This window comes from Schistocerca nitens, chromosome 7 (assembly GCF_023898315.1).
Source record: "Schistocerca nitens isolate TAMUIC-IGC-003100 chromosome 7, iqSchNite1.1, whole genome shotgun sequence".
NCBI classification, from domain to species: Eukaryota; Metazoa; Arthropoda; class Insecta; order Orthoptera; family Acrididae; genus Schistocerca; species Schistocerca nitens.
This window is the reverse complement of record NC_064620.1, coordinates 205,943,804-206,015,892: the sequence shown is the minus strand read 5'-3', so window position 1 is coordinate 206,015,892 and position 72,089 is coordinate 205,943,804.

Sequence of the window (72,089 nt, the reverse complement as noted above, 5' to 3'; positions counted from 1 at the left end):
GAGTCGAAACAGTAAAACGAATCCGCGTTTTTCATAATATACGATACCCAGTGGGTACCGGGGCCTCCAGCAACATCTAAATTCACAATGCCACATTCACAAGTTTTCCACACAGTCTTCGGTAATGTATCCCGTATAAACAAACCACGGAATCTTGGTATCTTGAATTTGGTTCTAACAATCTGAAGGAGGTCTGTATTTGTGAGTGGTCGACCTGTATTACCACTAAATGTTTGTTTTTAATTTATGAATAGAACAGACCCTTTCCTGCACGGTTTGAAGTATAATCTTTTTCCGATGGCTGCGGCTTCCGTCATGCGGCTACAACTTCTTGCCTCTTCTAACTGCGTTTGAGAGTTTTACGCGTTCTTGATCGCTCGAGCAATAGCTGCAGCACCACCTGGTTGGAACCTACCGCCGAGAGCGCGGAGAGGGACTGGATGAGAAATGAAAGAAAACCTCCACACGTCTTGGGTATTGGTAGAACTCGAGGTGCTTTAACCGACCGTCTTCTTCTCTTCCCGCACCTTTCTGCTTCAGTGCATTTTTACCTGCATACATCGGTGTCAGGGTACAGTTCTTCAAACATCTCTGCTTCCCGCCCTTGTCCTTCTTGTTTAGTGAGCAACATGCACCGTTCATAACTCACTTGAAATTCGTCACTCCTAAACCCAGCTTAATTTTTCATTGGATGGTCTTATCAACTGCAAATGCTGCGTTGCGCTGACCTATATCAATATCCTTACCTCTCCGTATCGCCTTAGCCTTATTTGCAACGTATGCAATGTCATGTTCCATACACGCTTCGTCGAGGAAATTAACCCCCTTATCGCCTTATGCCAAGCGTTTCTGAAGCTTTGTCCCAGGTCCACACTAGTTATATCCAGCGACGTGTAACTCTACTGGCAGTTTGTCTAGAATATCACCACCCCCTCTGATGCGTCTCCTAGCACTCATGTTGTGTTACTGCAGCGGTTGTGGACTGTGTGCCCCCATTATATAGCAAGTCGTCAACATCAATCCAATTGTTTTGTGCAGCAGGAAAACAAAGCCATTCGACTAGTGCTTTATTTACCCGACGTCTTATGACTCTCTCCATGAGAAACACATCCGGTTCTGAGCTTTTCTGCAACTCTTCGGTGCAGAATTAGCCTGCAACTTCTTCACCTTTACTGTCCTTCGAGATATAAGTTCTAGGATTCGTTCTTTCCACATTTGACAATGTCAATATCCCTGTTGACCAGTTGGGTAGGTATGATTTCTCAAATGCTGTAGTGTTTTGAGATACATAGGAAAAATACCCACATTAAATATCTGTTTGCGTGGATCCAGCATCCAGAGACCATTAGCACGAACGTCGATTGGCCTCATTTTGCTATGTTTGGTTCGATTACACTGAGCTACTATTTCTGGGAGGATATCTGTCCATTTGAATGAGCCGCGAAGGTTAAAACGCACACAAATTGGATCTTTTATTGTTCTGTTCAAACGCTCCACGATACTTGCCTTCAGGTGAGTGAATGTTGAGTAGTGATGTATTCCATACCGCTGCATCACAGTCTTGAAATGCCTATTGTAAAACTCTCCTCCGTGATCGGTCTGGAGGTTTTCTGGGCATCGATTCGTCCCTGTCTGTAGCAAACGCTCAAAAGTTTACGCGACATTTCTACTCGTTTTTATTTTAAAAGGTAATGCCCAGGTAAATTTGCAATATGTGTCAATAAACATTAAAATATATTTGAATCCATTATTCTCATCTGAATATTCCCTATCTACAAGATCAGCTTGCCACAAGTCATCCAAACTTTTAATCATAACATGCCTACGAGGGTATCTTTTGCGTGCATGTTTGTGCAGTTCTCAAACTACTGTCTCCATACTTATTCGATGATACCTCTCTGTCTAAGCTCAGAGATTATTGAAACAGCCTCATTCAAATGAACTGCATTACTTGCAGCGGTTGATACCATGAGCAGCCGTAGTCGATCTATTAGCTCGTTGGGGTCGTCATAATAAATATCTAAGGGATTCGATTGTTCACTGCTTTATGCTCAATGTCAATACCACCACCGCTGCTGCTACTGCTGCTGTTGTTGCTGTTTTCGCCATCAAGTATTGGTTTTATAGTGGTTTTATATTTCTTGTTGCTCAGGCTTTCCTCGATCTTATGTACATCAATCATGTGCAGCATTTCACGGTACGTTCAAATGGTTCAAATGGCTCTGAGCACTATGGGACTCAACTGCTGAGGTCATTAGTCCCCTAGAACTTAGAACTAGTTAAACCTAACTAACCTAAGGACATCACAAACATCCATGCCCGAGGCAGGATTCGAACCTGCGACCGTAGCGGTCTTGCGGTTCCAGGCTGCAGCGCCTTTAACCGCACGGCCACTTCGGCCGGCTCACGGTACGTTTCCCTATCATTAACTGAATAATTTATTTTTTCGTAGGTCTTAGGAAAATAAGATTCATTAAGCCAGGTGTTCTCCCAAACCACCTATCAAAATTCTGTATTGTGTTATTCCCAACAAGCAGGGTCCTGCCCCGCTAACACCGAATGTTCTATCTATCTGGCGAGGAGCGTGAGGTAACAGCCTCGTTATCGCTGTTTTTGTTTTTTCTGAGAGCTACGTGAGAGATCCAGTAACCGGCTTAAAGGTCTCTCTTAGTGTTTGTTGTCGATCCATATGCCCTAACCTCAGCAAACGTAATTTCTCTCGGACTGCTGTCCCCGCTTGAATCACTTTCTGCTTCGTTGACATCTCGGCGTATACTAATCTGACATCTCCGCAGAGTGAGACTTCATATATACGCTCGTCTTCTTCCTCTTGCTGTCTGCCTGCTCCCCCTTCTCAACAAAAAGGAACTCTACATCTATTTTCTCCTCAACCGCGTCGTTCTTTTCAGTAAAGTCGGTTATTTTCTTACAGACTTCATTAACTAACTCATTTAACACATTCCCCATTCTCAGAAGAGTCTGGTAATACGTCTCTAGTTCTCTGCGAATACCTGCAACTTTATGCGCAATAGCCTGAATTTTTGCATCCATGTATAGGCTAATGTTATGTCTGAAGACACCCATTCTCTCTGGTTGAAAGCTAGACATGTGCGTGAATCTGCTCATGGTGCAGCTTATACTGATTTACTAACCTAACTTTCCGTGCTCTTTATGCAGACACTCTTGAAAGTTTCGCCTGTACCTACAATCAATCAGTTTTCTTGTTTTATGAATAACGAAAAACGCATACTGTGAATGATTGCAGCAATCATCGCATATCTCAACAAAATCATTGAACGACATGTCAGTTCCTACATGTGCCTAGTAAATGTGTTTTACATTCAGATTGTCTTGTTTGAAGGCTATAACGATGTTTGCATTATTTCTAACCGTTTCGGGATTCTGCAATATATTTGGCTTAGAGAAAATACATCAGCACCCATATGAGGACCGAAACAGAAATATTTTCGAATTTGGTCTTGATTTTCCACAGCAATATCGTCAAATATGAAGACTGTGTTGGGCTTTGCTTTTCCAGGTGGAGGGATATCACCGCTTTCACTGAATGTCGTGTATGTAACACCATTTACACCGCGCTATATCTGCTGTAATAGCTGATACTTGGGCTGAAACAGTGTTTTTGAGAATACACACACATGTTCAAATCGTACTCCATCTGCATGTGTTAGCAGCATCATGAGGACATTAGTCTTGCCACAATTGGATGGACCTGCACATATATTATCAGAAAGGAGAATTTATTTCTTCTTCTTCTCAAGTCTTCTTTTGCATCTTCACAGGACCAGTCACCGACAACAAAGTATTTGTTAAGAGGATGTCTCACATACCCTGCCCTGATACAAACTACGCCACGTACTGGCAAGCAGTTGGCATAACACTTGAAGAGACGGTAATAGTATATATATATATATATATATATATATATATATATATATATATATACTGTATATATAACCCATGAAGAGTAGCTTTTATCGTTCATTTTGAGAATAAGCGGTGTAGCAGTGAAAAATAATGATATTAATAAGCGTAATACTTGGACTATAATGAGAGAGGTATGACATAAAACACAAACATGGCTTGAGATTATATATATGTACATTATTTATTTAAATTTCACACATAGGACACAGTATCTCAAAAAATCATCAGACTCTTTCCGTATCTTTTTCTTTGCACCTGTACAATATTTCCCAAACAAAGCTTTTTGACATGCAATGATTTCCGCACTTATCTCCCTCAAGCTTGTGGATGCATCACAGTACTCATGTTTTTCACACAAACATTTAATCTGTTTCTCTTTTGGTTCAGCGTTCATGTGCAAACAAATGTTCTGCTTCAAATCAGCAACATGTACACTATGCACACGTAGGATGTTCATAACATCATTGTACGCAGAGTCTATACTCAGCAACCAACGGTTCAGTATCTCCAATCCAAGATGTAGCGCAGTATCCACATTGTATAAGTTCATAACTGAGGCATGCCTTGGATAATCGCAGTTGTCACCCGATTTCACACATGAAGTTATAATTAAATCAAGACCCTAAGCTGTCGACAGTCGTTGACTTACATCAACAGGTACAACTGAAATTGTGTGCCATGATCGGGACTGGAACCCTGGATCTCCTGCTTACAGAAAACGCTATATCCATCTGAGCCACTGAGGGCACAGAGGATGGTGCGACTGCAGGGATTTATCCCTTGCACGCTCCCCATGATGCCCACATTCCCAGTTTAATATCCACACACTACATTCGTAGTGCCTCTGCCATTACACTCATTACTTGTGGCAGACAATCTTACCAAGTCCTGTAAGAGTTTGGGCAATGCGTGTGCATCCAGCACAGAAGAAGAAGGTCAATGGGTGGTTAGCCGTAACTATATGAAGATGGTATCTGTTCTTCCTTAACAGATACCATCTTCATACGATTTCACACAGAGTGCACAGCCATGTAGTAATAGATAGTGGCACCCCAGTAAGGCGAAGGTCTGGGGGAAAACGAGGTGGATAATACTCTGTATTCATCTTCTGATTGATGTAGCGCTATGCACGACATATTTCATTTCAGTCTACGATGCAAGCCCCAGAAATGATGTGCTTCTATACCAACATAGACACGCTTCGTTCCACTGGGAGTTACATTGTATGTAGAACTGAAAAGCATGGCTACAGTCGATGCCTTCTTATCCACAGCATCTGCACTTTGTGGCTGCACTAGCACAGGGATGTTCTGCTGGGATGGGTCGTATGTTGGCGACCAGTACTATCCTCCATCTTGCTGTTGTTTGGGACCACCAGCAGCGTTCAATGTGTTGGGAGCAGATCGTGTGTCCTCATGACACAAATCGATGAGTGTGATGACAGCAACAGCTCCTTGTCCTGCTCCAGCAAGTGGGCTATGTGCGCTACAGGATCCCACGTGGTCGCAACAGGTTCAGACATAATGGAGGTTGATGCAGCCGCAGGTCCTGGGGTTGGTGCAGGTCTCGACAAGATGGCAGCTGAGATTGCTACAGGTCCGGACATGGCAGAGATCAGCATGTTGGTGCTCGACTCTATGGGCCTGTATACGTCAAGGGCTGCTGAACAAAGATAAGGAAGCATTACATATGGATGGAGAGGTGAAAACAACCAATAATAATAATAATGCTAACCACAGAGGAAGATATGGTATGGGATTCTTACTTTTCTGTTTCTTCCTGTTCTGCAGGGCTGTGTTGGGTTGCGACTGCTGTTGACACTTCATGGTTCTTTTTCTTCTTCTGCTGCTGCTGATGGCTACTGAGCAGGACTGTGGTCTCAGAGCTGCTGAGCCTGCCCTATATCCCCTCCAGTTACATTACTAGATACCGCCATCCTACAGGCTGAAGTCTAACACGTGACTCGATTAAGGGTTCCTATTGGTTCCCATCATTTTCTCGCACCAGACCGCCTTCTTGGATTATGTCATGGGAGGGACAATGGCACCCTCTGGTGGCAGTATTGTGTACTTTGTCAGTTGGACTCGTGGTGAACACATGGGATGTTGGTACTGCCTCAAATTGTTTAAATAAAAACTGTCTGCAAAATAAAGACTCTTATGTCCATCCTATCCAGCACAGGCTGAGTCCTTTTCCCACCAATTCCTAGGAACAGGTGGCGGCCAGATGACTTACGTTACAGGAGATGGCACAAATGACCCATTTTCCCACCATTTTCTTAAGTTACTGGAGTTAGCCGTGGTGTGTTGCATTGTCCTTAGGGAATTTGAACTTTCCGCAATTTTCTGGGGGAGGGGAGGGAAGGGGGTTAGGTTAGTGGAGGTAGCCCAATTGACCTATCTTCACGCCAAAATTTTAACTTCCCACCATGACGTCATTGCACATTTGCCATACCTACCGCGTCATCTTGGACCCGCCATCTTAAATAAATTTGGTCAAAATGGAGGGTGGGGGTGCACCGCCCTTGTTCCACTGCTTTGATGGTTACTTACATGCAATGGCTATTGAAGATCCATAAAAAACGCGTTGTTCTTGGTACAATCTGTTATAACTAAACGTCACTTAACAACCTATCTACTATTAAAGCTTGCAGAACCTTATAAGAAGAGAAGTATGTTAAAGTATTACCAGCGATCGGTTTAGCGTAATGAGTAGAGCTGCAGAATTATACAGTGTTGTAGGTGATGTGCTGCTGGTTTGCGTCTCACTATATCAAAGCAGTTTTTTACTCACCTTCATATATTTCTAATAAGTTTTGATACTTTATTATTAGTTTAGCAGAGCTATATTCAGTAATATCCGAAATTATGCAAACATAATAGAACTCTCTTGAGGAATGAGTTTGTTTGATTGGCTTTACCTACAACACAGCTTCCACTACTTGCAGTAAGATACTCTGCAGTTTACTGTTTCAAGTTTTGTTTTTCCCATGTTGTAAAGATTTTGCTACTGAATTGGAACAGCGATCAACCAAGAATGATCTCAGAGATTTACTAAAAATTGAGAATGATGAAATACTTTTTATCTTATTTGGAGAAGTATTGTAAATTTTTATCGCACTCTCTGTAATGGAGCTTCCATAAGCTGATGTCCTTATTCTCTGGACATGGTACTTTCCTTGTCGTCTTTTAACATATTCACTCCTATTGGAATTGTATTTATGCGTAATAAAGACAGAACAACAGGAGTAACATATGGACAAGAGCGGAAATGTGCGTTTAAATATAGCCAACTTGGGAATTTTACACCTGATCACTTCGTGATTCCGAGCCAGATACAGCCGACAAGTGGCGCTAAAGCGCGGTTCGATCGCGTGTACCACGTTGATGCACACATACGGTGTGCATAAATCGCATCGTTTCTGAAGGTTCAGAAGTACGTTAACCTCGGCATGCTCAACATAGACGTTCGACGGTCATATGTACTCAATGTGCATCTCACTGCGTGGAATAAGATTCCAAATTTTATGTTCACATAGACAGTATATCACACAACAGACATGAACATCATGCGTTGCTCGACAAACATCAAAACAGTATACCATTTCATTCCACACACGACTCAACAGGTCCCTCTCTATTGAATCGACAGTTTCCACAATACGATTTCTCTGCTCTTGAAGAGTAGCTGCCACAGGTGGTACAAGGACTCAGTCCTTTATGCAGCCTCCCCCCCCCCTCCACACACACACACACACACACACACACACAAATTGCAAGTAACCTGGGATGCCAAATGCGATGAACATCTTGTTCTTCACCTTCTCCAGTCCAACGTAGCGGGATGGAGTTATTGAGATAATGCCACATCTCAAGATGAAAATAATGCTGGGGGCCTCATGTGTAAAAAAAATGAAATCATTAGAATCTTCGTGAAGTTTATGGAAGCAACCAATTTTCCAGCATATCCAGATATGACATTCCTGTCACAATTTCCTCCGTAAAAAACGAATGGTCCATAAACTTCGTGAATAGAAACGGCAAAAAACACATTCAGTTTCGGTGAGTCTGCTTCATGTTCGATTATGACGGCACGAGTTTGTGACACCGAATTCTTACATTATGACGGTTTACTTTACCCAATAGATGAAACGTCTTTTTGTCTCAAAAGACAATTGTTCGGATAAAGTATCCTCTAACATATTCTGGTGAACTGGAATACAAAATTCGTATCTTCTGTTATGGTCGCCAGGATGCAATTGCTGCAGTAACCGCAACTTGTTGGACTTCATATGCTGGCGTAATTTTTAGAACACGCCACACCGTTTTTTGAGCAGTTAGGAGTTTTGGCCTTCCCTTCTTATGGACTTCTGGGGTTTCCTGAATGAGGTTTTCACTCTGCAGCGTAGTGTGCGCTGATATGGAACTTCCTGGCAGATCTAAACTGCGTGCCGGACCGAGACTCGAACTCGGGACCATTTCCTTTCGCGGGCAAGTGCTCTAAAAACTCAGCTACCCAAGCACGACTCACGCCCCATCCCCACAACTTTACTTCTGCCAGTATCTCGTCTCCTACCTTCCAAACAGGAGAGCTTCTGTAAAGTTTGGAAGGTATGAGACGAGATACTGGCTGAAGTAAAACTGTGAGGACGGGGCGTGAGTCGTGCTTGGGTAACTCAGTTGGAAGAGCACTTGCCCGCGAAAGGCAAGGGTCCCGAGTTCGAGTCTCGGTCCGGCACACAGTTTTAATCTGCCATGAAGTTTCGACTTCTGAGGTCTACGTGTGAACGCGTCTCGGATACGCTCGACATTTTCACCAGACGTGCGTGGCCGTCCAATGCTCTTCCCTCAGCAGTTTCAACCAATTTCCTAGAATTTTGTACATGTCATTCCGTTTGTGCAGAAGGGGCTTCTTGCTCAGTCGACGGCCGAATACACATTCCACTTGAACAATGGATGGACTTCACGCAAATTTCAACACACGAAATGAATTCTCTTTGTTTTAGTTGCCATGTTGCTGCAAAGAAACAACAGCACAGTTGTTTCTAAACTTTGAAACTTCCTCCGTCCAGTGACATGCGCAATGTGTTTCTGTCTTTGATTGTTTGTCTGTAATAAAAAACCAGACTGTTATTTCTTTTTGAATAACCCGATTCGCGCATGTAGGCGCTCTGAATGTAAAACCGTTTTTTTGCACGATTTCTCTACTGCGAGCGTTTTTTGTATCTTTGTTCTAAGCAGGAGGAATTCATGGCGTGTATTGTAATATTCTGAATATCGCCACTCTTTAGTTTGTGACAGGAAGATGGAACAATAAAATTTATATGTTGAAGATAAAACGCTACAGATGCTCAAAGTAAGTATTTTTAAACAAAATTCTTCTCTCCAGCAGGGAGGAAACTTATATCGCTGGACCGTGAACAACAAATAAGTTGTCGAAATACAATGGATGGAAATAATAAGAAATTAGAAAAACTATCATATTGATTCTTATAGAAAAATTTGTTTCAATTTCAGCCTGTGCTCAGGATCTCCTGCCAATGAAACAGCTAATTACGCGAACATACCCAAAATATCTGTTTGCAAATTTTGAAACAATGAAATCATGTACTATAGCTTCGAGTGCACGGTTAGAATCTCTTACCACCAAACAAAAGATAAGTAGACAGAATACCGGATGCACATTGCAGAATGAGCAGATGAGCAATTAAATGTTGGCTACTTTACAGTTAACGATGGAAAAATCATATAAAAATAAATCAGGTTTACAGTGGTGATGATGAGTTAGTAAAAAAAGGTTTCAAGAGTGTCTCATTATGTGAATGGCATCTAGAGTGCTGGGAAGGCAAGGACGCAAGATGACGCAGTGCAGACAATTCTCTTAGACTGGACGGCCACAGCCACCAGACGTTCGCGAATAATTATTTGCCGAGGAGAGTCTTGCAGGTCAACGAGCGGACCCTGATTTAGTGATAGAGGGTCAAGCTCCTCGGCTAGAAGAATAAAATGACCTCCGGCTCTATTCTGGCAACAAGATAAATCTTAATTAAGGCGTTATAAATTGGGCAAGTTGAAATATAAAGCCATTAAATCTTTTCAGGAAATAATTTTCCTCGGTGGAGAGTAGCTCATAAAAACTCTGTCTGTCCCAGAGGGGAGAGAGACAGAGAGAGGGAGAAAGAGAGACAGCGTCTGCTAACGGAAAGCTTAGCGACTAATTATGTGTCGGGAGTTGTGTGGTTGGCGCCTTCTGAACAATTTTGTCAGGCGCGAAGAAAGGCTTAAGTAATCTGTATACAGCCGTGGACAGAGTTCCTTACAGCTTTGGTATAGTGCAGCTTCTTCCAGACGAACTACATGCAGCACGGTTCTCAAGACAAGACGGCCTTTATAATATATAGACGTTATATTCGTCTTGAATAATTACATTCGATAGCTCCTGATATATTAATAAAACTGTGACTTCTAAGTAAAGACACAGTGTCTCTGTCACTCAGCATTATTTAAATGTCGTCCATGATCTTTTTCAGTGATCTACAATACTTATATTTAGCGAGATCTCTATATAAAAAGACAATGTCCTGACTGACTGACTAACTAAGTGACCCATCACTTCCCAGCCGAAACCCCAAAGGATAGAAACTTGAAACTTGGAGAACGTGTGAACATTATACTGTAGGAGTCGTTTAAGAAAGAATTTTTCGAAATTCCAGTCGTAGGGGGGTGAAATAGGGAATGAAGGTTTTTTTCTGAAAATGTCGCTATTAAGGAAATTTTGAAGTAGACATACGAAAATTGGCATTTGACTTCTTGGTCAGAATTAAGAAATACGTATCTCGGCATTTTTGGAAATTTAACAGTATAGATGTGAAACATAGAGGGAAAGCTTGTTTCGGAAATACATGATTCTTAAAGAACAACCAAAGTGTTTTTAAGAGTACATCAATGAACACTGGTATTTGACTTCTCGGTTACAAATAAAAAATACCTGTTTCAGTGTTTTTGGAAATTCAACGCCTAAGGGGGTGATATAGGGTATTAGATTTTTATGATAATATTTTACTATGAAGGCATTTTTGAAGCTAAATCTATGAAAATTTTAATTTATTTTCTCAGTTACAAATAAAAAAAATTGTGTTTCACTGTTTTTGAAAATTCACCGCCTTTGTCGGTGAAAAGAGGGATGAAAATTTTTATGATATTTCATTGTGCAAGCGTTTTTGAAGCTAAAGATCTGAAAATTTGTATTTGGTTTCTCTGTTAGAAATAAAACATACAAGGGTTACTGTTTTTGGAAATTCAGTCCCTAAGGGCACGACAAAGTGGGTGAATACTTATCTAAAAATATTTCACAGCGAAATCATTTTTAAAGCTACATTTTTGAAAACTGGTGTTTCGCTTCTCTGTTAGGGATGAAAAAGTTCGAGTTTCACTGGTGTATGAAATTAACAAAAAGGGACTGAAGTAGGGTGAGACATTCACTGACTCATCATCGCCCAGCAGAAACCGCTAAGGATGGAAACTTGAAGTTTGGAGATTGTGTGGATCTTATACTGCGAACATCGTTTAAGAAGAGATTGTCCGAAATTCCATTCGTAAGGGGATGAAATTGGGGAAAAGGCTTATTGAAATTATGTCGCTAAGGTGTGCAATACGGGAAAAAAAATTTGTACAAAAATTTCGTTACTTTAAAAAAAAATTAAGCTAATTTTATGAAAATTGATATTTGACTTGTCAGCTGGATAAAGAAATATTTGTCAAGGTTCAAATGGCTCTGAGCACTTTGGGACTTAACAGTGGAGGTCGTAAGTCCCCTAGAACTTAGAACTGCTTAAACCGAACCAACCTAAGGACATCACACGAATCCATATTTATTAAGGGATGAAAGTTGCTACGGAAATATTTTCACAGGAACGCAAAACACATAAAACAACTAAAACTTTGGACTCTAGCTACAACAATCGTTTTTAGGTCAGAAGTATCTTTGGGAAGGCCGTACTTATATGGCATTAATTAGCGTGAAAAGCTTAGAAGGTGTTGTCACTTGTCAATAACATAAAACTTCGATTTAAAAAAAATCTCTTCAGACCATACAGTCCATGCGAGCCAAGCAGCGGGCCTGAGATAATATAATATAAATAGCTAGTATGTTCCATGAAATTTCGGGCGAACTACCCGATGTTTGTAACAGGACACTGTACACTAACCTCTTCTATTTAAGACCGCGCAGGCGCATGCGTGGAGTACATAAAATGGCAAATTTGGTTGCAAGAGGAAGTGTTTAAACTCAGAAGAGTGTCCCTCGGGCCACTCCGTAGCTTTTCTGGATGTGTGGGGTGTCACATTGTCCTGCTGGAATTGCCCAAGTCCGTCGGAATGCATATTGGACATGAATGGGTGCGGGTGATCAGACAGGATAATTACGTACGTATCATCTCTCTGAGTCGTATCTTGACGTATCAGGGTTCTCACATCACTCCAGCTGCACACACCCCACAGTATTTCAGAGCTTCCACTAGTCGAAACAGTATTCTGCTGATATGCAGGGTCCATGGATTCATGAGGTTGTCTCTATACCCGTACACGTCCATCCGCTCGATACAATTTGAAACGAGACACGTCCGACCAGTCAACGTGTTTCCAGTCATCAACAGTGCAATGTCGGTATTGACGGGTCCAGGCGAGGCGTAAAACCTTGCGTCGTGCAGTCATCAAGAGTGGACGGGTGGGCGTTCGGCTCTGAAAGCCCATATCGATGACGTTTCATTGAATGGTTCGCACGCTGACACTTGTTAATGACCCATCATTGAAACCTGCAGCAATTTGCAGAAGGGTTGCACTTCTGTCACATTCAACGATTGTCCTCAGTCGTCGTTGGTCCCGATCTTGCGCCGGCCGCGGTGGTCTAGCGGTTCTAGGCGCTCAGTCCGGAACCGCGCGACTGCTACGGTCGCAGGTTCGAATCCTGCCTCGGGCATGGATGTGTGTGATGTCCTTAGGTTAGTTAGGTTTAAGTAGTTCTAAGTTCTAGGGGACTGATGACCTAAGATGTTAAGTCCCATAGTGCTCAGAGCCATTTGAGCCAACCCAATCTTGCAGGATTATTTATCGGCTGCAGCGATGCAGGAGATTTGATGTTTTACCGGATTCCTTATATTCACGGCACACTCGTGAAATGGTCGTACGGGAAAATCCCCACTTCATCGCTACCTCGGAGATGCTGTGTCCCATCGCTCGTGCGCTGACTGTAACACCAAGTTCAAAGTCTCTTAAATCTTGAATAACCTGCCATTGTAGGAGCAGTAACCGATTTAACTGCGCCAGATACATGTTGGCGTACTCTCAACAGAAGCAGAATTTCCTAACAGCCAATGTGATGTACTAGGATTTTTAATAACTTTTTTTATAGTAATTTCACAACTGTTCTGAGATAACTGTCTGGTGGTCATATCCGCAGACAACTCGCTGAAACTTTCAAAAGTCGATCGTTATCAGTATTCTGGGGGAGATTCCCAAATTACTTTGACTTGAGCCCGGGCGACAACTCCAGCGTCCTCTACAACCATCATGAACAGTTCATGTGTGTACCGGCCAAGTGCAACAGGCATGGGACTCAATCCCACAAACTGACAGTTGGTACAACACAGTGTATGCAAATCTGCATGCTTGCAATCAACATTCTAGCAGTTACAAGTGTTATTAATGTACCAACATTTCACATCTGCTGTGACTTATCTCGCCCTTACATTAACCTATGATCTCAGAATGTATTCCCGAAATTTCACTACTATACATTAACTATTTTTGGGGTTCCGATTTTCTGCCATCAGTGTAGTTTGAATGCTACTGTAAAATGGAGAGGAGTATCACCGATCCACTGCTTCCCATGTGTTGTGTCTGGCGTCTCTGCCAGCTGAGCTACCGTGACATCCCAGTGTGGGAGAGCCCTTAAGCATAATAGCTGCTTCACTTTTGTAAATGTCTGCTTTGACACATTCCACGTTATGAAGATTCCCATTCTGGATGATATCTACGGAGCACGATTAAGAATGGAAGGAAGAGTAGTCGTTAACATTCCTTCAACAATGAGGACATTAGAAATTGATTGGATAAGTGAAAGATTACTTTTTATTTTATTTTATTTTTTATTTTATTCCAGCCACGAATCTTCTGAGTGGTTTGAAGAGTCCCTCCACGGCTATCTCTCCTGTGCCAGTCTTTTCGTCTGAGAGTAAAAACTACACTCTATGTCCTCAATTGTTTTCTGGATATATTCCAACAATTGTCATCTTCTACATATTTTATCCTCTACAGCTAACTCTAGTACCATGAGACTTATCCCCAAATACCTTAACAGATGTCCGGTTATCTTGTCTTTTCTTCTTGTTAGTGTTTTCCATATGTCCTATTTCTCGCCGATTCTGCGGAGAAGATCCTCATTCCCTACCTTATCAGTCCATCTAATTTTCGACATTTTTTTGAGACGCCACATCTCCAATGCTTCGCTTCTCTTCTGTTATCGTTTCCCCCTAGTCCATGTCTCGTTACCATACAAAACTCTGCTCCAAACACATATTCCCAGATATTTCTTCCTCACGTTAAGACCTACTTGTGATACTAGCAGACTTCTCTTGCCCAGGAATGCCTTTTTCACCAGAGCTAGTCACTTTTTATGTCCTCCTTGTTCCGTCCGTCATTAGGTATCTTGCTGACCAGGTAGCAGAACTCCTTAACGTCGTCTACTTCCTCATATCCACTTGTAATGTTAACTTTCGGCTGCTTCTCATTACTTTGGATTTCTGCTATTTACTCTCATTCCACATTCTGTATTCATTAGACTGTTCATTCCATTAAACACAGCCTGGAATCCTTGTTCATCTCCACTGACGATAACAAATTTATCAGCGAATCTTATCATTGATATCCTTTCAACCTGAATTTTATTTCCACTCTTTAAACGTTCTTTTATTTCCTTCGATGCATAGATTGAACAGCAGGGGAGAGAGACTGCACGTCGTTCTTGGTCTTCCACTCTTATTATTCCCTCTCGTTTCTTGTGTATATTGTGTATTAACCGTCTTTCCCTACAGTTTACCCCTTTTTTCTTAGAATTTTGAACAAAATGGACCATTTTATATTGTCGGACACTTCTTACTGGTCGACAGATCCAATGAACGTGTCTTTCTTTTTCTTCACTCTTGCTTCCATTATCAACTCCAACGTCACAGCTCCACCTCTGGTGCCTTTACGTTCCCTAAAGGCAAGCCATCGTCACCTAACAGATTCTCAGTTTGTTTTTCCATCCTTCTGTATATTATTCTTATCAGCAACTTGGATGCATAATCTGTTAAACTGATCTTCCGATAACTCTCGCACTTGTAGGCTCCTGCTAACTGTGTGGCTGATGTTCTTCCGAAAGTCTAAGGGTATATCACCCGCCCCAGATATTCTAGACTAATGTGAATACTTGTTTGTTGCCACTTCAGCCGCCGCCCCCCCCCCACCTCCCCATGATTTTAGAATCTCCAATGGGATGTTATCTATCCCTTCTTCCATATTTGACCTTAAGTCTTCCAAAGCTCTTTTAAATTCTGTTTCTTGACTCTAATGTTGGATCCCCTCTCTCTGCCCTGTGGACTCCAGTTTCCTTTCTTCTCACGTAGCACGTGGTAATTCTGTATTTAGCGGTGGAAGTCCCAATGAACTCTTAATGTTACTGCCCTTGATTTTAATTTCACCGAAGGTTGTTTTGACTTTCTTATATTCCTTACGACAGTGACTTATTTTTTGATTTCTTCACGTGTTTCATGCAGCCATTTCGCCTTAACGTCTCTGCACTTCCTATTTTTGCTTTCCTAAATGCCTTGTATTTCTGTATTCCTGAATTTCCCGGAACATTTTTGTACTTCCTTCTTTCGTCGATCACCTGATGTTATTCCACATGTTACTCATAGGTTCTTCGCAGTTTTCTTCTTTATACCTAAAGTTTTCTTTCAGACTTCTGTGAGTGCCCTCTTTATAGGCGTCCATTCCTCTTCAGCTGTACAGCCTACTAAGCTACTCCTTATTGCAACGTCTGTAACCTCAGAGAACTTCATACATCTTTATTTCTTAATACTCCAGTCTGTTATCATTATGTAATCTGACATCTTCCCCTATCTCCCGGCTTTTTCAAATTATACCTCCTCCTCTTGTGATTCTTGAACATAATATTGGGTACTATTAGCTTAAATTTATTACAGAACCCAATTAGTTTTTCTCATCTCCCGTTTCTAGTACCACCACATATTCACATGTAACACTTCATTCTCCTCCACCCTACAGCCGCATTCTAGCCCCCTCTGACCATCAGATTTTCACCTCTCTTTACTTACTGAGTTATCCGTTCAGTATCTTCATAAACTTTCCTGCCTCTTCATCTTCTGCTTACGACGTCGGCATGTATACTTGAACTGCTGTTAACGGCGGATTCTGATAATAACCCTATCACTGAACTGTTCAAGTAGCTCACTCTGTCCTAATTTCTTATTCGTAACGAATTCTACGCCCGTCATACAATTGTCTGCTGCTATTGATATTACCCTATACTCGTCTGACCAGAAATCTTTGCCTTCCTTCCATTTCACTTCACTGATGGCAACTATATCTAGATTGAGCCTTAGCATTTTCCTGCTCACATATTCTAGCTTCTCTACCATCCTCAGATTCCTGACATTCCAAGCCCCGGTTCGTAAAACGTTATCCCTTCGTCGGTCATTCAGTGTTTTTTTCATGGTTACCTCATCCTTGTCAGTTCCTCTGGTAGATCCGAATGGGGAACCATTCCGGAAACTTTTCCCAATGGAGAATTCGTAATAACATTTTTTTCAGTTACAGGCCACAAGTCCCTTGGATACACATTGCGTCTTTAACGCGATGTTTTCCATTTCCTTCTTCATCCTAATGCCGCTGATCATTGGTGCTTCTTCCTCCTTTAGGGGTAGTTTCCCACCCCAAGGGCAAGAGAGTAGCTTGAAGCTCTATCCGCTCCTTCGTCCACTTTGACGAGGACGCTCGCTAACCAGGCGCATAACGCACTGACTCTCCTCTACAGCTGGTGCAGCTTAGGGAGTGCTGTTGCGAGGACGGTTCGCCAGTAAGTCTGTATATTCAAGCATGCACTCAGTGGCACTGTGGTTCCTACAATGTCTGGTATCCGATCAGCTAACTTCGAGCACACTGCGTCTGTGTTAGAATGGTGAGCATCTGTCTTTACTAAGTTACTTCAAGAAGTTATCAGCTTCGTTCAAGAGAGCCTACCAGTCTATATCACCATGGTTCCAATTTGACGATGGTGTTTTATTAAGAATTGTCTGAGATTACGTTGTAATATAAGCTGTATTTCCAATAACGTGTAACACCAAGAAAAATGTGCTCCGCTGCCTTGCCCTTTACCACTGGTAGCTGTGTAATGATGAACCGAGTGACCGACGGTTAATACACTGAGGTGACAAAGGTCATTTGATTCCTGCTAACATCGTTTCGGATCTCCTTTTGCTCTTTTGCCCGGCGTAGTGCAGCAACTCGACGTGACAGGGATCTAATACGCTACTGGAAGTCCCTTGCGGAAATTGAGAAAGTGTTGCCGGTGCAGGAGTTCGTGCACGACTTGACCACTCAATTATGACCCATAAATATTCGATTGGATTCATGTCGGGCTATATTGGAGGTCAAATCATTCTCTCAAACTGTCCAGAATGTTCTTCAAACCAATCGTGAACAATTGTAACCTGGTGACATGCCCTATTGTCATCCATAAGAATTCCATCGTTGTTTGGGAACATTACGTCCATGAATGGCAGCAAATGGCCCTCAAGTAGCCGAACACAACCACTTCCAGGCAGTGATCGGTTCAGTAAGACCAGAATACTGGATCAATTCCATGTAAACGCAGCCCAGGCCATTACGAGGCCACCATCAGCTTGTACAGTGTCTTGTTGACCACTTGGATCCATGTCTTCGTGGGGTGAGCCCAATCGAATCCTAACGTTGGCTTTTACCAACTGAAATCGGGACTCATCTGATAATAACACTGTTTTACAGTCGTCTAGGGTCCAACCGATACGGTCACGAGCCCAGAAAACGCGCTGCAACAGATGTTGCGCTGTTAGCGAAGGCTGACTACTGTACGCAATCGCAGGTGCTCTCGATCGCTAAGTGAATCTCCTCGCCCAGTACATTGTCCATGGTGACAGGTAATGTTTGAAATTTAGTATTCTCGTAATACTCTACACACTGTGGGTCTCGGCATATTGGGTCTCTGAATACTGAGTTCCCTAAAGACTTCCGAAACAGAATGACCCTTGCGTCTAGCCCCAACTACCACTCCGCGTTCACAATCTGCTAATTCCCGTCGTACGGCCACATTCAATGCGGAAACCTTTCCACATGAATCACCTGACTACAAATGACAGCTCCGCCAATGTACTGCCCTTTTATGACTTTTGTAAGTGATACTACCGTCATCTGCATGTGTGCATATCGCTTTCCCATTAGTTGCGTCACCTCGGTGAGTACATTTTTGTTCTCGCCTGCAGATTTCCTGAGCCGTTGGAATATTATTTCAAATGAATAGTTTAAAGTTAGTGGCTCATTCAACCGTGGTCGCTATCTAATTTTTAAGTACATTCATCTGTTGAAGTTAGAACGGGTTAATTTAGTGAATATTTGTGTTAACTGTGTTTGTGCTTATATATATATATATATATATATATATATATATATATATATATATATTACATATATTGGGTGTATTACAGGTAGCTTACTTATGGTTTGTAAAAGTCTTAAGCTACAAGCGGCTAAGTGGAGCCCATAGCGTATGCCATAGTTTGCAAAGTTCGCTGTGATCCCATTGCAACTAAGGTCTTCGTATTGTAAAGCAAAACACGAATAGCCTCGGCTTCTGGAAATTGCAGTTGTAATCCTTGTATTTTGTTTCCTTCCAATAATATGTTTAAACATGGAATGTTTATTGTCTTAAGGTTCATGCATCATCACTGAGCTTTAATAGTGTTAATTGGATGCAGAACTTATTTAAATACCTTAAAATTTATTTGTTTTTGTTGTTGTGGTCTTCAGTCCTGAGACTGGTTTGATGCAGATCTCCAAGCCATTCTATCTTGTGCAAGCTTCTTCATCTCCCAGTACCTACTGCAACCAACATCCTTCTGAATTACTTAGTGTATTCATCTCTTGGTCTCCCTCTACGATTTTTACCCTCCACGCTGCCCTCCAATACTAAATTGGTGATCCCTTGATGCCTCAGAACATGTCCTACCAACCGATCGCTTCTTCTAGTGAAGTTGTGCCACAAACTTCTCTTCTCCCCATTCCTATTCAATACCTCCTCATTAGTTATGTGATCTACCCATCTAATCTTCAGCATTCTTCTGTAGCACCACATTTCGAAAGCTTCTATTTTCTTCTTGCCCAAACCATTTATCGTCCATGTTTCACTTCGATACATGGCTACACTCCCTACAAATACTTTCAGAAACGACTTCCTGGCACTTAAATCTATACTCGATGTTAACAAATTTCTCTTCTTCATAAACGCTTTCCTTGCCATTGCCAGTCTGCATTTTATATCCACTCTACTCCGACCATCATCAGTTATTTTGCTCCCCAAATAGCCAAACTCCTTTACTACCTTAAGTGTCTCATTTCCTAATGTAATTCCTTCAGCATCACCCACTTAATTCGACTACATTCCATTATCCTCGTTTTGCTTTATTTCATGTTCATCTTATACCCTCCTTCCAAAACAATATCCATTCCGTTCAACTGCTCTTCCAAGTCCTTTGCTGTCTCTGACAGAATTACAATGTAATCGGCGAACCTCAAGTTTTTTATTTCTTCTCCATGGATTTTAATACATTCTCCGATTTTCTTTTGTTTCCTTCACTGCTTGCACAATATACAGATTGAATTACATAGGGGAGAGGCTACAACCCTGTCTTCTACATAAATCGTAGAATCAGTATTGCCTCACGTGTTCCAATATTTCTACGGAATCCAAACTGATCTTCCCCGAGGTCGGCTTCTACTAGTTTTTCCATTCGTCTGTAAACAATTCGCGTTAGTATTTTGCAGCCGTGACTTATTATACTGATAGTTCGGTAATTTTCACATCTGTCAGCACCTGCTTTCTTTGGGATAAGAATTATTATATTCTTCTTGAAGTCTGACGGTATTTCGCCTCTCTCATACATCTTGCTCACCAGATGCTAGAGTTTTGACAGGAATGGCTCTCCCAAGGCTGTTAGTAGTTCTAATGGAATGTTGTCTACTCCCGGGGCCTTGTTTCGACTCAGGTCTTTCAGTGCTCTGTCAAACTCTTGACGCAGTATCATATCTCCTATTTCATCTTCATCTACATCCTCTTCTATTTCCATAATATTTTCCTCAAATACATCGGCCTTGTGTAGACCCTCTATATACTCCTTCCACCTTTCTGCTTTCCCTTCTTTGCTTAGAACTGGGTTTCCATCTGAGCTCTTGATATCCATACAAGTGGTTCTCTTTTCTTCAAAGGTCTCCTTAACATTCCTGTAGGCAGTATCCATCTTACCCCTAGTGAGATGAGTCTCTACATCCTTACATTTGTCCTCTAGCCGTCACTGCTTAGCAATTTTGCACTTCTTGAGACGTTTGTATTCCTTTTTGCCTGCTTCATTTACTGCATTTTTATATGTTCTCCTTTCCTCAATTAAATTCAATATATCTTCTGTTGCCCAAGGATTTCTACTAGCCCTCGTCCGTTTACCTGCTTGACCCTCTGCTGCCTTCACTACTTCGTCCCTCAAAGTTACCCATTCTTCGTCTACTGTATTTCTTCCCCCATTCCTGTCAATCGTTCCCTAATGCTCTCCATGAAGGTCTCTACAACCTCTGGTTCTTTCAGTTTATCCAGGTCCCATCTCCTTAAATTCCCACCCTTTTGGCAGTTTTTTCAGTTTTAATATACAATTCATAACTAATAGATTGTTGTCAGAGTCCTCATCTGCCCCTGGAAATGTCTTACAATTTTAAACCTGGTTCCTAAATCTCTGTCTTACCATTAAATAATCTATCTGAAACCTGTCAGTATCTCCAGGCTTTTTCCATGTATACAACCTTCTTTTATGATTCTTCAACCAAGTGCTCTGTGCAAAATTCTACCAGGCGGATTCCTCTTTCATTTCTTACCTTGAATCCATATTCACCTACTACGTTTCCTTCTCTCCCTTTTCCTACTGCCGAATTCCAGTCACCCATGACTATTAAATTTTCGTCTCCCTTCACTATCTGAATAATTTCTTTTATTTCATCATACATTTGTTCAATTTCTTCGTCATCTGAGTGAGTTTAATAATTGCTTTCCGTTAGAGATTTGTAATTAAATCCATCCTGATCCAAATTATTATTTCCCATCGTCCATATCGGACGTGTTGTAACGTAAAAGAAAATATTAAAGCTGTTTCACACTTTGTGCTTTTGAATTTTTAAATAAAGTTGTTTAAGGTATTATGGTTTTCATAAAAGGCCAGTACCTTACGGCGCTCTATCATAACGGTACCGTACCCCATTTAACAACACGGAATTGCAGTTAGCAGCTACTAAGGTTATAGCCCCCCCCCCCTTCACCCCAACACTCATTGGCGAGTGTGATCCATCGATTTTGCTACTGGTTAGGCAATCGTGAGTATAACACAGTAAACTCTGCAGCGCTTACCGCTACTGGTGTGGTGGGATTAGACATTGATTTAATTCGTTTGGTACTGCAGAAAGTTTTAGTCGATTTCATTTAATGTTTCGCTCAGTTATTTTCGCCCACAGTTTTGTTTGTATTTATTCATTTTTTTTAATTTTTTGTTTGTTTACCGTAGTTGTTTTGACTCATTACTCTTCTGACTGGTTTGATGCGACCTGCCACGAATTCCTCTCCTCTACTAACTTCTTCATCTCAGCGTAGCACTTGCGACCTACGTCCTCATTTACTTACTGGATGTATTCCAATCTCAGTCTTCCTCTACAGTAATTATCCTCTACAACTCTCTCCAGTACCATGGCAGTCATTCCCTGATGTCCTAACAGATGTCCTGTCATTCTGTTCTTTCTTGTTGTTAGTGTTTTCCACATATCCCTTTCCTCTCCAATTCTGCGCATAATCTCCACATTCCTTATCTTAACAGTCCACTTAATTTTCTACATTCTTCTGTAGTACCACATCTAATATGTTTCGATTCTCTTCTCCCACAGTTCATGTTTCACTACCATACAATCCTGTGCTCAGAACTTACGTCCTCAGAAATTTCTGTCTCAAGTTAAGGCCTACGTTTGATAGTTCTGGATATTTCTAGGTTAAGAATATCTTTTTCACAAGTGCTAGTCTGCTTTTTTGTCCTCCTTCCTCTGTCGTCCATGTGTTATTGTGCTGCCTAGGTGGCAGAATTCGTTAACTCCGTCTACTTCGTGATCTCCATTTGTAACGTTAAGTTTCTCGCTGTTCTTATTTCTGATACTGATTGGTTAATTTACTCTCAATTAATTTTCTGTGCCATTTGACTGTTCATTCCTTTCAATACAGCCTGCAGTTCTTTTCACTTTCACTGAGGGTAGCAATACAACCAGCGAATCATATCATTGATACCCTCCCATCTTGAATGTTAACCCCACTCCTGAATCTTTCTTTTATTTCCCTCATTGCTTCTTTGATGTATAGATTAAGCATAGGGACGAAAGACTACATCCCTGTCTTACACCTTTTTTAATCCGAGCACTTTCTTCTTGGTCTTCCACTTTCGTTATTCCCTCTTGGCTCTTGTACATGTTGCATATTATCCGTTTCTCCCTATACCTCTATTTTCCTCAGAATTTCGAACATCTCTCGCCATTTGACATTGCCGAACACTTTTTCCAAGTCGGCAAATCCTATTAGCGTGTCTTGATTTTTCGTTAATCGCGCTTCCATCATAAACCGCAAGGGAAGAATTACCTCTGTGGTACCTTTACATTTCTTGAAGCCCAACTGATCGTCATTTAGCACATGCCCAATTTTCTTTCCTGTTCTTCTATATATTACTCTTGTCAGCAACCTGGCTGCGTGGACTGTTAAGCCGACTGTCTGATAATTCTCGCACTTGTCTGATTTTTCAGTCTTCGGAATTACGTGGATGATATTTTTTCGAAAGTCAGATGGTATATCACCAGACTCATACATTCTACAAACCAACGTGAACAGTCGTTTTGTTGCCACTTCCCCAATGATTTTACAAATTCCGATGGAATATTATCTATTGGTTCTGCCTTATTTGATCATACGTCTTTCAGAGATCTTTTAATTTACTTTGTAATATTAGGTCCCCTAGAGCTTCTAAACCAATTCCTGTTCCTTCTCCTACCACACGAGAAAAATCTTTCCCCTCATAGAAGCCTTCTGTGTACTCTTTACACTATCCGCTCTCTCTTCTGAATTTAACACTCTTAATGTCACCACCCTCGCTTTTAATTTTTCCGGAGGTAGCTATTACATTCCTATAAACTGAGTCAATACTTCCAACGATCATTTCTTTTTCGATTTCTTCACAATTTTTTGTGCAGCCATTTCGTCTTAACTTTCTTGCACCTCCGACTTATTTCATTCCTCAGCGACTTGTGGTCCTAAATTACCAAGAACATTTTTGTACATCCTTCTTTCTTCGATCAGGTTAAGTGTTTCTTCTTTTATCCATGGTCTCTTCGGAGTTACCTTTTTTGTACCTGTAATATTCATTCCGACTTCTGTGATTGTCCTTTCTGGTGATGTCCATTACTGTTCAACTGTATTTTCTACTGAGCTATTTCTTGTCGCAGTATCTATATCCTTAACTAACTTGAATATCTCTTCTTTTCTTAATACTTCCGTATTCCACTTCTTTGCGTGTTGATTCGTCTTGACTGATCTCTTGAACTTCAGTCTACTCTTCACCATCACTACATTGTGATTTGAGTCTATTTCTGCTCTTTACAATCCAGTGTCTGCTATCGGAATCTCTGTCTGATCATGATGTAATCTAGCCGAAATCGTGCCGTATCTCCCGGCCTTTTCCATGTATACCTCCTCCTCGTGTGATTCTTCAACAGAGCAATAGCTATTACTACCTGAAATTTATTACAGAACCCAATTAGTCTTTCTCCTGTCTCATTCCTATTACCAAGCCCATGTTATCCCGTAACCCTTTCTTCTACATCTTCCTCTACAACCGCATTTCAGTTCCCCATGTCTGTTAGATTTTCATCTCCCTTTGGCGCACTGAAGTACTCGTTCAGTATCCTCGTATACTATCTCTATCTGTTCAGCTTCAACTTGTGACGTCGACATGTATACCTGAACTGTCGTCGTCGGTGTTGGTTTGATGTTGATTCTGATAAGAGCAACCCTATTGCTCACCTATTCAGAGTAGCTCATTCTCTGCCCTACCTTCCCATTCATAACGAATATTCCTCCAGTTTTGCTGCTGTTGATATTAACCTATACTCATCTGACCGGAAATCCTTGTTTTCTTTCCATTTCGCTTCAATAACCCCCGCAATATGTATCATAGGCCTTAGGATTTTCATACCACGTTCAAACGTCTGACATTCCACGCCCCGACACGTGAAACGTTATCATTTCATTTGTTATTCAAATCTTTTTCTCACGGTCACGTCCCCCATCACATTCTCCTCACAGACATCCGAATGGAAGAGTATTCCGAAATCTTTTCCAAATGGAGAGATCGTCATCACATTTTTTTTTAAATTGCAGGTCATGTGTCTTCAGTGCAGTGGTTTCGGTTGCCTTCTGCATCCTCATCCGGTTGATCATTGCTGATTCTTCCTCCTTTAGGGACAGTTTCCTACACCAAGGGCGAGAGAGTGTCCTGAACCTCTGATGCTCCCCCTACCCCTCCACCCCCCCCCCCTCCCGCACCTCCCCGCATCCCATTGACAAGGCCGCTAGCAGAATGAGTGTGACTTCATACGCCGGAAATCTTCGACCAACAATGCTGATTTTTATTCAAGAATTAAGCAGTGGCGTGCTTTTGAAATCTGCACCGAGGACGTTTTCATTACTAATAAAAGACACTTCCCGTAAACTACGGATGAACTCCATACACCATGGGTTGTGTATAGAAAGCTGCTTTCTTGAGGCAGGATATCCCAATATTTATTATGTACATCATCCTCAACTGAGAGACATGGTTACATAATTTACACAGATACGCTTAAGTTATACTACTGTTTTATTATTATTTGTCTGTGATAAGACATATCTACCTGCGCCTACGAATTAGAATATTTGGTACCTCGTGCATTGCATCCTTTGTAAATTAAATGCCTATTGGTTGATGAAATTTTCAAAGATCTTTCTTTCGGAATTAGTGTGATTCTAATATACTGAATAGTACTTCTGTATTCAGCCTTTGTCTGTAACCGCGTCACGTGACAGCGCAATCATTCGAAGAGTAATCTGAGGTGATCTCGTTACAATACCATCATCGCCTTCAGTGATCGAATTTAGTTATTTCGCATCCTTCGGGTTGACAATACTTAATTCGATCAAAGCGGTTTACTTTCATAGTCGAACACAGTCGTGGTGGTCGAAATCTGGCACGTGTCCTTTACCTTCTCACCAGTGAGTAATACTGCGTTCCGTGTTGTAACCAGCAGAAAAAGCATCAATATGTGTAACAAATTTGTTCTCATCTTGCTTTTATAGAATTTGATGTTGTTTTCGCTCTTACGGTATCTGACCAGAAACATGTGTTTGTACCCTTGATTCTGCTCGGGTGGATTTTATTACAGTAGTTGAGTACGCACAGAACTGAAGCACATGTATTTTTGAAGCTATAGCACTTCGCCTCTAAAACGGTTGTGAAAGAGCAGCTGCCCTTCTCTCTGAAAATTTGTAGCCTAAATATCATAATTAATTGGCAAATTAATTATATTTATCGTAGACTGCCAGAGCAACTAGTCACTTCACTAAATAGTCTCCATTTCTATATGTATTGCGAGTAATGGGGCGAATAATGAGGATCATAGCCAGGTGCGCTACGTCACTAGTGTGCGGATAAGTTGAGTATTTGGGTCTGGCGGGATGCGCGCTAGAGTAGTCGCTGCAGTTGGAATGGCCGCTGTGTCCAGACGGCTAACTGGTCACAGCATCTGACTACTTAGCAGGAGACCCAAGTTCGAATCTCCGTCCTGCACAAAATTTCAAGTTTATCCATTTATGTAAATTAGTGTCCTCTACGCAGCTAAATGCCATTCATTCCTTTGTGTATTGACTTCTATTACAGGTGGATGAAATTTGGTAGCACACTTAGTGGAGTAAACCCTTATATTTCAAATAAGGGTGGGAAGGATCCTCAGAGGTCTTACGCTAGTAGGAAGAATTCCAGTTTCGGCTTTTTTGTGGACGGATGCTTTCCCGACAGTCCAGTGCCAAGGGGCCTGTAAATAATAATCCTCCACTGCCTTCGGCACTATGTCGCCACCTTTTGTCAACTGTAGGGAATGCTCGTCATTGCTTAGGCTAGCGAAGAATAGGGGCGGTCCTTAGAGGTTACCCCAGCTGTTATCGGTATTCGGAGCCGAATGGCGTGAGACAAGTTCAATGGAAAATTTCGAAAGGCGAATCTACATCTACATCTAAATCCATACTCCGCAAGCCATCTGACAGTGTGTGGCGGAGGGTACCTTGAGTACCTCTATCGGTTATCCCTTCTATTCCAGTCTCGTATTGTTCGTGGAAAGAAGGATTGTCGGTATGCCTCTGTGTGGGGGCTCTAATCTCTCTGATTTCATCCTGATGGTCTCTTCGCGAGATATTCGTAGGAGGGAGCAATATACTGCTTGACTCTTCGGTGAAGGTATGTTCTCGAAACTTCAACAAAAGCCCGTACCGAGCTACTGAGGGTCTCTCCTGCAGAGTCTTCCACTGGAGTTTATCTGTCAACTCCGTAACGCTTTCGTGATTACTAAATGATCCTGTAACGAAGCGCGCTGCTCTCCGTTGGATCTTCTCTATCTCTTGTATCAACCCTATCTGGTACGGATCCCACACTGCTGAGCAGTATTCAAGCAGCGGGCGATCAAGCGTACTGTAACCTACTTCCTTTGTTTTCGGTTTGCATTGCCTTAGGATTCTTCCAATGAATCTCAGTCTGGCATCTGCTTTACCGACGATCAACTTTATATGATCATTCCATTTTAAATCACTCCTAATGCGTACTCCAAGATAATTTAAGGCATTAGCTGCTTCCAGTTGCTGACCTGCTATATTGTAGCTAAATGATGAGAGATCTTTCTTTCTATATATTCGCAGCACATTACACTTGTCTACATTGAGATTCAATTGCCGTTCCCGGCACCATGCGTCAATTCGTTGCAGATCCTCCTGCATTTCAGTACAATTTTCCATTGTTACAATCTCTCGATTTACCACAGTATCATCCCAAAAAGCCTCAGTTTATTTCCGATGTAATCCACAAGTTCATTTATGTATATTGTGAATAGCAACGGTCCAACGACACTCCCCTGCGGCACACCTGAAATCACTCTTACTTTGGAAGACTTCTCCCCATTGAGAATGACGTGCTGCGTTCTGTTATCTAGCAACTCTTCAATCCAATCACACAATTGGTCTGATAGTCCATATGCTCTTACTTTGTTCATTAGACGACTGTGGGGAAGTGTATCGAACGCCTTGCGGAAGTCAAGAAACACGGCATTTACCTGTGAACCCGTGTCTATGGCCCTCTGAGTCTCGTGGATGAATAGCGCGAGCTGGGTTTCACACGACCGTCCTTTTGGAAACATATGCTGATTCCTACAGAGTAGGTTTCTAGTCTCCAGAAAAGTCATTATACTCGAACATAATACGTGTTCCAAAATTCTACAACTGATCGACGTTAGAGATACAGGTCTATAGTTCTGCACATCTGTTCGACGTCCCTTCTTGAATACGGTGATGAACTGTGCCCCTTTCCTATCCTTTGGAACGTTACGCTCTTCTCTAGACCTACGGTACACCGCTTCAAGAAGGGGGGCAAGTGCCTTCATGTACTCTGTGTAAAATCGAACTGGTATCCCATCCGGTCCAGCGGCCTTTCCTCTTTTGAGCGACTTTAATTGTTTCTCTATCCCTCTGTCGTCTATTTCCATATCTACCATTTTGTCATCTGTGCGACAATCTACAGAAGGAACTACAGTGCAGTCTTCCTCTGTGAAACAGCTTTGGAAAAGACATTTAGTATTTCGGCCTTTAGTCTGTCATCCTCTGTTTCAGTACCATTTTGGTCAGAGGGTTTCTGGACATTTTGTTTTGCTCCACCTACCGCATTGACATGAGACCAAAATTTCTTAGGATTTTCTGCTAAGTCAGTACACAGAATTTTACTTTCGAATTCATTGAACGCCTCTCGCACAGCCCTCCTCACACTACATTTCGCTTCGCGTAATTTTTGTTTATCTGCAAGGCTTTGGCTACGTTTATGTTTGCTGTGAATTTCCCATTGCTTGCTCTATGGAACCGAGAGTATCCCGTTGTTCTCCCAAAATATTTTTCTGTTACGTGGTCATCCTCGGTCCGCCTCCACCGCCGCCGGTGCGTCGACATCTGAGTAGTTTCCAAGGCGAGAGCCACTCCATCATTACTGACTCTTGGCTTAGGAATTTTTGATGTGATTCATATGGTGATTCTGCCCCTGTCTAGCTTTTCCTGTGTCTAGCTTTTCCTGTATAATGCACGTGTGTTTGTCTGTGTGTGTGTGTGTGTGTGTGTGTGTGTGTGTGAGTGCTCACAGTTCTTGGCATTGTTTCATCCTAGTTCACGGCAGCCTTTGCCCGCAGCTAATTCCTGGCTTAAAAAACCTGAACATGGTGCTGATAGTCCAATGACGCCCTTTCGGCTAAACTGTGTAATAAACTTCTAGTACTTGTTTCTCAATGACAAATAGATCTTGCTATAGTGTTGAGTAATGATGGCAGGACGAAGTTACGTTGTTTCTTGCATGATAGATCGCTATCAGGGAACTTACAGGTCACGATTCTCTCCTACAGGTATAAAAAGAAGTCCACAATGCCTGTTCAAGGGATAAATATTCAGTCATCTTAATCGCGTATAAATAAATTTCACTTGCACGACATCATCTTCAAAAGTGACTATCACCTAATGGACTTCTCAAACCCGAGCCTATCGCAATGTTAGAGGCTGTGAAAGGACTGAGTGAAAATACCTGTCTTTTTACAGACTTTAGTAACAGCAGTTTATCCAGCGAGACAACGTTGTCAGTTCGCTGTATTCTTTTGTTCCGTCTTTCTGAAAACATGCATATTTTGATTCATTTTCTGTCATGTCATCTACACATGGATTAAACAGTTTTTGGACGAATCGTTTAGATCTACCAGTTTGGTGAAATAATTGTATTACGATGCCGACACTACACGATGCGCAACAGTCACCACGCTTGAGATTGTGCAATAGATACTGAAAGAACTGAACTTGCAAAAGCTTGAAGATAGAAGCAAACTATTTCGTGGGAGCCCACTTAATAAATTTCAAGAACTAGGTGTAAGTGATGAATGTAGGAATATTCAACAACCTCACATACCGGAGTTAAGAGAAGATCTATATATGAGTGGAATGGGAAAAATATGTAATAAGTGGTGTAATGGGAAGTACACCGTGCCATGTAGAGTTTGAATGTAGATACAAACGTAGATGTGCTCGTAAGGCAGATCACAACCACCCTTCTATTACTGAAAGTAACACAAAAGTGAACGAAGAATGCTCGATCACCATCCCGCGGAAGAAGTTGGCCCAGGAACCAGTGTTGGGGGACCATCTGCCCCGGGCTGAGCCCAGCCACTGCGTCCGCCGCACCTCTGTTGCCCAGGGGGCCATAAATCTTCCTCGATCGCAACACCCGTTGCCCTCCGGAGTTTGCCCTTCCCCCGAGGCGCGAGCCCAAAGCTCCGTTTTTACAACTGCGTCCCAGCGCGCGAATTTCCACGTCTGTAAAGACCGGTGAGAAATGTCAGACTTTTATGCCTGTTCTTCAGAGGAGAAATCTGTCACTGTCTCCAACACGCTACTTTGCATTTATTTGTATCTCGCTAGCGTACCCTTTTTGTATCACGATGGAATCTTTTTGTAACAATGATTTTATTTCTCATATTTACGTACATTGCGTACATGAGGATATACTGACATTTAGACTGTTAAAGGAAGAGGTACTTTCAAAGCTGTTAACTGCTTGTGCAGTATCAAATTACTTTATGTGATACATTAAATCAATCTGGTGAGATTCACAAATACACTGCAACACCATGGAGACGATATGATACAAACGTCACTTTGCATTCATGTAATACGCACTCTTGATTTCGACTGTCTCTCCACGTGAGTTGACATACTGCAACTACGGTTCTACATTGAATATGTAGAGTGCAGATGACATGAATTCGATAAGAATTGTTACGTGAAATACTAGGTCCATTGCTCTCTTATTGTGTATATGGAAATGTAAACGTGGCTGACATGAGGGCAGTAACCTGTGGAAAGGAACGATGATAAACTAATTTTCGAAATCGTGGTAGTGCCGACCAAAACAAGGTAAAAATATCTAGTAATTATGGACGCTCCAATTCATACCCAAAGAATTATGAGCAGTTCTTTGTCTTCGCTACTGTGAAAATCCTCTCTCTTACGGCATGCTCTTTTCTATTACGAAAGACCTGTAGAATGCGCAACACAAATGAGGACACATCTCTCTGATATTGTTCATAGATACAGTATTCACTTGTTAGTGTTCTTTCTGTAAACAGTATTCACAGTTCCGGATACGCACAACACATACAATAGTTCCGTTGGAACCAGTCTGAGTTTTGATAAGTAAGTCAAATGCTTCTAGTTTTGTCTTTGCTCTTACCAGCATGATGGGAACCTATTATTTCACACAATATACGCTAGACTTGATTTTTCGTTATTGCCTGGCAAATTGAAGTAAACACCCAACCTGTTGTAAGTAGGCTGTTTATGTTTTCTTATTGGCAACGTTATGTAGCGGTCAGTGACAGATGTTTACGCAATTACACAGCTGGATAACTTCACACTTATGAAATTGTGTTTTGTCTGTACTTTGTGAACTGTTCATATATTTTTTCGGAACCATTGTGATACTATGACAGCTTTGAATGATGTGTTTGGTATGGGATCATGATATTTAAAGTACGTTTGAGGTAGATGACACTATTTAAATGAGCAGAGAATTTTTTCTAGGTTTTTAAATTATTGCAGAAAGCTATGACGTTTTTGAGATTTGACTGAGGTGTTATGATGTTATTTTTACGACGACGATGTGTATTATGTTGCTGAGGTATGTTTATGATCAATAAGCTGATGCTATATGAGGAATTTGATTATGCTACATATTTGTTATGATGAAATATTGAAGAAGTGTCGACAAATATGTATATGTATAATAAGGTAAGGAATAATGAGTAATGGTTAGGGACTCTGATTTGTGGAAAAGGATGTTGGAAACCAAGAATCGTGCTTTAAGAATTATGAAATGTGTGTACATGTGTGAATGTATTACAATGCTGTCGAAAATTTTTTGGACACTGTTATATTTATAGGATTTTATTTTGTACACATTTGTAACGCAAATTCTCAACCTGTGAAAATATTTTTGTATGAGACTGTCACTGTAGCGGAAACTGCTGTCATAAATATTTCAGTAAGAAAGGTAAGTGACCTTGACGTAATGCGTTTTGGCCGCCCATCTGAGAGATAGTCATCTGACTAAAGAAAGCCATTAGCCGGAGAAGAAACAAAAGAGGCCATTATCCTCGCTACTGACATTTCTTTGTTGAAAGCATCGCAAATACGACACGCTCAAACTTGAAAACATATGATTACACTGTGGAGCTCTTAATTTATGATATTTACTAAAATGCCCAATGAAATGATGAGAAACATTTTACATCCATTGTCTTTCTAGTTGAGAGAATTTTTTGCCTTTGGAGACGCCATTTGCCTAGTGAATGACGTTTCATATTTTGCTTTATATATATATTTGCTCATTTTGTTTAATATCAGGTTTCTAGCTGCAGCAGCATTGGTTAAAATAAAACTTAATAGATGTACTAATATCACTATTTTCTGTCTACAGACCCAGTAAAGAATAATTTTATGATGTACTTTCATAGAAAAGAGAGCACAAATAGACATTTCCCTTCACAGGAATTGCAAAAATAATTTTTCAACAGTAAGTCAAGGTGATGCATAACTCTAGTGTTAAGATGTGACATAGGTATTAAACATGGCCATTTTTACTGTAATATTTTTTCTGCTTGAGCTATGTCATGTTTAGATATAAGTTATTGCATTTGCTGCTGCTGTTTGCCAGGCATAGTCCTACAGAATTTTACATTGTATTAAGCTAGTTTTACTACTGATTTATTTTTCTTGTTTGCTGCACATTGCCTTATATTAGTTGTAATATTGCATTTGCTTTGCTAATTTATGCTGCTTGCTTTGCCAATTTGAATTTTTGTCATTGCTGTTTGTGTTAATTTGTTATGTGCTACTGCATTGCCTCGTCCCTTGGTATATATATCTGAGCTCAGTAGATTTAAGTTAGCTTAAGAGGGGGTAGACTATATAAGAAACTAACTATGATGAATTGGAAGAAATGTATGAGAAGCTATAAGAAAATTGTTTGGCCAAAAAAAAGTAGTGTACAGTGGAGAAAAACTATTTTTGAAAGAGGATGTGAACAGAAAACAGAAAGCATGCTTGGATAGGAATTTTTTGGCAGGAGCAAATGTTGAAATAAGAGGGCCAATCTATGGAATGAAGTTTTGGGTTGGACTGCAGTACCAAATGTTACACTGAAAACAAACCCTGTCCTTTCCTTTTGTGTTATCCCACTATGTGTTTGTGTACCCTTGTGTATTTGTTTTCTTCCTGTCTCTCTGTACTGTTTCATAGAATTTTTTTCTCTTCTAATACTAAGCTACATACGCTATGATGAGGAATACTGTTATCCTCAAATATAATTTGCATAAATACTATGTTATTTACTTTGTAAAGATGTTTAGACATTATTTATTCTGCTTTGTTTTAATGCTCACGTGTGAAGTTGATGTTTCAAAAGTTATTCTGATCTTTTATGTATTTACTTATGTCATAATTCCTGTAACACTGATGTGTATGTTATTTCGATTCTTCTGTATAGCGTGCATTACCACAAATGTTATCTGTATTGTTATGTTCTTTAATAATGTATTTTGTATCTTTGTAATTGTATTCTTATGTTATAAAATTGTAATTGACACCAGTTCATCAAATTAAGTAACTTGTAAGTTACATTTCACTGCACACGATTCTGTTGGTCATAGTATATGGACAATATGTGAGAAGTAGGGACCGTGTGTTGATAATTCAGCAAGGGACTGATTAACAGCATTGCTGGTTCTAAGGACAATTCCCAAACCTTTGTGCATGCACATGTGGTGGTTTATGGACTTGCTATATTCTCCGCAAGACTCTTCGATGGTGATTGTGCACCTGCACAGTCGTAACAGATGGCTGCTAGCCATCTCTACAAGGACTACAGTGGGTCTACACCTTTGATGACTCACAAATACCGTAATCTCTACCAGGACTACAGTGGGTCTACACTGTGATGACCTAACTACCAGTATTCTTCAAAACTTCGACTGACTCTGCGGTGGGTTTGCTCTGTTGTGGCCCATTACCTGTCTGCATGTCAAGAGTCAGCACTGTCTTTGCGTTGGAAGGACAACACTACTACTTCAAGACTGCATGGAAATCCACTACTTCCATGTGCATTTTCTTTTAGTAATGAGACTTTGTGAAAAAAAACACTGCAATTTTGCTGTGATGAATGATCAGGACTGTCTTTATGGACTGTGAGAAAATTTTAGCTTTTGACCAACATTGTTTCAATAAGTGTGTGCATTTGATATCTTTGTTATTGTAATTCTGAAAAATTTTATGAAATAATTATTGGCCACTGCCCAAATCAATTTGTAAAATTTTTTGTGGGGAGCATGGGGGCTATGTAAGTAGGCTGTTTATGTTTTCTTATTGGCAACGTTACGTAGCGCTCTGTATGAAAATCACTGGCTGTGCTGTGTGCAGACTGTGGCTAGTATGCATTGTTGTAATGCTCGCCATTGTAGTGTTGGGCAGCGGCAGCTGGATGTGAACAGCGCGTAGCGTTGCGCAGTTGGAGGTGAGCCGCCAGCAGTGGTGGATGTGGGAAGAGGAATCGCGGAGTTTTGAAATTTGTAAGACTGGATGTCATGAACTGCTATGTATATTATGATTTTTCAACACTATTAAGGTAAATACATGGTTTGTTCTGTATTAAAATCTTTCATTTGCTAACTATGCCTATCAGTAGTTAGTGCCTTCCGTAGTTTGAATCTTTTATTTAGCTGGCAGTAGTGGCGCTCGCTGTATTGCAGTAGTTAGAGTAACGAAGATTTTTTGAGGTAAGTGATTTGTGAAAGGTATAGGTTAATGTTAGTCATGGCCATTCTTTTGTAGGGATTATTGAAAGTGAGATTGCGTTGCGCTAAAAATACTGTGTGTCAGCATAAGCAGTCTTTTATAATTGTTCAAAACGGACGTTTCACTGTGTCCTGTATGCCAGAAAATATCCAGAATGCAGGGTACTACAGGTGGTAGAAATTAACTTAATTGATATAAATAACCGATTACCGAGAATTAATAGTTACTGTAACAATCGCTCGTCTGATACCATCAGTTATTTTAATAACTTCCAATAGTACATCACGCCATGTGTTGGCCGAAAATCGTACTACGCTTTCACGTCGTCTGAAATCTGGTCACAAAGGAGAGAGACAGACCATCTAGATGGTGTTCTATAGCTCATTCAAATACCCTGTAACTGTGAGATTGCGCGCCATCTGTTTATATAAGTGTGTACTACGCTTTCGTGCGCTATGACTACTGTTGGCACAAACTAATTTGGTGTCAGTGCTGTGGCTGATGGGAGAGACCGGAAAGGCATTTCACATATACGGTCGTTTCCAGCAGCCACCTCGGCGTGTGTCAACATAGTTTGGGAAGGTGGTACAAATGGAGTGATCATAAGGGATTCGCCCGACTATGAGAAAAACACCGTCAGACGTCGTATTTTTCTGTGGCAGTCAGTTCTTGTTCTCTGGGATTTAGCGGATTACCACTGCAGGTAACCTAGAAGTTGGTAAGTCTGTTTCAGACACCAGTTAAAAAAACCTTACAAACCGGTGACACAGAAAAGGTAGTTATTGAAGTGAACAGGTATGTTCGTACTGCTAGGGAAATATCCGGGGGCCGAAAACCACGCAGCTGTGTATAATTTTGTAGGAATATATTGTATTAATTTTGGGCAGTATAGGAAATCATGTCGGCAGTAATACAAGATGTATTATATCTCCAATTTTCTCAAAGAAGGTGCTTAATAATTTGTGGCATAACTGTGAGTAAAAGACTCACTGTGTTTTATCTCAGCCGGCCGCTGTGGCCAAGCGGCTCTAGGCGCTTCAGTCCGGAACCGCACTGCTGCCACGGTCGCAGGTTCTAATCCTGCCTCTGGTATGGATGTGTGTGATGCCCTCAGGTTAGTTAGGTTTAAGTAGTTGTAAGTCTAGGAAACTGATGACCTCAGATGTTAAGACCCATAGAGCCATTTGAACCATTTTTTTGTTTTGTTTTGTTTTATCTCGTACCTAGTACAAGAACTTACGTAATTTACCGATACTTAGCTTTGTGGCATTGCTAAGAGAAAAAGAGTTTCTCAATTTGTACATGTCCATTACATAAAGTTCTTTTTTTATTTAGTTAGTTTGACTTGGAAAAATTTTCTACAATGTATTAAGCACATCAGCTTTATACAGGAAAACTGCACAATGAAATATTCGCATTTCAGACACATGTATGGCAAATTAAGTATTTCATGGAGGAATATTTTGAATGAATACAGGTGTCAATAATAATAATCAGGTCAGACACTTGTAAGCGGCATTTAAATCAAAGTATAGATTTACTTACATTACTTCCTAGTAGCACTTGTGCATACAACATGCACATATTTGAATAACATGCTTTCTTTGTTTTCAGAGAGATAAAGTAAATTATTTTCTATTATGTAAGGCAACAATGAAAAACCAAGCAGTTGATTTTGAGTTGTCATCTGTCACATTTATGAAGTGGTCTGTTATACATTTAGACAGTTAACTGTCACAATATTTACTTGACAAAAAAAAAAGTCAAAGCAGGCAGATGACATTGACAGATGACGTATACTGGAAAAGGTGCATATTACTGTCTCATTTTTTGAAAGAATGTGTACATCATCATAATATTTAAGTTAAAAAAGAGGCAAAACACGTAATCGGCGGGTGAAGTATTTCTCAGGACAGGAAATTTTGCTACTGAAAAAAATACCGATTCGTATTCCCCACATCAGTACTATTAATTCAGAATCTCACAATCTGGCTACCCAAAGAACATATAAATCAATAGAGTAAAAAGATATACTAATGACATATGGGACGTTTAAATCTGTTAACGTTACGAGGTTGACACAGCCAGTCGTCCACTGTAATTTTGCGTACAACACCGGCAAATGTAAGAGATACACAACAAACTGCAGACTTGCAAAAAATTAATTAGACACTAAAAATTAAGACCCTCTCGTTAGCTGAAGAAATCGAGTAGTATTCCAGATCTCACAAAAAACTTCTCTCAAATGGATTACCTTGTACAGGAGTAAACGAGCCCATCACGTTGCATATATTTTTGCATTGTATTACAGGGTCATACACTTATTGCATTAAGTGAAGAGCACCAGAAAGTAAGCTTCGAATTTTACTTACAGTTTTCAACTTGCATATTAGTTCAGACTTGAAAAAGCGTGTTTCTAACATTTCACATTAACAGTATGGTAGCAAAGTTCCGTGTACTTTCTGTGGTAGCTGCGAGGATAATATTTTTGAATAGCGACCTATAACATATATAAATACAATTTCAAACACCAGTAGCCGTTGAAACATCAATTGAAATATATTGGAAAGTTAATATGGTAACGTTATGGCACGATTCATACGAAATTCCTGCCACTTCGCACTACTCGCAGTTATACTGACAGACTACACTGATGGGTTCCACGTAGTAATTTAACTGTAGCCTCGTATGGAGAAATCAGTAGCGAAAACTGTTAGTTATTTATAACGGTTAAAATTAATGACCAAAAAATAAATGTATCCGCGATAACTGATGCTCCAATAAGCGTTTGGCCCATCTCCACAGGGTACCATCTGCACAGTTATTCAGCCGTCTTTTCTAGCGACTAGCAGACTTTTGCTCAATAGCTCCAGAAATGGCGAATCGGTATAGACCTCACACCATTCGTACTCCTGTCGTAGAGGAATAAGTTCAGCAACGTGTGGAAGAAAATGCTTGAGCTAGTGTACATAACAGTTCAGTTGAACCTGTAAGAAATTAAAATGGCTCTGAGCACTATGGGACTTAACATCCTACGTCATCAGTCCCCTAGAACTTAGAACTACTTAAACCTAACTAACCTAAGGACATCACACATATCCATGCCCGAGGCAGGATTTGAACCTGCGACCGTAGCAGTCCCGCAGTTCCGGACTGCAGCGCCTAGAACCGCACGGCCACCGCGGCCGGCGAACCTGTAAGACGTAGGACGGAAACATACCTTACTGTGCCTGGACAAATCGTTGAGCACCTCATTTAGCGATGGCTCGCAACTGCAAGTCGTATGTGATAGCAATCACCTTACACTAGAAGATCTGCAGTTTCACAATAACAGAACAATGTTGAGAGGTGACATGTCTTTTGCATGCCTTTTCTGACCTGTCCCCCCTCATTTCTATTTTACTTTCTCATCTTTTTAATTATGTTTCTATGGGAGAAGGCCGAATAAGTTCACTCTGGATGATGCAATGAGTATTGAGAACTCTAATCGTCCTTGCTGGGGACTCTGCATGTTTCCTTTTCGGTATTGTTAGCCTTCCTTTGGGTGGTCTGCGGCAGAGTCAGGATACCTCGAGGGGCAGTGAGGGGAGAGCTGGACTGACTCTCGGGTGGCCTTCCAGCAAAATCTTGGGATCCGCCGACAGTAGCGGACGGCCCGACCCTCGCTTGTGCGACTGGGAAGGCGAAGGCTCGCCGCCAGTTTAATCACTTTACGACAATCTGGCGTCCCGGCCTAACTTGGCCGACACCACTAGCGAGTACTGCATTTCGGTCTTTCCCAAAGTGGACGCTAAATGACCCACTAGGTGCGACTCTTTCATCGGCAATTTTGTGAATGTTTGTTTTCATGATTTTAGCGGTTGGTGGGACTACTTTCTCGCACCAACGTAGATGTAGGACTTCGAGTGGGCAGCTCACGATAATGCTCTATGACGTCAAATAGCCTTGTCGTCAAATTGGCTGGACAGGACCCCATTGGATGGGTGTACGTCGCTCGCCAGTTTAGTGGGGTTTTTCACCGCACTTTGATTCTTACAACTGGAGGATATTCCCATGGCTGACATCAATCGGGAACTTTCGACCATGACGGGCATCGCGAATGGCTCATCTTGCAAAGTGTGAGGGCGGTGTACGTTAGTGAGCTGTCTTGATACAGCGCTGGTACTGTCTGAGTGCAATATTTTGTGTTAGATGGTCTTCTCTGTGTGTCCGCCAACAGACATTTTATTACGATTTAGCAAGTGCACTGTATCAGTCATCCAAACAGAAGTAGTTCAAGTCCATTGTTTCCTCGTGAAAGGAGCATATTTGAAGAACTGGAATAGATCTCAGTGACTACACAGGCTGTTTGCTGTTTGCCAACTTCGTACTGCTGAAGACGTTGGTGGTAAAGTATCGTGCCTGCTGTGGCATAGTAGGGACTTTTTGCACAGACGCCCTCAGCAGCACGGATTATTGGTGTCGCTAATACCACCCAAATTTTCTTTCTTTTTTTTTTTTTTTAATTAGAGTTCTCACTTCTGAATACCACACTGTTAGATAGTCAAGGTGTAGCACTGAATGTGCGGACTCAAGTGGTTGATCAGCTTACTCCTCTCAATATTTGATAGTAGCAGACCCTTCAACTAGGTGGCCAACCAACTTCTTATTCAATACTTCAATCGTTGTGCCTCTTTTATGAGGATTTATTGTAATTTATAGTATATTTTCCAATGTCCTTAATTCAATAAATCAGTTTGTTATACTTAAACTGTTTACTACTCAGTAGGCAACTAATAGGTGGCGTTTCCTTCCATATAGGTTAATGACTACTGAGGAAACTAATTGTTTCGTAACTTAATTAAATTATTGTGTTCTTGCAACTCTTTGTGACTCTCATTTACAGGATCGCTTCATTAGGAATTTACGCGTGTGTTTATCCTTGCGCTTTAGTTATCACGATAGTCAGAAAGGGAATGAGTGCGTAATCAAGCTACCTGCAGATTCTTTAGAGTCAAACTGTCCACAAAACATTCTCAAACCCGGCACCTCGCAATTTATTCTTATTTGCCTAATCATTTGTCTACTACATTTTGTATATCGTAACAGGGAAGATCATGCAGTGGATGAGGTGTGTTCCAAGGTAGTATAGATGAACGGGTGTTCGTAACTCTTGAGGATTGCGTTTTTGAGCCCACGTTTACCCAACATTTTCTTTCTTTTTTTGGCACGTACTATCACCTCACAAATTATGGAAAACGCCTTTTTAAAACCATGTATATCTAAAATCAGTCGAAGTGTAAATGTTGTCAATTCTGTAAACTCTGAGTGGTTTGTTGTACTTTTTCGTGATTGTATACTGTGGTGTCGTCCAGAGATCACTCTGCTACACCGTATGTTTCAACTTACATCGATACGACGGACATCAGCGATGTCCCTCCGCAATCGGCAACGATGCGTGGGAGAGCCTGAAGAAGTTGCTCTCTCTATCTCTCTCTCTCTCTCTCTCTCTCTCTCTCTCTCTCTCTCTCTCTCTCAGTTCAGCAGCACCCTCGCATGGTGGTCACTACAGAGCCGAGCCTGGAAGTTCTTCTCAGCGGAAGCAGCCAACATCTGCGACTGGCACTAATGAGTTGTTCAAGTCTCAGACTTGAACAACATTTCTAAATGTTGAACATTGGGCGTAAAGAGAAGAATTGTAACAATATGCTTGTTGTGCTTCTATAACAGTCACTGACTGTTGGAAATTATCAAGCACTCCTGTAGCCAAGGACTGTATCAAGTTAAGAAAAACTTTTAGTCATTCGTGTAACAAAGTGAACTAACACTACTTCTGTTTTAATCCGATGAGCCTTCTCCCAGAGGAATTAAAGAACACACAATTATGGGTTGAAGATTGCTGTGTCACCTGGACTTAACGAATATTACGTACTTTTGCGCTGCTGTGGAAGTATTTACACAGAAACAAATGTAATTGGAATAATAAACAGGATACCTCATGTTTACTTTAGTGCTCTGTAACGAGCATCCAGGGACCAAGGACAATGTTTACCAAAATACTCGTAAAACTACCATGAAAAATAAAACGTCTGTACTTATAATTCGAGCCGCCATCCGTAGTTGTATTTCTTGCTTTTCCTCTGACTTTTATTATCCATGGAATTCACATCTGTCTATCGTCTGCTACTGCCTTCGGTATCTGTCTTGCAGCTGATGCCTGCTAGTATCGCTGACATCCCTCCACTCGAGCACATGTTGGATGTGATGGGAAAATAACTGACTCACGTGACTGGTTAACCAACAACTATTAAGAACTACGTGTCATAACGAATCCCAGCACAGTATTCGCAGTCTTTATGATCGACTGGCTGCCAGTCAGCGCCTGCGTTGCGGTCCATGGAGGCTGTACCACATACCACTATGAGTGTTTCAGCATGGGTCGCTGCCTTATACGCTACTGGCCATTAAAATTGTTACACCACGAAGATGACGTGCTACAGACGCGAAACTTAACCGACAAGAAGAAGATGCTGTGATATGCACATGATTAGCTTTTCAGAGCATTCACACAAGGTTGGCGCCGGTGGCGACACCTACAACTTGCTGACATGAGAGAAGTTTCCAACCGATTTCTCATACACAAACAGCAGTTGACCGGCGTTGCCTGGTAAAACGTTGTTGTGATGCCTCGTGTAAGGAGGAGAAATGCGTACCATCACGTTTCAGACTCTGGTAAAGGTCGGATTGTAGCCTCTCGCGATTGCGGTTCATCGTATCGCGACATTGCTGCTCGCGTTGCTCGAGATCCAATGACTATTAGCAGAATATGGAATCGGTGGGTTCAGGATGGTAATATGGAACGCCGTGCTGGATCCCAACGGCCTCGTGTCACTAGCAGTCGAGATGACGGGTATCCTATCCGGATGGCTGTAGCGGATCGTGGAGCCACGTCTCGATCCATGAGTCAACAGATGGGGACGTTTGCAAGATAACAACCATCTGCACGAACAGTTCGACGACGTTTGCAGCAGCATGGATTATCACCTCGGAGACCATGGCTGCGGTTATCATTGACGCTGAATCAGAGACAGGAGCGCCTGCGATGGTGTACTCAACGACGAACCTGGGCGCACGAATGGCAAAACGTCATTATTTCGGATGAATCCTGGTTCTGTTTACAGCATCATGATGGTCGCATCCGTGTTTGGCGACATCGCGGTGAACGCACATATGAAGCGTCTATTCGTCATCGCCATACTGGCGTACCACCCGGCTTGATGGTACGGGGTGCCGATGGTTACACATCTCGGTCACCTCTTGTTCGCATTGACGGTACTTTGAACAGTGGACGTAACATTTCAGATATGATACGAGCCGTGGCTCTACCCTTCATTCGATCCCTGCGAAACCCTACATGTCAGCAGGATAACGCACGACCACGTATTGCAGGTCCTGTACGGGCCTTTCTGGATACAGAAAATTTTCAACTGCTGCCCTAGACAGCACATTCTCCAGATCTCTCACTAATTGAAAACGTCTGGTAAATGGTGGCCGCGCAACTATCTCGTCACAATACGCCAGTCACTACTCTTGATGAACTGTTGTCTCGCGTTGAAGCTGCATGGGCAGCTGTACCTGTAAACGCCATCCAAGCTCCGTTTGACTCTATGCCCAGACGTATCAAGGCCGTTATTACGGTCAGAGGTGGTTGTTCCGGGTACTTATTTCTCAGGATCTATGCACCCAAATTGCGTGAAAATGTAATCACATGTCAGTTCTAGTATAATATATTTGTCCAATGAATACCATTTTATCATCTGCATTTCTTCTTGTTGTAGCAGTTTTAATGGCCAGTAGTGTACTTAAGAACCGCTTCTTCTATTGATCTATAAATGTAGTCATTTCATGTGCTTCATATGCACTATTGCAACAGTGAATCGTGAGTGAATTGGATACCTCTAAAAGGGAATAACAATTTTTTTCTGGCTGTGTAGTTTAGAACGCCTATCTCATCATGCTTGTCGTTAGCAGTGATGCAGTTGTTCTGTCAAGAAGCAACAGAAGAATCGCTTGACATGTTGTCACAATCCATGTACACAGGCGAAATTTCCTGAAGACTACGGCTAATATTTCCGAATGATACTATGCAGCGATGTGTCTGATGTCCAAAACGGCTTTGAGCTTTCTAAACTGTTCACGTGCCACTGTGTTAAAGTATACCGTATATTGTTAAATGGCGCTATCCAACACTGGCACCAAGGCATGTTTGGTGCACCACACACCATATGTGACAGCGATGAACCATTTTAGGGAGTGACACACAGTGGTTACGGTTACTACAAGCCACACCACAAGTTGGGAAACGGGGCCAAATTTCTAGTAGTTTACTGTCGAGTTGAGACTTTCACAAATGTTTTATTCGTATCTTACAGAAACTAGCAGTACGGCAATAAACAGCCTTTTAAACAAGCCGCTAACGGTAATCAAGTGATTTACAGCAATACAACAGTTTAAACAAAGTTTTTTTAAAAAACACAGAAGCTAGCAGTACGGTAATATACTACCTTTTAAAACACGCTCTTAACGCCAATCAAAGTAATTTATAGTAATACAACAATTTAAAAAATTAAAGAACATTAGTAAACAGGCTACTAAAGTAAATACAGAACTTTGTTAATGAAGGACGGTGAGGTAGTGATGGTACCAACACCGCCATTTAAAAACATTAAACAGGTATCGGCAAACACACGATTACTGGCAATAAAAGGAATTTACAAACTAGAAGGAATTTTAAAAAAATTTTAAACAAAAGTGTCCTGGAATATCAATCGAACGTAACAGATATGACGGACCCGTGTAAGGGGGCCACAAATCACCCACTCAGGGATGCTCAGGCTAGACAGAATACTGACCAATTTAAATACGCCCGTAAACACAATTGCCACTCTCAGGCTGGTCACTGCACCGACTTTTAGCCAGCTAAAACTTGTTATAAGATAGCTTAACTTGCTGACAGAATTAGAGCTAACCTCGTGCAAGGAAACATTACACCACGCAGTCCTGAATGAGCGACCACATGATCAAACAACAAGAAACATGAATTTACTCATAACCCACGACAGAATACCGAAACAATTAAACTGCCAAAACTACACCTCCCATCGGACAGTAACGAGAGGGGGAGGAAAGATCACTGTCTTCAATTACACCGGTGCGAGGGACAGGAAACCCGGTCGCCGGAGGCCACTAGGCAGAAGAGACGCTGGTTACACAAAATTATTACTTAATGATTAAACCTTCCACGAACTTAACTTGCAATTATGCTCGAACAGGCAGTACACGACCTCCGATGGCAAGGATCCACACATCCGACCGCGCACGCGTCGCCAGCGTACCCAACACGCCACGGTCACGCGACAACAGGCTCTGTCACCGGAGTTCACGTCTTCTCTGCAACGTTGACGGGTACTGACCGCTCCTTCATGTTAGGTGTCTCCTTTTAAACTCCAGTGTTGAAACGGAGGATTTAAAGAAGCTTGTTAACGTCCCACCAAGGCGAAATGAACAGCAACTACTCGTGGGGCGATTATGTATACAACCAACACGCGGGGAGCTCTTCCGTCAACTCGACCCGCTCGTTGCACACAACCGACTTACATCACGTGGCGACTCGGTACAACCGACCACGCCTGCCTCGCGCTGGAGAGACACACTGCCCTCCCGTGTCCACCACACTCTCTGCGCGCAACGCCCCTACTTCCGCGCCACCACACGAGATTCCAACCGGTTAAAGATCTCACTTCCTCCATAGCAGTTTCCCGCAAGCATAAACGCAGATATCGATAGCAGAGGGAAAAGACAACCAAGCAGCCACTTAATGACAGGCAACATATCAAACAAACATGTCAGGGGAAGAAAAGGAAAACCAATGCAATCTAAACACAAGGTGTAGCACGAGTCGATACACGGCTCAGGGAGATGTGTATAGGCGAAAATAGGTGCAACTATTGAGAGACTGACTGCCCAGAATGAACCAGGGGGCTTCCAATAGTGTCTCCCCAACGACCGTTCAGCGAACGTTGGGTCTCCGCATAGGGCAGCTGCTTCATGCAACCATGCTCACTGCTCTTCGTCTGCGACGAAAGCTGAAATTTGCACGCTAGTGGCTCTGAGCACTATGGGACTCAACTGCTGAGGTCATAAGTCCCCTAGAACTTAGAACTACTTAAACCTAACTAACCTAAGGACAACACACACATCCATGCCCGAGGCAGGATTCGAACCTGCGACCGTAGCGGTCGCGCGGTTCCAGACTGTAGCGCCAGAACCGCTCGGCCACCAGCGGCCGGCTGCACGCTAGTACCACAATTTGAGGTCCACTGAGTGGCAGCAGGTGGGCTGTTCAGATAAATTACGTTTGATGCTCTACCGGGCAGGTGGACGTCGGCGTGTACGGCGTGGAACGTCTGATAGCAAACACACCACAACTGTCGTCGGAAGGATCCATGCTGGAGGAGGGATAATGGTCTCGGAAATGTTCCCGAGGCATTCCTGGGTGATCTCGTGATTCTGGAAGGCACAAAGGATCAACATAAGTATGCATCTATCCTTGGGTACCATGTCCACCGCTACACGTACTTTGTTTCTTCTCAGTAGAATGGTATCTACCAGCAGCACACTGCAAAGTATCGCACAACTCTCAGTGTGTGTGTGTCTTTGTGTGTGTGTATGTGTGTGTGTGTGTGTATGTGTAGTTCGAATAGCATCTGGATGAGTTTACCGTACTCTCCTGGCCACCAAACCCCCCCGGATTTAAAGACAATCGAGAATCTGTGGGATCATCTCGATTCGGTTCTTCGTGTCATGGATCTTGAACAAAGAAACCTAGTGCAAGATTGCCACGACACGGAGTCGGTATGGCTCCATATCCCTGTCGGTACTTTCCAGATCCTTGGTGGCACATTAGTGTGACTGGGCCATGTACAATACATGGTCTCCATTTTAAAGCGCGGTGTATACACTCGACTTTTCATCGGCTGAAATATTGTGTCAAAGTGGGTGAGCCTCACGAATGAAATGATGCTCAGTTGAACTGTTTAATAGAAATGGTACTCATGATGTTAACCACTTCTGCTGTTGATTTCCCGACAGGCTTCCGTGTGCACACTACTCACGCTCTCCCCAATGAAATGATTAATAGCGAAGCACTCGCCTTTTCTCTGCTTTAAATAGTACATAAAATAAGAAAAATAGCACATGCTCTTTGCACCTCTCGAACAGTAACCTTTACAAAGAACACAAAATAATTAAAAAAGCACATTCTGCAATGCGTCGCATTGACAGTAACAGATTACTAAATGTAATGTTCGACACTAAATTTCACTCCGACGAACTGTTCCGAAAAATAGTTTAAGTTTTATAGAATGAGAATGAGTGAACAGTTTCAATGAAATACCGTCAGGAACTGAAGCACACATACAACATCGAGTCTCGTTACGGAAGTGCTCTTAAAAACCCCTAGAAAGAATTTTACGTTAAAGTATGTGAAACACAGCTTCTCCAAGCTAAAGGTTGCTTTGATCCGTAAGCAATAACACATTATACTGTTTCCCGCTCGCACGATTTTCCGGTCAAGCGATGGGCGTGGTCGATCGTCACTACTCAGCTGTTGGTTGTTGCCCGTTACTTGAGACTGAAGTTACTGTCTCTTGGGCGTTATTTCAGTTGTACAAGTAAACAATGCAGCACTTTCAGAATGAAAGAGTGTGTACAGATGAACCTTTTGGCTAGCTTATAAAGACTCGTAAAATAATTCATAAAACATTTCCGAAGTCCGGTACTGTGACACGGAGCAGTAGGAGAATCGTAGGACTGGGGTGGTTACGTGCACTAGGTTTTGCAGTATTTATTAAAAATAACAGGAAGGTCTAAAACAAACAGCGCTGTTGTTTAACTCACCAGTAAGATACCATTCAAAAATAAACAAAACAGCTTTATCACAGATATAAGCATTGAACACCAGAATATAAAAATTATTATGAGATTTATACTCGTATGATTAATACTGAATTGTAACAATTGATACAAATTTCATTCAGAAAATGTACGCAGTGTGTTTGAGCCTTGGTAAAATTTGCTGTTTTGAAGAGCGCGCCGCAGCGCGTAGTGTGAGGCAGTCGCCCTCCGTTTCTGGCGGTGGCGCCGCTGTGGCAATAGCAGCTTTGGAAAAGGTCGCCTGTTCACGTGCAGTTTAGGGGCGCTATAAGTTCGCCAGGGGGAGTCTGTCAGTCTCGGAGAGTCTAGTAAGTCGGTCTCGCGTCACCAGTTGCTGGTCTGGCTCTCGTTTGCATTTGTGCGGCAGTTAGTGTCTGTCTGTCGTCGGAGTGCTAGTATGTCTGTCGTTTGGTTCAAACCGCAAGTCCAGAAAATGAGACTCTTGCCACTCCGCCAGTAACAGAACTTAGCTAGTGGTCGCCCGGTCGGGGCTGAGTTCCTGCATCTGAATCTGCGCGTTTAGGCCACCAGTCTGCTCGAGTTGCTCGGGCAACGGTCAATGGCTGTTGGATTGGTCGGTTGGTTGGTCGCGCACTGAGACACGATATGACTTGTCCGTCTTGAGCGTGGGCGCATGTGAGGTCCCCACGTGAGTCCAGTGGGCAGCACCGTATAGCGAGGGGTAGTGGCTTCGCGGTTCACAAGAGAGCAACAGGAGCGGAACCACCTCATCGGGCTGGCCGGGGCGAGCTGCGCCAAGTTTTCGCCAGCAATCACAGTTTATTAGAAGTTAAGTTACGTTGTTTCATTTACTTGTTAAATTCTACTTGTTTCCTTGGTGAGGTCACCAGCCTCTTTGTTTTGGGGTCGTCCCACCATTCTTTTCCGTTTGCCCACCCGCGGGAAGGATGTTATTTCTGAACTGTATGGTCCGTTTTCCCTTGTGGAGCGGTTTAGAGCAATCTGCGGCTGGGCTTGTTCAGTAATCCCCCTGTCAATCTGCCACACGTTAATAGCTGCCTCTGTCATGTTTGTCGGATTCGGTGTTAACGAATTTATAGAATTAAGGTATGGGCCGAATTCCTGAAATATGTTATTATCTTGCGTATCATCTTGCGAGGCGGTATACGTGTAATGTAGAGAATGTTGTACATTTGATGTAAGTCTGAATTTCATGGGTTTTATTTAAATAGTCATTTGTATAAAAATGCCACCCTTCCACCGTAAGAGCCCCTTTAAAAACAAATTGCACTTTGGGTGGAAAATAATCTCTTAGTGTGAGCGTTTCTACTATTTACATCCCTCTTACGGGGTGCATAGTTAATGTGCTTGTGTGAGTTGTTAAAAATTTTAGTTTAAAGTAATCTGGTGTCCTGCAGATTTGCACCAGTGTAGTTTTTCATAGGTCGTTGTGATCGGTCGTGACTACGGCCGTGTTGAAAGGGAGCGGAAGCTTCTCAGCCCGAAGGCTCCTACTGTTCAAAAAAAATTTTTTTTGTTCTGCCTCTCAATAATTGTAATTTGATATTTCGAGGGTGCTTTTCTGCTTATAATTTTAAAACTGTTTTGAAAAAGCTTCAGGAATAAAATTCACATTTGTTAAATTCTAACTTGATATTTCGAGGGTGCTTTTCTGCTTATAAATTTTAAATCTGTTTTGAAAAGGCTTTTATGAATATAATTTGCATTGGTTGAAATTTGATTCCATCAGTTACTCCTTGGCAACTACTTCCTCGCTCACATAGTGTATTAATGTTCTTGATGAATCGCTAGTATATAAATTCTTTAAGAAAAAAGTTTGGAAAGTAAATTTAAAACGGTTCAGTGTTCTTTTTAACTTGAGGCGATTAAATATCACGAAAACGACGAAAAATATGTTCTACGTGAAAAGGTAATACTAGAAAAGTGGACTTCTGTCTCAGCTACAACGGTCCACCACTCAACCACCCGTCTTGCGTTGTCTGAGTTTTGGATTTTTAAATGGGAACTTTCACTTTTATTGCGTATTCAGATCCTACGAAGAAAAGAACAGTCTCCAGAGAGGAGTGGTACCGAGAATTTGGTGTTGATAAACGCCTTCACACTACAGCGGGGCTTCTACACGATATGTGTATTTCCATGGCAGGTGCAACTGTCACTATCACTTGATGCACGTCTTTCATTATTACAGTGGTTGTGGTTTGTACTCCACCGATAGCAACGTAACTGATAGTGCGAGGGTTAAGGTTGTTGGTGGGGTTCGATGGCCGTCACCATCGGTTTGGGGCCTCATCACAGTCAAACCCGGAGGAAACAGAAAAGTATGTCACCATACGAGTAGCTTATTTTCCAGATATATTCGTGCCTAGCCGTATTATTTATACTGTACGAGCTGCAACACTCAAGTGACGTTTGATCATCTGTATCAACCAGTGGAACACAAAGGTCTACGTTTATGTCTTAAATGAAATGTTTGAATCAAATGTGTAGGTTCTTAATTTCGGAAACAGGCACACTTGATATTTCTCGATTACAATTCCATCTCCCACGAATGGAAAACAACGGATTGAGTGAGCCGTACGTATTTTCTGGCATAGAATGCGAACAAGCAATAAAAATTGAAAAGGGTTTTGCATTTCAAAATACACAGATAGATGTCTCCTATAAAAAAATTAACTTTTCACCAAGAATATAATATGATTCGTTTTCGAGAAATTTAGTTGTTTATAGGTAAAATAGACACCCTGTACACAGAAAATATTCTCTTCACCATATCAGCTATCGACCTGTTGTTACAGTTCGAATAACAAATTCTAAAACATCACTGTACCAACTGACGTGGTTAAGTTAAAAAATGGCTCTAAGCACTACGGGACTTAACATCTGAGGTCATCAGTCCCCTAGACTTAGAACTTCTTAAACCTAACTAACCTAAGGACAAGACGCACATCCATGCCCGAGGCAGGATTCGGACCTGCGACCGTAGCAGCAGCGCGGTTCCGGACTGAAGCGCCTAGAACCGCTCGGGCACAACGGCCGGCCGTGATTACGTGCTTTAATTATTTCTCAGAAGGAGAGTTGCAACCAGCTACTCTATAACTGGTGACAACACCCAGCATATGATCTACATGATGCCGTCCGAAGAAATTCGCTGATACCTGCAACTTGGCCGCAAGGTAAAAACTAATGCCCCTCTCCCAGCAGCAGTGGCGGGCATGCTGTCCTGACAGTTGCTGTGCCGCCCAACTCTCATCCACAGAGGGTGTCCCTCCTCCTTGAGTAATGAAGAAACAACATAGCTCTGTAAGGGCCTCTATATTGTCCAATGGTGTCACTGAACATGTACACTTGGAAAATCAAGTCCGCAGGCATTCACCAGTACCTCAGGAGCAGTGGCGTGTCAATCACAGTCCCCCTCCCCTTTCCATTAAACTACAATGAGAGACATTATCCTGGGAAACTCAAAAGAATATTAGACTGGTCCCCAGATAATTAGATCACAAAGATGTAAATGACATCACCCTCCATAATTCCGATAATTATACTTCATTTCCTTTGGGACAGAACAGAAAATGAAAGCCAATGGGCCATAAGAAATTTGGGAAAGCAAACAGAGACCAAAAATATCATCATCAAAAATATCATCAACCAGTTCAACTATCCTTTTCGAAAAACAATAAACAATTCTCAATGAAAACTTCCATGACAGGGTTTAGTTTGAGAGGGGTAGGACCTAAGGAGTCTCTTAACAAGGACAAAAAAAAAATGGTTCAAATGGCTCTGAGCACTATGGGACTTAACAGCTATGGTCATCAGTCCCCTAGAACTTAGAACTACTTAAACCTAACTAACCTAAGGACAGCACACAACACCCAGCCATCACGAGGCAGAGAAAAATCCCTGACCCCGCCGGGAATCGAACCCGGGAACCCGGGCGTGGGAAGCGAGAACGCTACCGCACGACCACGAGATGCGGGCTCGTAACAAGGACAGTCACAGATGAGACAGACCTGTGGATTTCCGCAGGGCCATTAAATCTTCTCCGATTTTTTATTCGTCTTTCCATAGTGGTGGATGTTCAATCCGAGTGAGGTAGTACACCTCCAGGCGTCGAATCTCGTAGCTCGCCTGGTAAGAGAGGACCTTAAATTTGATCTTGCGCTTCTAGAGCTCTCTCAGATTGTGTTACATCAGTTTTTTTGTGGGAGAAGATCATCACAGACCAAAATGTTCGTGAGCTGAGAATTAGGTTTCAAAGTGAAAGGCAGTGGAGTTTGCTTGTGCTCCTCATGAAAGACGAAGAAGAGCCAACTCTGTGGCTGACTCGACGTGCTATGGCTCCATGGTGATAATCTATCAATGCGGAATGCAAGGTACGATTCACCTGTGTGGCTACTGGCGGGTTCAGATAGTAGGGCGCAGTAGTGGTGTGGTAGATCTCTACATCTAAACACAACTCACGAAATGTACTTTATGTAGAAGCTGTAATATTGGAAAAGAAAGGAAGAGAGCTAAAAGTCTCCTATTGGCGGTAAGCATTGCTTGGTCAACATGATCGAACTCTTACAACCCTAGTCTGACAATCACCAAAACTTCTGCCAAATATCATCGCTGCACTGACGTTTTGCACAAAACGACCAGAAAGCAACAGTACAAGAGCTGGTAACATTGTTCATTGGCTAACCCACAGACAATAAATTGTTCTTGACGGCCTACCAAAAACCACAAAAAATTCTGTGCTTGCCCCACTTTATCAAACATAATCTTTCCTGTTTCCCTTAATAATCTAAGTACTGGTTGGGATAACTTGTCAAACTGATCAAGATTACTACACCTTCTAGTCAAATCACAATAGAGAACACCTCTTCCCAGACACAGGTGACTTACACAGTTGAACTTTTCGTATCCAGTTTTGAAATTATCGTCCTTCAACTCACTGCCCATAATTCCACTGAATATATCGTCAGTAAACTCACTGAGGGTAAACATCTACCGTCCAAACTGTAACAGCAGGCTAACCACACCTGCAACCTCCCCGATGCAACACAAATCCTTTAATCATCTATTACAGAGACCAAATTTTAAACTGTAGGTGTGATGGCTCCCCGACTTCAAAGAAAACAGCCACTTCAAGAATGTCTATTCTATTGCAGAGATGGTCACTGAGACGCAAGACAGGACAGGTAATTTAAGTTGTGCAAAGGGGCCAAAATAAGCGGCTGTCAGTTACACTCGAACATACAGCCTTTTATTTGATCAAACATCACAAGAGTCAAGGATCTTTTTTAAAAAACACAGCTTTAGTTTTGGAACTTAACTAGCGGCTGAATGCGCCGTAGAATCTCATGCCTTAAGGGCAGGAAAGCTTTAATTTGAAAACGGCTGAAGGCAAATAACTTAAAGCTCAACCGAAATCAGAAATTTAAAAGGCAAAGCCTTAACTTAAAACAGTTCCTTAACTAGGCTGAAGGCCCAAAGAATCTGACACTTGAAGACCAAAACAACTTAAATTCAAAATCGGCTGAAGGCCCGACACTTACGATTCAGTATCATTAATTTTAAAAGTGCCAGAGGCTTTACGTAAAACATTTCTTAAATTAGGCTAAGGCCCAAACCATCTGACGCCTTAAGGGCAAAACAACCTTAATCTAAAATTCGGCTAGAAGCCATACAAGTACAGCCAAGGGCGCTCGGAATTTCAGAGGGTCGGCCTCGAATTCAAACACTAACGCTCGCTTAGGTGAGAGAGGCAGAAGACCCAACCATTGTCGATCCGACGACAAAGCAACCGACAGTCTGTCAACGGACCCACCAAGTAGATAACCTCCGCTTCACCCGACCAGCACACAACAGGGAGTTCAATGGAACAACGTAGAAGGTATTGGCGCCCACCACCAATTATACATTCAGCTGTCAAACTATACACACTGTGGTGGACAGCGGAAACACGATGAGGAAAATACACTGGCTGAATTTACGTCAACGGCCAGGGCAGGTAACCAGAACGTTAATGGCCACAAGGCAGAAGATTCCGCTGGTGCACTTCAATTCCAAGTAACCAAGTACAGTTAAACTCCGCCGGAGGGTGGCTAAAATTTGCCAACTTGAAAACACATGTTGTTGCTCGCGGGAACATCCCCACAGCCGACAACGAACTCCAAACGACACAATGTGAACAGTCGTGACTTCTACATCTACATCTCCATACATACTCCACAATCCACCATACGGTGCGTGGCAGAGGGCACCCCGTACCACAACTAGCATCTTCTCTCCCTGTTCCTCTCCCAAACAGAACGAGGGAAAAGTGACTGCCTATACGCCCCTGTACGAGCCCTAATCTCTCTTATCTTATCTTTGTGTGCTTTCCGCGAAATATAAGTTGGCGGCAGTAAAATTGTACTGCAGTCAGCCTCAAATGCTGGTTCTCTAAATTTCCTCAGTAGCGATTCACGGAAAGAACGCCTCTCCTCTAGAGACTCCCATCCGAGTTCCTGAAGCATTTCCGTAACACTCGCGTGATGATCAAACCTACCAGTAACAAATCTAGCAGCCCGGCTCTGAATTGCTTCTACGCCCTCCCTCAATCCGACCTGATAGGGATCCCAAACGCTCGAGCAGTACTCAAGAATAGGTCGTATTAGTGTCTCCTTTACAGATGAACCACATCTTCCCAAAATTCTACCAATGAACCGAAGACGACTATCCGCCTTCCCCACAACTGCCATTACATGCTTGTCCCACTTCATATTGCTCTGCAATGTTACAACCAAATATTCAATCGACGTGACTGCGTCAAGCGCTACACTACTAATGGAGTATTCAAACGTTACGGGATCCTTTTTCTTATTCATCTGCATTAGTTTACATTTATCTATATTTAGAGTTAGCTGCCATTCTTTACACCAATTACAAATCCTGTCCAAGTCATCTTGTATCCTCCTACAGTCACTCAACGACGACACGTTCCCGTACACCACAGCATCATCAGCAAACAGCCGCACATTGCTATCCACCCTATCCAAAAGATCATTTATGTAGGTAGAAAACAACAGCGGACCTACCACATTTCCCTGGGGCACTGCAGATGATACCCTCACCTCCGATGAACACTCACCATCGAGGACAACGTACTGGATTCTATTACTTAAGAAGTCTTCGAACCACTCATATTGTAAGCAGGCTGTTTAGGTTTTTATATTGGTAACGCCACGTAGCGCTCTGTATGAAAATCACTAGCTGTGCTGTGTGCAGTCTGTGGCTGGTTTGCATTGTTGTTGGCTATTGTAGTGTTGGGCAGTTGGCTGTTAACAGCGCGTAGCGTTGCGCAGTTGGAGGTGAGCCGCCAGCAGTGGTGAATGTGGGGAGAGAGATGGTCGAATTTTGAGAGCGGATGATCTGGACGGAGACAGTAAATTTGTAATACTGGATATCATGAACTGATATATATATATATATATTTATTTATTATGACGTTTGAACACTAGTAAGGTAAATACATTGTTTGTTCTCTATCAAAACCTTTCATTTGCTAACTATGCCTATCAGTAGTTAGTGCCTTCAGTAGTTTGTATCTTTTATTTAGCTGGCAGCAGTGGCGCTCGCTGTATTGCAGCAGTTCGGGTAACGAAGATTTTTGTGAGGTAAGTGATTTGTGAAAGGTACAGGTTAATGTTAGTCAGGACCATTCTTTTTTAGGGATTTTTGAAAGTCAGATTGCGTTGCGCTAAAAATATCGTGTGCCAGTTTAGTGTTGATCAGAATAAGTAACGAGAGAAATATCTGAGTACGTTCAGTTCTGCTCAGCTGTTTGAAAATCAAATAACGTAAGGGGTTTACCAGCACAGTCATTCATTAATTTTTCTAAGGGGTCGTTTCATATGTCGACCCTTAGCCGAGGATACCTCACTGGAATCTTCTGATTTTTTTCTTGTAGTTTGTGTAATTAGTGCAGCTTTTGTTTATTGATAGCGCGTAATTGTAGAGAGAATCTCCTTTGTAGTTGCAGTCTTTCATTGTTGTACAGTAAAACAGTTGTGGCATGCTGGTAGATTTGCACCAAGTACTTTGCAGCTGCACTAGCAATTAACGAGATATTATTTTCAATGCTGTGTTAATGTGTTTTCTTATTTTGCTCTTCAAATTGTGCTTTTCTGTGTTGTCGTGTGAAATATTGCGACAATAATGGCGTGTGAAAAACGTAATACTAGGCTCCAAAGTAAACTGAGAAATGACAGTGAAGACGAAAACAGTATGTTAGCGCCGCCGAGTAATGAATTAACTAATGTTCAAAGTAGTAATTTGGTAATAATGCATAGGGAAATGGAGCGGGCTGCAAATAATGATGTAGGCAGTGAAATAATTAGTGAACAGGGAAGCATTATCGATCGATCGGTCGGCAACAGCTCGCCTCAGGAATCCGAAATGACAGGACACAATCTTGCAAATACTGTAGATTCAGGTTTTGCGTCCTCACCGTTTTCTCAAATAAGTCAAGACACATTTTCTGCTTTTCAAAATGCGAATTTTGCCGGTTCAAATGCACTGAAAAGTAGCACTGAGGGACATGTTTCAGACACCAGTGCATTGTTATTACAGTTAATAGACACAATGGAACAAAATCTTCGAACGTTAGACACAATGGAACAACACCAGAGACAAACACAGCAACAGGTAGACGCAATGAAACAAAATCTTCAAAAGTTAGACAGCACGCTTGAACAAAGACGTGAAATTTTAACAACTGAGTTACATAAAATCGAATCGAAATGTCAAAAATCTGTAATGACGTAAAAGCACAAATTTGTGAGCATTTCCAACCTATTTTTTCGCGGCATGAAAATACATTTCAGAATCACGACGCAGCCATAAAAGAACTGCAAACTATTGTTCATGAAAATCATGAGACTTGCAAGCTAAAATTGACTCTGTTGCATCTACCGATTCGGTTACGCAACTTGCAAAACTCAGGAAAGCTTAAAAGACACGTTAGATACGATTTCAACACAAATGGACATTCTGAAACTTGGGTCAGAAAAACACACTGAGGAAATAATTTCAGTATCGGAGAAAGTAGCCGAACTTTCGGATCAGTTCACTAACATATCTACAAAGGTGGATGATGATCTGAATGACCCAAGACCTGTAGCCATCACTGACACAGAAGAGTATGAACAAATTAAGAAATTCAAACAAAATTGGAATCAAATTAATACGCAACACAAAAGAAAAAATCCGTCAAGTACAAGATCAGTTGGCACAAGTAATACAAGAATTACATATTTCAGAGGACACTCGCGCTCCAACACGGGAAGAGGGACTTAGAAATACGGAAAAGCCACAAAATAATAACACAGGGCATTTCAGAAATCATGAATGAAATTGGCAAGGTACACCGAATTTTCAGATGGAACCGCCGACACGACGTAACAATGGCCGATATGCGACTCGCCGACACGATGATTTTGACTATAAGCTGTTCATTACTACACGTAAATTCAAAACATTTAAGAATTCTGGCAACGACTTTCATCCACAAGCGTGGCTTCATCGATTCTCTCATTGTTTTCCTCCCAACTGGTCATTAGAGCACAGATTAAAATTTATGTGTGGCTACTTAGAGAATGAACCAGCTGTAAGAGTGCGATCGGTCATTCTCGATTGTCACAGTGAAGGAGAATTTTATCATGCCTTCCTCTCAACATATTGGTCTCAAGCCACACAAGACCGAGTAAAACATAGCATCATAATGATGAAACATTTCGTACAATTTCAATTTTCCAACCTTATTAAATATTTTGAAGACATGTTGCACAAGAATCAGTACCTGTCAAACCCTTACAGCCCCTCAGAACACATCCGCATTTGCTTAATCAAATTGCCTTAATATTTACGACATACTATTTTGGCAGGACGTTGCAAAGACGACATTGAAGCTTTTCAGGGACTGTTACAAGAATTGTAAATTGACACTGACAATCGCGGAACGCGAAAACAGGAGCACAACAATTACAGGTCATATCGGTCACAATTCCGCGATGACAGAAATAATAAATGGACACGACAAGGCTATTCTTACAACGTAAATCGTGACCAAAACAGACACCACCCATATGACAACCGTTGGCAGAGTATTAATAATTCCAGGAAAAGGTCACCTCTCCGCAGCAATGACTATCACAGAGACAATCAGAGAAACAGACAATATGAGAACCAAAATAATTATTATCAAGGGAGACAGAATAACTTCAGACAAACGGTCCAGCACGCAGTTACGATTCAGGGAGAAATTCCCCAACACGTGACCGACAAGAAAAAAACTATGGAATCTACCGACATGAAGACAGACGATATGATCGTAACGACAGACCTGAATTGCATCAGAACTGGCGGGATTCAAACAGGGCAGGGCCCTCTTGGCAAGGTGAATTTGTAGAAGTTAGGTCTCCTAATCCCATTAACGACGCACGCCAGCAACGAGCAGACATTGACTCGCACCGCAGGCAGCCACGAGCGCCTGCTGGCTCAGAGAAAAATAACATAGATGCTAACCTTGAAAAAATTTTAGCATTATTTACCGATGTACCATAAACCACATGATAATTCCGTTGAAGCTGGAGCTCTGCATAGTAGGAAGAGTTACGGATTGCACCACATTTCACATGTAAAACCACCGTTTATTGAAAGATAATCTGCTTTTTGCCATAAAACTTTTCACTTAACGGTCCTAGTATGCTTTGTCACACTTAGAAACCGTTAACATGCAACAATGTTTTAAAGTTAACTATCCAGTCAACAACCTAGGGAACTTAGACAAGTATTTACGAATGCAATGTTATTGTGAACAGACGACATGGTGTTGTTATTTGTACATTCTTCCTTGTTAGTTGCATGATTATGTAACGACTATAAGGCTTACATACTTAGAACATATACCAGTACTGTTAATGAGATTTTAATGTAACATTTTAGGTTACTTGAAAATACATTTGGATTTAAAGTACTTTCTAAGAGATACCAGATGACACAGTGGTTAGTTGATTTGACAGCTGCACGATTATATCACGACGCTACTAATGTGTGACACAATTTACATTGTTGCTTTTCCAGTGCATCTGTTTTTCTGAATTCTTCTGGAAAGTAAAACATGTTTTAGTAGTAACTTTCGTGGTAAAGCTACAATGTGACAGCATTTTTCGTAGCACAACAATACGTTACAGTATAGTACTTTCTTTATCACGGTACTGTACGTAATAACTACGATATCTATAAACATAGCATTTCAATTTTGTTTATCATGAGGTAAGTACATTGACTTCTGCAGAACTTAGCTTTCGGAGGACGATATCTACGACACTTCCACAGAATTATCTTATCGCAAGATGCACATTTAGCGCTAAAGGACACGTATTTGAGTGATTAATTTTGTACTTAAAACATTAATTTTTAAAGATTTTTGAATTATCAAAACAAGACATGGTTGTCTCACTGGGAGGTCCGCGATCGTTCATTAAGTAAAATATGGCGTTTCAGTCTTCGATCGCTAGTCTTTATTCTCAATAACCGGTTTCGGGCTAGCTGCCCATCTTCAGATCATATGTTGTAGTTACAGAGTAACTTGTCCGTACAGAACACACAGTTCAGTGAACTTATGACAGTGAACTGTGTGTTCTGTACGGACAACTTACTATGTAACTACAACATATGATCTGAAGATGGGCAGCTAGCCCGAAACCGGTTATTGAGAGTAAAGACTAGCGATCGAAGACTGAAACGCCATATTTTACTTTATTTATTTTTGAATTAGAATGATACAAAGGTTTTCCGTGATACATTTCATTCCATTGCTGTAATCTGTAACACCTGAGGGTATAATTACATTAATCCTCAGGGGGGTACACGCTTACTTTGTGGACCATGTGTTTCGCAAGCACAAGGAACCCTAGCTAACATGGTATTTGCTTATACAACTTTACACATCGGTACCATATTTCTCTAACACATAAATTACATAGCTATCTGATCATTTAACTGAGAGAGACAAACATTTTTTTACTACGTCAGTGACACATGTTTACGCAATTACACAGTTGGATAACTGCACACTTATGAAACTGTATTTTGTCTGTACTTTGTGAACTGTTCATATTTTTTCAGTAGCATTGTGCTACTATGAGAGCTTTGAATGATGTATTTGGTAAGGGATCATGATTTTTAAAGTACGTTGGAGGTAGATGACACTTTTGAAATGAGCAGAGTTCTTTTTAGGTTTTGAAATTATTGCAGAAAGCTACGACGATTTTGAGATTTGACTGAGGTGTTATGATGTTATTATTACGACGACGATGTGTATTATGCTGTTGAGATATGTTTATGATCAGTAAGCTGATGTTATATGAGGAATTTGATTATGCTATGTATTTATTATGATGAAATATTGAAGAAGTGTCGACATATATGTATATGTGTAATAAGGTAAGGAGTAATGAGTAGTGGTTAGGGACTCTGATTTGTGAAAAAGGATGTTGGAAACCAAGAATCGTACTTTAAGAGCTGTGAAATGCGTGTAAATGCGTGAATGTATCACAATGCCGACGAATATTTATTGGACACTGTTATATATATATATATATATATATATATATATATATATATATATATATATATATATATATATATATATATATAGGATTTTGTTTCTACACATTTGCAACGCAAATTCTCGACCTGTGAAATTTTTATATGAGATTGTCACTGTAGTGCAAACCGGTGTCGTAAATATTTTGGTAAGAAAGCTAAGTGACCTTGACGTAATGCGCTGTAGGCGCCAAACTATGCGACAGTCACCTGGAAAACAAAGCCATGCCTTTCAGAGGCACAACAAAAAAAAGTAGAAGCCATTAACCACGCTATTGACATTCCTTTCTAGAAAGCATCGCAAATAAGACACACTCATTACTTGGAAAGATACTTACATCTGCACACCTGATTATGACAAGCATCTTTCTACGAGAGTTGAGAGAATTCCTACTAACTTATGAAATGCCACATGACTATTGAATGATGTTTTTATGCTTTGCCTTACATAGTTGCTTATTTCATTTGATATCTGTTTTCCAGCTGTGTTGCAGCATTGGTTTTATAAAATAAAATGAAATGCATTTGCTAATGTGAAAACTTTCTGTCAACAGATCTGTGAAATAATAATTTTATGATCCACATTCTTCGAAAAAGGAGCAGTTGGAAAGGAAAGAATGATAAGAAGGGACTAATAACAATAACTGCATACATAATTTTTTTTTCAAGTACTTGGTAATATTTTTTGTAGAATAAGTTGTGGTGCACCACTTTCATTACATAGACGTTAAGATGTGAATAGACATTTCCCTTAGCTGCATTGTTGTCTTTACTGTACTATTGTTGTTTGTTTGTGTGTTTGTCATGATTAGATATAAGTTATTGCATTTGCTGCTTCTGATTGCCAGGCGTAGTGTTACCGAATTTCACTTTGTATTAATCTGTTAAGCCAGTTTTACTACTGATTTATTTTTCTTGTTTGCTGCACAGTGCCTTATATTGGTTGTAATATTGCAATTGCTTTGATAATTTAGATTTACTGCTGCTAGCTTTGCCAATTTGTATTTTTTTGTCATTGCTGTTTGGGTTAATTTGTTGTGTGTTGCTGCATTGCCTCATCCCTTAGTATATAAAACCTGAGCTCAGTAGATTTAAGTTAGCTTAAGAGGGGGAAGACTATATAAGAAACTAACTACGAAGAATAGGGAAAAAATGCATTGAGAAATTATATGAAAGAGATTTGAGCAAAAAATGAGTATTGTACAATGAGAAATATTTATTTAAAAGGGTTAGATAGGATGTTTTTTGCAGGAGCAAATGTTGAAATAAGAGGAAGGATCTAGGGAATGAAGTTGTGGGTTGGACTGCAGTACCAAATGTTACACTGAAAACGAACCCTGTCCTTTCCTTTTGTATTATTCCACTAGGTGTTTGTGTACCATTGTGTATTTGTGTTTTTCCTGTCTTTATGTGTTTAGCTAATAAGATTTATGTTAATAGAATTTTTCTAGTACCAAGCTACATTCACTATGATGAGGAATACTGTTATCCTCAAATCTAATTTGCATTAATAATATGTTATTTACTTTGTAAAGATGTTTATACATTATTAATTCGGTTCTGTTTCAATGCTCATGTGTGAAATTAATGTTTCGAAAACTATTCTCACAATTTTATATATCTACTTGTGTCATAATTCCTGTAACACTGATGTATATATTTATTTTTGTTCTTTTGTAAAGCCTGTGTTACTACAAATGTTATCTGTACTGTTATGTTCTTTAATGATGTATTTTGTACCTTTGTAATTGTATTCTTATGTTATAAATTTATAATTGTATGGACACCAATTCTTCAAATTAAGTATCATTGCACTGCACACGTTTCTGTTGTTCATAATATATGCACAGTATGTGAGAATTTGGGACTGTCAGTGTTTGCACATGTGTTAATAATTCAGCAAGGGACTGGTTAACAGCATTACTGGTTCTAAGGACGTTTCAAAAAAAATGTTTTTTGTGAGTGCACAAGTGGTGGTTTCATGGACTTGCTATATTGTCCGCAAGACTCTTCAATGGTGATTGTGCACCTGCACGGTCGCAACAGATGGCTGCTGGCCATCTCTACAAGGACTGCAGTTGGTCTGCACCTCTGGTGGACCACCACTACCGTAATCTCTACCAGGACTACAGTGGGTCTGCTCTGTGATGACCTACCTACCAATATTCTTCAAAATTTCGACTGACTCTGCGGTGGGTTTGCTCTGCTGTGGCCCATTACCAGTCTGCATGTCAAGAGTCAGCACTGTCTTTCCATTGGAAGGACAACACTACTTCTTCAAGACTGCATGGAAATCCACTATTTCTGTGTGCAATTCCTTTTGCTAATGAGACTTTGTGAAAAAAAACTGTAATTACTACTATGATGAATGATCGGGACCGTCTTTATGGACTGTGAGAAAATTTTAGCTTTTGACCAACATTGTATCAATAAGTGTGTGCATTTGATTTCTTTGTTATTGTAATTATGATTATGAAAAATTTTTCAAATCTCTATTGGCCACTGCCCAAAACAATTTGTAAAATTTTTGTGGGGAGCATGGGGGCTATGTAAGTAGGCTGTTTAGGTTTTTATATTGGTAACGCCACGTAGCGCTCTGTATGAAAATCACTGGCTGTGCTGTGTGCAGTCTGTGGCTGGTTTGCATTGTTGTTGGCTATTGTAGTGTTGGACAGTTGGCTGTTAACAGCGCGTAGCGTTGCGCAGTTGGAGGTAAGCCGCCAGCAGTGGTGGATGTGGGGAGAGAGATGGCCGAATTTTGAGAGCGGGTGATCTGGACGGAGAAAGTAAATTTGTAATACTGGACATCATGAACTGATACATATTATGACTTTTGAACACTATTAAGGTAAATACATTGTTTGTTCTCTATCAAAATCTTTCATTGGCTAACTATGCCTATCAGTAGTTAGTGCCTTCAGTAGTTTTTATCTTTTATTTAGCTGGCAGTAGTGGCGTTCGCTGTATTGCAGTAGTTCGAGTAACGAAGATTTTTGTGAGGTAAGTGATTTGTGAAAGGTATAGGGTAATGTTAGTCAGGGCCATTCTTTTGTAGGGATATTTGAAAGTCAGATAGGGTTGCACCAAAAATATTGTGTGTCAATTTAGTGTTGATCAGAATAAGTAAAGAGAGAAATGTCTGAGTACGTACAGTTCTGCTCAGCTGTTTGAAAATCAAATAACGTAAGGGGTTTACCAGCACAGTCATTCATTAATGTTTCTAAGGGGACGTTTCAATATATTTGGTAACCAATCCCATATGCTCGTACCTTACTTAGGAGTCTGCAGTGGGGCACCGAGTCAAACGCTTTCCGAAAGTCAACGAATATGGCATCCGTCTGATAATCTTCATCTATGGTTCGCAAGATATCATGTGCGTTTCGCAGGAGCGATGCTTTCTAAAGCTGTGCTGATAGAGGGACAGCAACTTCTCTGTCTCAAGGAAATTCACTATTCTGAGAATATGTTCGAGAATCCTGCAACAAACCGATGCTATGGATATTGGCCTGTAATTTTCAGGATCCGTCCCTCTACCCTTGTTATATACAGGCGTCACCTGCACTTTCTTCCAGTCGCTCGGGACTTTACGTTGGGCAAGAGATTCGCGATAAATGCAAGCTAAGTAAGGAGCCAATGCGGTAGAGTACTCCCGAATTGGAATCCCATCAGGACCTGGTGATTTATTTATTTTCAACCCATTCAGCTGCTTCACAACCCCAGGGATGTCTATGTCCTCCATGCGGGAATTTGTACGAGACTCAAACGGCGGTTGTTTGTACGATCCTCCTGCGTGAAAGATTTCTCAAATGCTGAATTTAAAATTTCAGCTTTCGTTTTGCTGTCTTCCGTTGCCAGGCCAGACTGATCAGTGAGTGACTTGATGGTAGATTAAGCCAAAACTCAACTTTCATGTCCAGGATCGGTGAGCCACGATCCTTGTAGCAATGGGAACAGCACCACACACTCCGACACTGCATAGAGGCTGCCAGCATGGCCGACCAAACTAAATGCCGCGAAGATTTCCTCGCTGCTCCACGCCAACCGATAAACTGCCCCACACAGCCCAGCCTAAAACTATAAGCGCCAGGCCAAAGAAGGTCGAAGGTGCGAATATCGATACACACCGCTGCTGCCAGCCGCGCAAAGAAAGGATAACATCATAATCGCGATAACCGTGGGAGACTAAACACAGATTACCAACCAAGGTTTAATCCAACGCATAGCATGAGCCAGCCACGGCTCAGTCGTATTCATCTCTTCCCAGAGCAACGCCTACAGTACTACCAGTCGGTCCTCCATTTTTGAATGGATTCGCTGGCCATGCAGGTGTTGTGCTGCCGAAAAAAATGGCTCTGAGCACTATGGGACTTAACTTCTTAGGTCATCAGTCCCCTAGAACGTAGAACTACTTAAACCTAACTGACCTAAGGACATCACACACATCCATGCCCGAGGAAGGATTCGAACCTGCGACCGTAGCGGTCGCGCGGTTCCAGACTGTTGAGCCTAGAACCGCTCGGCCATCCCGGCAGGCTTGTGCTGTCGAATTCAGGCCTCAGATATCTCCACCTTTCACTGTACCCTGTAAATGGTCGCGTTGCTAAATACTGACTCTGGGAAATTCATATCCGTTGGCATCCACCAATACCATTGAAACGGTGCCGTATCAATCAAACACACTCAAGGGATATTTAAAATAAAAAATAACCTTGCAAAAGTGTGCGAACTGAAGGCCCGTTTCGTTATGGGTTTATTCAGCAAGTTACCGAGATACTCTACAAACTCCAGCGGAAGACACTGCAAGAGAAGAATCCTGTATCATGCAGAGGTTTATTGTAGAAACTGCAAGAGCTTACACTCCAAGAATAGCTGGACAACATATTACATATTAATTACTCCACTTATGTCTTGAGACATGACAAGAAGGAAAGAATGCGAGAAATTAGAGCCGATACGAACGTTTACCAACAACCATACTTCCCACGTACTATTTATAATGGAACATGCAAGGAGAAAAATGGTGGCACTATCAGCTGTAGCTTCCTCCACTCGCCATTTATTGCCTTGTGCAGTACACACATAGATGGGAATGTATTAGAAAACGTACTGAATTCCTGAAACAAGCAATGTTACATTCCTGCTTATAATGTATCTTAACGTGATTCCACGAGCGCAGTGCGACCACAATTTCAAAGTACACTGAAATCATTAAATTGCTATATTATTTAAAAGTGTTATCAGGTTTTAAATGAAATCATGTTTGTTATGACCAAATGTTCATATTATTCAAGCGGGGCCGCTTTTATTTTGGACGTACTGCATATTTGCAATCATTTCCAATTTTTTCATTAATTAAACAAAATGTAGCTATAAATTTAGCGTGGAGGGCAGGAATTCGTGATACAGGTTCTGCTTTCAGCGTCCAGATAGAATTTCAGGGCACACCCTGTCATAGAGCTTTTTCTTGTAATTGACATAGGAGTGACTCCTTCCTGCACTCTCAGTGAAACTCTCCGCGTCGTTGATGACAGTTCTCACCGTCCTGAAAGCTTTACAGAAGTGTATGAAGTCCGTTTCTGACCGTTGAGTTGCTACAGAACGATCGTAGTTTGACTGTTTAGCAGTCGCCATCAAACAACCTTGTAGAGTGACGTCGGTGTGTGCGTGTGTGTGTGCGCGTCTGGTGGCGTGGGGCCGACAAGATACGCGATCGCTGTGGTGTGCATAGCAGTACGAATATCAGTGGCTGTCTTCGGCAGGAAGCTCAAACATGGTTCGAATGGCTCTGAGCATTATGGGATCTGAGGTCATCAGTCCCCTAGAACTTAGAACTACTTAACCCTACTAACCTAAGGATGTCACACACATCCATGCCCGAGGCAGGATTCGAACCTGCGACCGTAGCAATGGCGCGGTTCGGGACTGAAGCGCCTAGAACCGCTCGGCCACAGTGGCCGGCGGGAGGAAGCAATTTACTATTTCAGACTAGTTTAACAATTCTTAGTAGCACGTTTAAATACATGAGAGATCTCGATATCACACGTCAAAGTTAAGACCTTTAGACAACACCTTTTCATTGACATTGATTTCCCTTGAGCCATGCGCAGTGCCAAGCGTTTACAATGAATGGAGAGCAAGGCGTGTAGTGTGGCAAGATCGTTGTGTGGCCTGTATTTCTCGTTGGCCCCAGCGTGGTCGGTTAGGCTATGGAATGCCTAATATCGGTTTGGATAATCCAGTACTTGATTGCTCCGCTGGGTATGAAACAGATTCTTTGGCTGACTCTTCGTTGCTGTAGCTTTGTCGTTGTCCTGGCGCTAACTTCTGAACAATGTGGTAAGGGTTTCCATTATATTCACATAACTTTTGTCTAGTGAAAATAACCTATTGCTCAGACAATAATGAAACTATGAAGTTTAAGTCTATATATGAATACATCAACAGTTCTACATATCATTTCCATGTGCCGAGCCGGCCGCTGGTGGCCGAGCGGTTCTAGGCGCTTCGGTCTGGAACCTCGCGACCGCTACGGTCGCAGGTTCGAATCCTGCCTCGGGCCTGGATGTGAGTGATGTCCTTAGGCTAGTTAGGTTTAAGTAGTTCTAAGTTCTAGGGGACTGATGACCTGAGATGTTGTCCCATAGTGCTCAGAGCCATTTGAACCATTTTTGAATCATGTGCAGACAAAAGCTGAAGTCTCGTAATACGAGAAAAACTTACGCGTTGCAAGTAGGTGGAAAGAGCGCAATACATATTCCATATTAGAAGCTGCATCTCTTCACAATCAAAGATATATAAAAAAATTCAATTTTGACCAAGTGCAATTGTTTCTCTAAAATAAATTGTACCTCTATCAACAATAAAATACCGCGAAATACGGCGGTTAAAGAGAAGAAATGAGAAGTTGCACACCATTCAAAAAGCAGCTAGAATTACGATTAACAGAACAAGAAAGAAAAAAACAAACAATGGGGAAATTATTTTATTCTGATGGAACAAATTTAGAAAATCAATGTTACATACTTGCTACAGTCCACCTGTCATGGAAAGACAAATAATCTACCAGCTTAACACTGAACAGCAAGGAGTTGTGGCTTGAATACTGCTCTTGTCACTTACGTTCAGACAAATCTGTTTGTGAACTCTGTTAAACAACACTGAATCTCATTGGAATATGTTTGTAGAGTTTTGTATTTTATCTGTTTTATTCAAAAGCTTTAGCATGGTTCTTTAACTAATGAACCAAAAGTTTACTTTTATTAGTCACTGATTATTTATATGCACAGCGTGTTTCAAAGGCTTAAACCTTCATCATCAGATGGATTTATATAGTATAATCCCACTTCTGTGTGTAGTGTTATGACTTTGGGGTGAGGTGTTACACTGTATAGTGGAGGTTTCTGACAAAAAATTAAACGTAAATGGAATTTGTGAAAATAACTAAAGTAGAATACCTCCGCCGGTCACAGACTCATTTCTCTGTCGTAATACTTTATATAAACTCTTAACATTCTGTAATAAAAGATAGCATCTAGAAACTGTTACCTGCAAAGAACATAAAGCAAAAACAGGAAGAATATTTGCGAGTGCAACGAACATATAGCAAAAGAACATTACTTTGAAATAATAGTGTTGTTTTGCTGTATAATCTTTGCAGTCCGAAATAATGTAATAATGTTTACGTTTTTGCCAAGTACACTCCTGGAAATGGAAAAAAGAACACATTGACACCGGTGTGTCAGACCCACCATACTTGCTCCGGACACTGCGAGAGCGCTGTACAAGCAATGATCACACGCACGGCACAGCGGACACACCAGGAACCGCGGTGTTGGCCGTCGAATGGCGCTAGCTGCGCAGCATTTGTGCACCGCCGCCGTCAGTGTCAGCCAGTTTGCCGTGGCATACGGAGCTCCATCGCAGTCTTTAACACTGGTAGCATGCCGCGACAGCGTGGACGTGAACCGTATGTGCAGTTGAAGGACTTTGAGCGAGGGCGTATAGTGGGCATGATGGAGGCCGGGTGGACGTACCGCCGAATTGCTCAACACGTGGGGCGTGAGGTCTCCACAGTACATCGATGTTGTCGCCAGTGGTCGGCGGAAGGTGCACGTGCCCGTCGACCTGGGACCGGACCGCAGCGACGCACGGATGCACGCCAAGACCGTAGGATCCTACGCAGTGCCGTAGGGGACCGCACCGCCACTTCCCAGCAAATTAGGGACACTGTTGCTCATGGGGTATCGGCGAGGACCATTCGCAACCGTCTCCATGAAGCTGGGCTACGGTCCCGCACACCGTTAGGCCGTCTTCCGCTCACGCCCCAACATCGTGCAGCCCGCCTCCAGTGGTGTCGCGACAGGCGTGAATGGAGGGACGAACGGAGACGTGTCGTCTTCAGCGATGAGAGTCGCTTCTGCCTTGGTGCCAATGATGGTCGTATGCGTGTTTGGCGCCGTGCAGGTGAGCGCCACAATCAGGACTGCATACGACCGAGGCACACAGGGCCAACACCCGGCATCATGGTGTGGGGAGCGATCTCCTACACTGGCCGTACACCACTGGTGATCGTCGAGTGGACACTGAATTGTGCACGGTACATCCAAACCGTCATCGAACCCATCGTTCTACCATTCCTAGACCGGCAAGGGAACTTGCTGTTCCAACAGGACAATGCACGTACGCATGTATCCCGTGCCACCCAACGTGCTCTAGAAGGTGTAAGTCAACTACCCTGGCCAGCAAGATCTCCGGATCTGTCCCCCATTGAGCATGTTTGGGACTGGATGATGCGTCGTCTCACGCGGTCTGCACGTCCAGCACGAACGCTGGTCCAACTGAGGCGCCAGGTGGAAATGGCATGGCAAGCCGTTCCACAGGACTACATCCAGTATCTCTACGATCGTCTCCATGGGAGAATAGCAGCCTGCATTGCTGCGAAAGGTGGATATACACTGTACTAGTGCCGACATTGTGCATGCGCTGTTGCCTGTGTCTATGTGCCTGTGGTTCTGTCGGTGTGATCATGTGATGTATCTGACCCCAGGAATGTGTCAATGAAGTTTCCCCTTCCTGGGACAATGAATTCACGGTGTTCTTATTTCAATTTCCAGGAGTGTAGTTTCCAGACACCATCCTTGTTTACAAAATATGACAGTTCATATTTAGTGTGTTACACACAGAAAGGATCCTGTGACTAATTGAGGTAGTCTATTTTAGACTACTAGACGGTTAAAATATTTTATATTATTGATTAGTATTAATTAATTTACTATTTTGACAGTTTAATCTGTTGAATGTAGAGTTCATTTATGTAGATTTTTTCTACAAATACTATTGACACTTTATGATTTATTTTGAATTATCTTTTGCTGGTTATTTGTGTTTTAATTAATGTGCCTTTTTTTACTTTATTGGAGCGAAAGGTTTTAGGCTGTATTCAGATTCTGCCACAGGTTATTTGCTAAGTCGTAATACAAAAACACATGTCGTATTTTCACACACAAATCCACCTGATGATGCAGGTTTAAATCTTTGAAAAGCGTTGGGAATGTGAATAATAACTGGTAATAGTAAACTTAAATATTTCATTCGATATCAGTAACAGTCACTATAAATTAAATTTTGTGTTAGAAGTAACTATTATATGCTGGTAAACAACGTACGATTTACAGATATATGCTCGAAATTATATAAAGACGAAGAAATGAATTTTTGGTATGTTCTTCTCACTTCAATTTAACGCACTTACGTACTCCTACCCGGCAGTCAAGTAAGATTGTGCCTTTGCGTCACGTTTGCACTAGTGCAGACTACAGTTTACATTTTACGTAACTATTTCGGATTCTGTTACAGAATACACAAAAATCAGAGATAATTACTGTTATTCGTTGAATTCCCTTCGGTGTACTGCCAATTAACATATCATTTAAGTGAGCACTCTTCCTCCACTTTACAGTCAGCTGCCGGCCACATGTTACAGACGTTATATTGCACTTCAGTCAGAAGGTCGAAGATGTTTCATAAATATTCTGTTGAGCTATCCAACTTAACTGTCGAGCATCTATCTCGTCAAGCGTGTGTGCGTCACCTTTTCATGCTTAATTATATGGATGTCCAAAGCAAATTTTCATGTAGGTGCCTGGCCCAAGATCACAAGTTGTTTGTGGTTTCTTGCAGCTTTCGGATGCAGCATCTAGCTGCTGTCAGCTCCGGAAGCAAGGCCATACTTGAGATGAGGTATTTCCTCATTAACCAGCTGCAGTTCTTCGCGGCGAACTTGCCTCCCCTAACGCTGAGCTACACCGGCAAAGAGGAAGCTCGCCCTCCTCAATCCCTGCTCCGGCTACTATTCTCCAGGGGCGAAACGGAAAAATGTAATAAGATTACTCGGCCGCTGTTTAATCACATTCCAGAACCTGGGATAAAGTTTCCAATATTGGCTAAAGTTGCGGCAAACAGGGCCCAGCTTTCCGTTACACGCTTTACTCCATTCTTGGGCTTACGTGGCAGACATAATATTATTTTGTTGACATTATGTGCAACAAGCAAGAGTAATTTCCTCGTACTCGGGCATTAGCAGCTGCAAGTTCAAGTGTCATGTCCACAGAAGTTTGCAACAACAACTTTCTTACGCGCCAGAGAACAAAACACAACTGTTGCTGACAAAAAAATAGCATAACAATAATTCTGAGATTCCAAAGATAACGGAAAGAGGGAAAATGTAGTTAAGAGAAACATTTCATTAATAACGCGATGCGGTATACCTGCAACACATAAGACTATATTGTTTTCTTACTAACGAAAAACGTTTCTTACGATGATAATAATTTCTTCACAACTGCTTTAATATTCGCATTCCGACTCGAAAAACTTCGATCTGTCATTGATATTCTTCTTTCAGATGAAAACTTCACTGCTTCTCTATAGATTCTCTTCGCTAAGATTGAGACACGTAGTGTGATTTAGAAATTAAATTGGATTCACTTTTTCTCAGAGAGAAATTTTTCAGTAACTGCCATTCTATGGGGATGTGTATGAGAGCCAAGTAGGTCTCATGTATGTACTCCGTGACATCATATTGTCCTACAACCTCGATCTAAACATGTACTGGAGCGCGCGGACTATAACAGAAGAAATCAGGGTGAAAAGAGAATGATTTTTGCGATGTATCATCAGGATGATTTTTGCGTAGTGTCATCAGGATCAATATTGATCGAACGACCAAATTGGAAATAGCAGGTAGGATAAAAGGAAAGACAGAAAACAAGTATATTGTTAAACTTAGGAATAATTGGCCTTAACTTGGGGTCAATATTGAAGGGAAGGAAAGCTAGAAGAGGAAGTACAACGTGTCAGAGATCAGCTACAGGTAAGGGTACAAGAAAATGGTCGCAGTAGAGCGGACAAGAGAAGCGGATACTAAAAATCTCGCAAGGAGCGTGTGGGAGTAGGAAAGGATAAAATAGTCGACTTCCTTAATGACAACAGAGGACCGTTATACACAGAATTACATGTATGTGAACTTCCATGATAATCTATTTACTTTTCATTTCCTCAGTTTTTAACTATTTTTACTAGACGTAGACAACCAAAACTCTAGGCTGACAATACAGCAGTTCTGGGGCCCTCACATAAACCAAATATATTTATCATGAGAATCAGAAGGATTACCTGGCGCATTGAAGCATATTGAAAGCTAGTTTATGTACATTGCGAATGAAATAGGACGGAAAAATAGACATTTTTGTACGTCCTCCAACATACAAGGACGTAGACGAACAAAGTGTTCGGAGATCAGATGTGTTCTATCAGAGTCAGATCAGGCAAATTTAGTGACCAAGACATCAAGGAGCTTTGACTATCATGCTCCTCAAGCACACTGTAGCACGATTATGGCATTACGTTAGACAGCTGTTCCTGCAGAAAATGCCATCGTCATCAGACAAGACATCAGGCACGGAGAGATGCAGGTGATCCGCAATAATGTGAACGTAGTCTCCAAGTGTCACAGTGCGTTTGATGGAAGCCCAGGTGAATGTCTACCATGGCATAAAACTGCTCCCACCGGCCTATGACAGTGGAGCAGTGCATGTTTCGAGTAGGTGTCCGCGTGGATGACGACGTATGTGGAAACTGCTATCGACCTGATGCAACGAGAAAAGAAATTCATCCGACCAAGGCGACACTGTTTCATTTATCAACGGCCCACTGCAATTGTAACTGGCGACGTTGTTTGGTTAACGCGTAGGTGTCGTCTACGGCTGTGTCCCATGATCAACAATGCACACTGAACTGTGTGCCCAGAAATCCTTGCGCGTCCAACACACTATTATTCTGTTGTCAGATCTGTCATAGATTGCCGCCTGCCTTGCTTTACACATTGCACAAGCCTCCGGAGTCGACGTTCTGTGCTGAGGCGTGGGCGTCAACGTGTTGTTCCCTATGTATGGCTTTAATGTCTTTTGCTTCTTATGTATTTCCCGTCTTTGAGCTACTTTCCACAGATGCTCACTACAGTAGCGCGCAAACAGCCAGCCATCTTATTCGTATCTGAGATGGTCGTTCCCACTGGCCAGGCCATAACAATCTGCCCTTTGTCAATGTTACTTATGCCTGTCTATTTCCCCATTTTCCGTCCTCATCGTCAATGTAATGACCATACTAATTCATGGTGTCTGTTCTTTCGGATTCCGCAGCTGTGATTGATTATATGTAAAGTGTAGGTGGAGGTAGGTGCCCAATTATTCACGACTCATATATCTCTGACATATCACACTGTCCTCCTTTCAGTTGCCTGAGATTGCAGTCGTGTGTGTGAGTTGCGTTAGCATGTGTGTGTATGTGTGTGTGTGTGTGTGTGTGTGTGTGTATTTGTGTGTGTATGTCTGTCTATTGTTGACGAAGGCCTTAACGGCCGAAGCTATAATTGTGAGAGTCTATTCGTTGTGCCTATCTGCGAC